This window comes from Physella acuta, unplaced genomic scaffold (assembly GCF_028476545.2).
Source record: "Physella acuta isolate Inbredline_101_S28 unplaced genomic scaffold, ASM2847654v3 ptg002479l, whole genome shotgun sequence".
NCBI lineage: Eukaryota > Metazoa > Mollusca > Gastropoda > Physidae > Physella > Physella acuta.
In genome coordinates, this window is record NW_026733954.1 from 1 (window position 1) to 62764 (window position 62764).

Consider the following 62764-nt stretch of genomic DNA (forward strand, 5'->3'; position numbering starts at 1 on the left):
ATGTATGTATGTATGTATGTATGTATGTATGTATGTATGTATGTATGTATGTATGTATGTATGTATGTATGTATGTATGTATGTATGTATGTATATGTATGTATGTATGTAGGTATGTATGTATGTATGTATGTATTGTATGTATTGTATGTAATGTATGTATGTATGTATGCTAAGTATGTATGTATGTATGTATGTATGTATGTATGTATGTATGTATGTATGTATGTATGTATGTATGTATGTATGTATGTATGTATGTATGTATGTATGTATGTATGTATGTATGTATGTATGTATGTATGTATGTATGTATGTATGTATGTATGTATGTATGTATGTATGTATGTATGTATGTATGTATGTATGTATGTATGTATGTATGTATGTATGTATGTATGTATGTATGTATGTATGTATGTATGTATGTATGTATGTATGTATGTATGTATGTATGTATGTATGTATGTATGTATGTATGTATGTATGTATGTATGTATGTATGTATGTATGTATGTATGTATGTATGTATGTATGTATGTATGTATGTATGTATGTATGTATGTATGTATGTATGTATGTATGTATGTATGTATGTATGTATGTATGTATGGTATGTATGTATGTATGTATGTATGTATGTATGTATGTATGTATGGTATGTATGTATGTATGTATGTATGTATGTATGTATGTATGTATGTATGTATGTATGTATGTATGTATGTAGGTATGTATGTATGTATGTATGTATGTATGTATGTATGTATGTATGTATGTATGTATGTATGTATGTATGTATGTATGTATGTATGTATGTATGTATGTATGTATGTATGTATGTATGTATGTATGTATGTATGTATGTATGTATGTATGTATGTATGTATGTATGTATGTATGTATGTATGTATGTATGTATGTATGTATGTATGTATGTATGTATGTATGTATGTATGTATGTATGTATGTATGTATGTATGTATGTATGTATGTATGTATGTATGTATGTATGTATGTATGTATGTATGTATGTATGTATGTATGTATGTATGTATGTATGTATGTATGTATGTATGTATGTATGTATGTATGTATGTATGTATGTATGTATGAATGTATGTATGTATGTATGTATGTATGCATGTATGTATGCATGCATGTATGTATGTATGTATGTATGTCTGTATGTATGTATGTATGTATGTATGTATGTAGGTATGTATGTATGTATGTATGTATGTATGTGTGTATGTAGTGTATGTATGTATGTATGTATGTATGTATGTATGTATGTATGTATGTATGTATGTATGTATGTATGTATGTATGTATGTATGTATGTATGTATGTATGTATGTATGTATGTATGTATGTATGTATGTATGTATGTATGTATGTATGTATGTATGTATGTATGTATGTATGTATGTATGTATGTATGTATGTATGTATGTATGTATGTATGTATGTATGTATGTATGTATGTATGTATGTTATGTATGTATGTATGTATGTATGGTTCCATGACAAATGATCTCAGGACAAATGATCTCAGACAAAATATCTCAGACAAAATATCTCACTGACAAATGATCTCAGGACAAATGATCTCAGGACAAATGATCTCAAGGACAAATGATCTCACGGACAAAAGATACCAGGACAAAATATATCAAGACAAATGATATCATGGACAAATGATCTCAGACAAAATATCTCAGACAAAATATCTCACAGCGAAATTTTAATAGTATTTACGATGATTTTAGTTGAACTTTTTTTATTGACCGTTAATATGGTTTTGTTTACTTTGTTTACGTATAATAATTGTGAATAAAATGAATTAGTGAAACCTAACAAACCATCAAAAGGTGTATTAAGCAATTGTAGTAGCATTTGATTTGAAAAAGTAAAAATTCAAACAAACTTACTGTTTTATCCTGAAAGGTATAATAAATGATAATGTATAAAACAAATAAAGTAACGGTAAAAGTGACGGTAGCTATACAACATTAATGTTCATATCACGCGAAATATTTTTCAAAAAAATGTGAATGGGTCTGAAGGTTCGTAACGTTAAACTATTGTTTTTATTACATCATCAACACAAACATAACGTGTAAGTTTCGTTTCTGGTAGGTACATCGTTATGATCTTACCTCTCCAATACTATGTGATCATCTATTGAGTGAACTCTTGCTCGACATGTCCTAATTTCACATTGCCAAATCTCTTTGCCTGCTTATGGCAAACATAAATTCACCAGAAACTAATGTCCTAATACCTTTCTGCGAGGTAACGAAAGAGACCATAGCAAAGCAATCACCATTAATACTGCTTTGTTTGATGCACACTACGACATACTTAGCTCCGCGATGACCGCTGATTGTTTAAATTAAATAAGCATTAGTCACCTGATCACTAAGGTGTGACCGACGCATAACAATGGAATTTATATGCTAGTCGCATTGTCCATGGAGGGCGGATGTCATTCCTTTAAGGCATGTCTCTGCCATCAAAGCGGGCGGCCACCTTAATACGAAGGTGTGTCTTTATTGTTATTTCCTTCTCTTTGATCTAGTTTCGTCCACCTGACGTGGTAGGATTGTCTCATGTTTGACAAGCCCACCTACGCTATCTTTCGAAATTAGAAATTATATCTTTAATCTTGGAATACTATATTACAAATACAAACCTTAAAATGTTTAGTGCAATATGACTATTTTATACGGCAAACATTTCTTACAATTATTATATAGGCCTATAAACAATATTAAACATAGTAAACAAAACCATAAGACAGTCAACAAAAAAAAATCAGATAAATTAAAATCACCCAATACACTATTAAAATTTAGGTGTGAGAAATTTTGTCTGAGATATTTTGTCTGAGATCAATTGTCAGTGGTATCATTTGTCTTGATATATTTTGTCCTGGTATCTTTTGTCCGTGAGATCATTTGTCCTTGAGATCATTTGTCCTGAGATCATTTGTCTTGAGATCATTTGTCCGTGAGATATTTTGTCTGAGATATTTTGTCTGAGATCATTTGTCCTGAGATCATTTGTCCTGTCACCGTATGTATGTATGTATGTATGTATGTATGTATGTATGTATGTATGTATGTATGTATGTATGTATGTATGTATGTATGTATGTATGTATGTATGTATGTATGTATGTATGTATGTATGTATGTATGTATGTATGTATGTATGTATGTATGTATGTATGTATGTATGTATGTATGTATGTATGTATGTATGTATGTATGTATGTATGTATGTATGTATGTATGTATGTATGTATGTATGTATGTATGTATGTATGTATGTATGTATGTATGTATGTATGTATGTATGTATGTATGTATGTATGTATGTATGTATGTATGTATGTATGTATGTATGTATGTATGTATGTATGTATGTATGTATGTATGTATGTATGTATGTATGTATGTATGTATGTATGTCTACGTCTACGTCTACGTCTACGTCTACGTCTACGTCTACGTCTACGTCTACGTCTACGTCTACGTCTACGTCTACGTCTACGTCTACGTCTACGTCTACATCTACATCTACATCTACATCTACATCTATATCAATATCTATAAGTATATCTTTATCTATCGATATCTCTTTCACCATTTAGACTGGCATACTACGATAGCTAATTTTATATTAAATCTGAGATTTTCAATAATACTCGCTAAGTCGTCCCCCCCTTCCCGCACCCCCATTCTTGTGGAGTAGCTGTTATATTGTTATATTATCGTAGTCCACGTGAAAAACATAAATTGACATTTAATTGACCTACTTATGTGTAATTTAAAATTAGTACTCTCATTTTAAATGTGCAAAAATGAAAAAAAAAAGTTTAGACACCCAACCCCACTGCTGACACAAATAACTTTTTAAATTCACACATCGGTTCTCTTTTATTTTAGAGGTTCATTTTAAAACAGCCTGACAGCACCTGCTGTTCAAATTTAAGTGGCCAACTTAAGTAGTCTTAAAAAGAATAAGGCTCTTTACACAATCACACTGCTCCCACGTCCAACATAATATCTTCCAACAAGAAACAGTTACGCACCATTTCAGCAACTGACACAAGATAGTTGAATGGGACATTCATGCCTGTTTACTGCGTGCAACCAAGCTTGTCTCGAGCTATTTTTATTATTGAAAAAAACTTCTTTTGAAAAACCACGTTCTGCATTCATAAAGGTATTCGTTTTTTTTTAAATAAAAAAAAAAAAAATCCTTTTAGTGGGTTTAGGCGGCACTACATGTGTTAGATCGAAATTAAAAAGTTTGATTCGTTAGATTGTTGCATGTCCAAATTTGGTAACATATTTGATTAAAACATCATTTTTTATAGCCAGTAAAAGCTCATGGTTGCTAAACCTCAGACCTCGGCATTTTAAGGTGTGTTAAGCAGTTTAATAGCCACATATACTTTCCATTACGTGAGTTGGCTACCCATCGGAGCTGGACAGGCTCGCGGAAGATCTACTGCTTTAAATTCGGATCTAACTCGAAACTTTAGTGTTAAAAGTCAAGCGTTCTATCGTCAGGGTCACTCTTTTCCCAAGTCTAAATTCTTCTGTATAATACATATATAATTGATTTTAAAAAATACTTATTATTTATTTGTATGCAATAGTAGTATTCTAGTTAAAGTACATTACGGTAATTTGCGTACAACCAATGGTGATAATAAAAAACACCATATTGACTACAATGCGCTTTGGCTAGTGTTGCGAAGGTTTAAAAAAAAATGTGTAAAATCCAGGGACGGAACGACCATGCCTCCAGACCCCGCGATGCGGGGAGGATGGTGGTGGGGTGGGGCGAGGACGTTTAGGGGGCCCCAGTTTCTACCAAAATAACAATGAATTTTTTTCATAAATTAAGTTTTTCATGCATCTTGATAGTGGTTTTGTAAAATGCAAACAGGTCTACTATTGCAGTGATTGGTCTACAGTTACTACAACACACTGTTGCGTAGAAAAATATTTTGAAATAAAAAAACTACAAGAGCTATAATTTGAAATGTAGATTGACGTTAACAATACATCCATGACTTATTGCCCTTCCTAAAAATAGGGGTGTTTATAAAGCTCATTAAGTATTTGTGTACTATGTAAAGTAAAAAGCAATTGATTTTCTTAATTATTATTCAAATAAGATGTATAGTAAAAAAAGGTTTTCATAATTTGTAATATAAATACAAAAAAATCATAAAAATAAATATAACGCGAGAAACTTTTGCACATATCAGGATTACGCGTTTATATACTTTTCAAAAGTTTTGGAAAACATGAATACATATTTATAAAAACATGATTATTTCTGGCCCGAAATGAATCTGTTTTGTTGTCTCAGAATGGTTATATATTGCAATGAAATAAATAAAATGACTCATGTTCATCTTCATCTTCATCTTCATCTTCATCTTCATCTTCATTTTCATCTTCATCTTCATCTTCATCTTCATCTTCATCTTCATCTTCATCTTCATCTTCATCTTCATCTTCATCTTCATCTTCATCTTCATCTTCATCTTCATCTTCATCTTCATCTTCATCTTCATCTTCATCTTCATCTTCATCTTCATCTTCATCTTCATCTTCATCTTCATCTTCATCTTCATCTTCATCTTCATCTTCATCTTCATCTTCATCTTCATCTTCATCTTCATCTTCATCTTCATCTTCATCTTCATCTTCATCTTCATCTTCATCTTCATCTTCATCTTCATCTTCATCTTCATCTTCATCTTCATCTTCATCTTCATCTTCATCTTCATCTTCATCTTCATCTTCATCTTCATCTTCATCTTCATCTTCATCTTCATCTTCATCTTCATCTTCATCTTCATCTTCATCTTCATCTTCATCTTCATCTTCATCTTCATCTTCATCTTCATCTTCATCTTCATCTTCATCTTCATCTTCATCTTCATCTTCAGCTTCATCTTCAGCTTCAGCTTCATCTTCATCTTCATCTTCATCTTCATCTTCATCTTCATCTTCATCTTCATCTTCATCTTCATCTTCATCTTCATCTTCATCTTCATCTTCATCTTCATCTTCATCTTCCCTTTCCCTTTCCCTTTCCCTTTCCCTTTCCCTTTCCCTTTCCCTTTCCCTTTCCCTTTCCCTTTCCCTTTCCCTTTCCCTTTCCCATTCCCTTCACGTTCACGTTCACGTTCACGTTCACTTTCACGTTCACGTTCACGTTCACGTTCACGTTCATGTTCACGTTTACGTTTACGTTTACGTTCTCCTTCACGTTTACGTTCACGATCACGTTCACGTTCATGTTCACTTTCACGTCCATGACTATGACTATTTCCATGAAAATGTTCGGGTGTACGTTTACGTACATGCACACGTACACGCACACGTACACGCACACGAACACGCACACGTACACGCACACGTACACGCACACGTACACGCACACGTAAACGCACACGTGCACGCACACGTACACGCAGACGTACACGCACACGTACACGCACACGTACACGCACACGTACACGCACACGTACACGCACACGTACACGCACACGTACACGCACACGTACACGCACACGTACACGCACACGTACACGCACACGTACACACACACGTAAACTTAAACGTATTATATAGAGTTTTTTTGTAATTTCAAGATTCCACAATCAAGTGAATGTATAATTAATTTTTTAAAAATATACTTTATTGTCGCTTTTCTTTTAAATGTATTTAATACTACAATTGATTGCAGAGGCAAAATAAGATAAGTATGATACAAAATTAAGGAAATGTGCTCTGCCACTTTTTTAATATTAAAGGGTTTCTGGTACAGGTAAATAAAATATAATCTTCAGAGCAAACTAGCACAGTGAGATATATTTAACAAGTATATTTTACGCAATTGAAGCAACGTGGGAAAATCAGAAATGTGGCTTAGTAGATACCGCGCAAAAAGAAAAAAAAAAGAAATATAAAGCAACAGAGGTGGTGTGGTATGTAGACGATAAGCATTTTTGAACTATGACACTGGGTTTATATTCAAAAGGAACATTTAGATACAATTCAAAAACGTTTTGAAAATCAGCCATGCTCGCAGGCAAAAGACGCAAATGAAAATACGGACTTGCATACATTGGTGCAGTTTAAAAATATATAGCATTAATAGCGTGCTTAAAGATTTAAGATTTCAGTAAACTTTGTTTAGAAACTGCGTTTCAGCCTTTGAGACTAAATAGTTTTGAAAATCATTTATTAACGTTGGAATTTAAAAGGTTGTTATTGAGTGAAGTGTCTAGAAATGTAATTTTTGAACCCGACTAGACGACCAGTTTCAAGTTCGGAAAAGGACTTTTAAAAAAAGAGTGTCTCACACGCTGTAGACTCAGTTTGAGTTCATATGGTTCATACGTTATTTACTTCGGGACAGTGGCGTAGCGAGATGGGGGTGGGGGCGGACGGCGGACCGCACCGGGTGACACCATTTAGGGGGGTGACACCAAGGCAAAACATAGCATAATATATAGAGAAAAATGACAATTCCACTTAATTAAGTGATTAATTCGAGTGTTAAAAAGTCTTTTAAGAGTAAATTTGACAAATCCCAACAAGGTTGGAGGAGGAGGGGTGCAAATCGAAAATTGCAAGTTTGTCCCCGGGCGCCTCTGGGGGGGTGCCACCATTAAGTGCCGCGCCGGGTAACACCCGACCTCGCTACGCCACTGCTTCGGGATATGAAGGGAAGATGTGGTCAGCTCTTAGAGGGGGGAGGGGGTTATAACTGTATAAATCATTGTACTCGTTGAATAGAATTTGTTGATTAATATTTGAAATGTTAATATTTGCAAAACGTTTTTGATATTTGCATTTATCATATTAATAAGTCGTAAATCTTCCTTGGGATCTTGGCCTCTATTTCTGTTTCCTTCATCTCTCACTTGAGTATTTTTGCTAGGGTTTAACCGTAAATGATGTCACACTCTGGCAGAGGACAGTTTTAGGAAGTGTGACGGAAGATTTTGCCATAATGTTAGAACCAAAATTTAAGCAGTTTTTTGCATTGGTAATGTATATATATCTATATATCTATATATATATATATATATATATATATATATATATATATATATATATATATATATATATATATATATATATATATATATATTAATGAAAATATATTTAGGACTACTCAACGTTGACCATTCTTAGTAAATAATTTAGTAAACAAAAATGTGTTTACTTAGTGGTCACAAGGTCGGCCATCAACCTGTACGTTTTCTGAAGGTGTCAGTCACTCAACCGCTTACCCCCTCCCCCTCACCCTCCAACATATACACATACGCACACGCATACGCGTGGGACGGAGTGGTCTAGCGGTAGAGAGCTGGACTGCTAACCCGTAAGTCTCGAGTTCGAATCCGGGTTCAAGTCAGTAGACCGTCCCTGAGTCCACCCAACTCTGATGGGTACCTAACTCACGTTAGGGAGAGTAAAGGCGGCTGGGCATAGTGCTGACCACACTATCTCTTCATATGCCGAGGTCACAGAAACAAGTGAACTCTACTTCACTTGCCCCATAGACCGTCAGGTTTGAAAGGGAAACTTTACTTTTTACTTTACTTACACGCATACGCATTCGCATACGAATACGCATAGAATAAAGCGAATACATTTTCAATATTCAATACGGTTTTCTTGTTATTATAACAAGGTAGTATTACAAAATTTAACTAGTAAAAAAACGTAAGACCATAAAGAGAAATTCGCCAGAGTGAATTCAAAATTGCTGTTCAATATCCATAGCGCTCATGGAAAGGCTCGGGGCGCCAAATAGCACCATGTGGGAGTGTCGGACGACGCTCTGGATTCGATGTATTTAGGTACTATAGTAACCTTTCTTATCCATAGTCTATCGCACTGTTTAAAATGAACGTATGCACCATATTACTCACGGAAGGTCCAGGGCGCCAAATAGGGGCGCCTGCAGACGTGCCTGATTCAATTTAGTGAACGACTATAGTACCCCCAGCTTGTCCGCAAACTGAAAGATATAAGTAAACATATAGGGCATTTAGGAGCGGCTTCTAAACTGTTAAACAGGTCATCTGATTATAGCAGTGTTTCCCAAACATGTTGGACCCACTTCACCCTTAGGAAAAAAATTTCACCCCCATCCGCTCTAATTACTGAAATCTGTAAACAGAGACATGTAATAAATATATGTGTCTGAACCATATATTAAAGTGAGCATTTAAAGAAATTGAAAAAAGCATTAGCAGTCTGTTCTGTGTCATAAGTTGTACGTCGTTTAGTAATGTCGTTAAGTATAGGCGCCATAGTGGGGGGTATAAAACATGCGATATGCCAAACGTTTAAGTGCTGCATGATTGTGTAGCGTTTGATAGATGTCAGAGGTGAGCTGCTACAGTAGAAACGGTTTTTGTAATATGATACTATTCCTCTTTGGTAGGCCTACTTGTTTCTCCTTTTATAACGACTCTAAACACTTCAGACGGAGTGATGTTTATTTCTCTGTTGAATGATTCAGTAAATATACACAGCAGTTAACTAAAAGATTTTGAACTGAAAGATATCGTTTGAAAGAAACATAACTTTTTAATTACCTCCTTGTTGCTAGTCGTGTTATTTCTAACATATTGTTCAAGGAAAATGACAGACCACATATTATGTTATAACCAGTTATATGTGTACAGGAATTGGTTTCTAAATGCAAAAAAGGAAATAAAAATAGTATACATTGTGGGTCAATAAAAATAATGTTATTTGTATTTTAAAAAAAAACAAATGAAAACGAATATGTTCGAGACAATGTGTTGTATGTTAAAGAAAATCTTTCAACATCAGCTTGGCTCGGAATTTAGTTGATGCATAGAGGTTCTTAAATAAAGTGAAAGTGAAGTACAACAAAACTATATAAGATAATTATAACAGAAAAACACTTCAAGATTTATTTGCCATACAATCTAGTTTATTGAAAATTTCAATACTTTTGTCATTTTTTTTTACTCTTAAAAAAGTACAAATTTTAATTGTCGAAATTAATTACAAAATCAGTATTAAAAATAAATTACACTAGATATTGTGCATATTAAATACCGATAAAAAGTGTTTATCATTTTAAAATAACTGGTCTGATTGTTTTTTTTACAGTTGAAATGGCGAACTTTTTGAAAATATAGCAAAAGCTCAAGGGGCAAATTATATGGTTTTCAAAGTTATAAATCATCTTTATAGTAATCTTTATTTTTGAAAATGTACGTGGTCCCAGTTGGTTGGCAATCTTCTAAAAAAAAAATAATAGTTATGATGCTGTTAATGTACGAAATATCAGCGATACATATTGTATACGTTAAAGTCAGCCTCATAAAGTTTGCAATTTGTTTTTTAAAATATTATTTTTAATATCGTGTCTATTTTTGAGTTCACTAAATGTAATTGATGTTACATGGGTGATTTTCTATTCACTATGACTGGTCATTTTGCTTAAATTTGTGAGATGATTTCTTGAATTTAGTTACCAGCAACGGGTATGTGAGTTGTTTAAATCTAAGTGCTGACGTATCTGTGATGTTGCAAGGTTTTATATTCCTGTGATGATGAACAATGGCCAAATGGTTGCTTACCACAGTGTGGGTAACTCTGTCCCTGTGTGTGTGTGTGTAGTGGATTCCGCTTACAATAATGCGTTCTGGCCTTACAATGGTTTTCGTTCTCAACTTAAACTTGTAAACATTATATTGTCTTTCAACCTGGTAAAATGGAAAAATTAAATGGCTTTTAAAGAATGTTTCCTCTTCTGCTGTGATAGAGAAATTTTTCTTGATCTCCTCCCACAAGGTGGAGTTTGACAAACTCTGAAAATAAGCAGATTCGAAAGTAAAAGACCCCAAAGTTGTTGCATTGGCCTTGTGTTGACTTTGATATTCAAGTTCAGCTGCCTCGATCAGGTCTGACCAGGTCATGTGATGGTTTGGTATGATGAATTCGTCAGTATCTTGTATGACCACGTACTGTGAAACGAATCTGTTGCGGTACACACAGTCGTTGACCGCGCTCATCTGACCGTAGTACCAAATCTCTGAGATAATAGGTAAAGGTAACGGCCACTGCAGGACAGTGAGGATACCTTCATCCTGATAGTGACGCAGCATTACGTCCACTTCATGAGAGATGCTGTAGTTGTAGATAAAGAAATGTTGGGCTCCAAGGATTCTGTTAATCTCAATAGCCTGGATGATCCTGGTGATGCTATTGTATCTGAAGAAAACGGCGAAACACACTGTAAAGTTTCTCTCTTTCTGTTTAGGGTACGTAATCTCTACAAGATTCCTCGAAGTGACGTTATCATCAAATGTGATAGATATGGCCGTTGGCTTAAAATTTTTGTGTACAACACACTCAATCATCATCGCTGTATACCTGTAACACAAATTAATTTTAAATTGATCCACCAATTGTTATAAAAGTACTGTAGAACAAGATCATATTATGTTGCTAGAAACACAATTGTTTAAATATTCTAAAATCTATGTAATACAGAGCATTTCTCCTAGATGGCTTGCTGTCTCCGCTATCAAACCTTATTACCCGGCGGTTAGAATTCGTGACTTTCGCGTTAGCAGCTATGAGCTTTACCGACCCGTACACGCCGTATCAGGCTCAGTTCTGATTATACAGTTGACCATTTATATTATAATTAAACTATATTAAATGATATGTTATTTACACAATTGTTTGTAGATAATTCAGACAGCATATTTTCGAAGTCTTCATATCCGATTTAGTTAGTTATGCAAAAATTAAAAAGCGATCAATTTTTGGCTTGTTAAAAATGTTAACTAAACATGCGTTGCGCTGGGTATTAAATTAGACTTAAAATAAAGTAGCAAAAATAATATATGTAACAATAACTGAATTCAAAGACAAGGTTATGTTTATGGTAGTGTTTTTGGGCACATATAGTAGCAACACAAAGAGAATTATCAGTAATTGAAAGTAACTTGCGAGCAGTTCTATTTTTTATCATTTACCATAATGAAGACAGAAGGTATAATATAATAATATTTTAAAATTGTAGTAAATATTTTTCTTTAGAGTCGATTAAAAGTTCTTACGTTTTGCTATGATTATCTGGTAAAATTGTAAAATTGCCTATATCAATTGTTTTGTGTCCATCTGAACTAAGATGACAGTGGACTATATTTTGTTTGAGTAAAGCCACTCCGATTACTCTAATCACTGTCAAATTTGGTCCTATTTCGTCATAGAAGGCTGAGTAAACCCAGCCATCTTTATCGTTGATTGGCTGGAAGTTGTTTGTATGAGCTGACTGTTTTAAACCTCTGCTGAATAAAAAAATAAAGTTATCAATATTTTTTGTTAAACTGTTTTTAAGAATAAAGCTTCGTTTCTGAGCGTTAAAGTTTAAATGTAAGTTCAACAAGTTCAAGCGACATATAAAAATAATATTAATATGTATGGCAACTCGGAATATAGACATGATTTTTATTTACTTAAACTTTTAAAAATAGAATAAAATCTAGTAGAAAAAAGAATTGCGTACCAAGCGAACGCCAAAAAAATTTGCATAATAGTGCGCAATATTATTAGTACTTTATAAATTTATGTGCGTTTTTCGAGAAATCGGAAATAGCGTAAACTAATACTTCCGGTCAACGGAAATTACTCAAAATTTGAAAGGAGGTAGTGAATTTGATTTTTTACTTACATGTGAAATTTCATTTATCTATCTGAAATTGTACTTACGTTATAGGCTTTTGAAAAATTCAAAGTAGAAAAAGTACCACTTCCGGTTATCGGAAATCGCTCAAAAGTTGATCAGGATCTACGATTTTGATAAAATACCTATATATGAAATTTCATCAACCTAGCTCTAACGGTACTCAATATATCGTGTTTACACACGGACACACAGACAGACAGACACACACACAGACATACGGACAAGATTGCAAAATTATGTTTTCCCGTATCAGTGAGGTGTATAACGTCGAGATTTGTAAAAATCTCGATTTTTTTTTTGCACGATTACAATACTTTCTCTACACTTCGTATATCCGAGAAAGTAAAAAGGTGTGCTTTTTTGGAGAAAACATATGTCCAGTGTTTTTATTACTAAAATAAACCGGGAGTGATCTCCCCTAAATTTTCTCAAATATTCTAATCTAAAATTCCAGGAGATGGCAATTTGTGATATAGACAATAATTTTAATCCATTTTTACTTTTAATTGTTTTACAGAAATCTTTGTTTGTTTGTATGGAACTGGCTAATTTGGGTTACAAAAATTATTTGAAAGAATAGGTATATTCACGTAAGTTAAGTTTTTTTAGATACGCCTTTAATTCTGCGTATTTCCTAAGGTGCATAAATAGCTGAGATGAAAGTGTACTTAATACCACGCAGGTGGTGCGCGATCGAGATTCACCAAGTCAAACTTAATTTTTTATTGTTTTTTTTTTTGTGTGTGAATCTTCCGATTTTAGACGATAAAGAAAGGAACTACTTCATTCAAATTTGATTTAGATCTAGATCTATAGATCTACTCATCAAGACGTACACTATGAAACATATAATTTCATCGGTCAAACTAATACAAATTACTTAAAAACAGCGTAATGACTAATGACAATTGAATAACCAGATTTTTAAGTCGCTTAATCGGTGTGTGCCTGTGTTATGTTAAATGTGTCGGATTTTTAGCTAATTAGTTATTATTTTTGCTTTGTCACTAATATCGTTCAGCGTGTAGTAAAGCACATTGCGTTTTGACCAATAACTTTTTCATAAATTATTTTTCTCAAACAAGTACATTTTAAAATATATAGGCCTATAATTCACGTGAAACGGGTACCGATGGCTAGTATTAGAATATTCGAGAAAGTTTAGGGGAGATCACTCCCGGTTTATTAATTACTTAAACTTTTTAAAAATAGAATAGAATCTCGTATAAAAAATAATTGCGCACTAAGTGAACGCCAAAAAAATTGTATAATAGTGCGGAATATTATTAGTAATTTATATTTTGATCTAGAGTCTAGTTCTTTTTCAGGCTTTAAAAATGTTTTGTTGCTGTGTTACATTTCTACATAAGGTAAATGTTAGAAATAGATAGCTAAAAGATACTTCTTCTGAAATAAGAAATATGAATTTTTAGATTTAAATTTTATTACTCTGGGTCTTCTTACCCTTAAATGTAAGATAAAATTAAGAGTTCATTCAACTCACATATTAATTGCTTGGTCGGTTGTATTCACATAGCTTAAATCCTTTGGTAGCCTTTTTAGACGGGTGCTCTGTATATTGCCTGTTATCATATTTAGGGCTTTTAAATGACTGGGGGCCACATAAATAAACAGGAATGAAATTAATGTGAGACCACCTCCGACAGCTAGACAATATTTATTGATATTTTTAATTCTCTTTGTCGTCGTTCCTACCTGGATCTGCAAAAGACGTTTGATTATTATACATATTGAATTGGATTATATACAAGATATATATATATATATATATATATATATATATATATATATATATATATATATATATATATATATATATATATACTATATATATACTAGCGTACCCGACCCCCGCGCGTTGCCGCGGGAATAGAAGAAAGTTTGACGAAATATATTAGAAGGATTTCACCAATGCGTTACCAATCATATGTTCTTAGACGCGTGACCGTCTTTTCTAAAAATCAGTTATTTAAATGTAAACAATGCCTGCGTTTGGATCATAAATATCAGGACACGGGTTTACCTACTTACCGCATGAAAACCTTGAGTGTATATTAATCACTCACCGAAATAATATGGTAGAACACACTACGGTGACCGCCCATGTGTTAGAGACGTAGAGGCCCGCTCTCAGGAGGCCCCCCCCCCCCCCGATTACACTACGACACCTGGCTCCTTAAAATAGCATCCTGTTAACAATGATTCATATTGCGTCATTCACTAAAGTGACACAAATGAACAGGATTTGTTATTTAACACGTAAAAAAAAATATTTGACGCGTTTTAAACATCAGTGTGACTGATGCAATTTGTTAGCGTTAGTAATGGTCTATTCTTAGACGCTCGATCTCAATTTCTGTTTGGATTATCTAAAAATAGATGCTAATTGCATCATTCGCAAAGTGACGAAACCGTTTGGATTTTTTACGGACAAAAAGAAACATCCCAGTTAATAATCTAACCTTGGTTAATTGTTTTGATTATTAAAATAAAACGTATTACATGGCCCTAAGCGGCCCATGTGAGCCTTTGGGGCCAAAACAGACATTTTTATTTGCAGCCTAATCGCAATTTACCAGGGCGCCAGGGGACACGCCTGATTCAATTTAGTAAGCGTTTGTAACGCCCTATCCTATCCATTGTCTGTCACACTGTTTAGACAGAATGTACTAACCATAGCGCTCACGGGAAAGACCAGGGCGCCAAATCGCATCCTGCCGGGGGGGGGCATGCAAAATTAAATACCCCGCATCCACCACCCACATACCCCTATTCCCCCCTCCCACCCCAGAAACCTTCTCGGGAGTATTCATCAACTCCCTAAAGTTTTATGGCACCGGGATAAATTGCGTCGAACGCAAAAGTCTTTTATTTGTATATACCGTATATTGAGAAAAATCCCACCATACCGTGGCGCCACCTTTGCGAATTTTTAAAATGATTTTTTACAGAACCCTTCCCAGGAGTGTTCTAATGAAGTCCCTAAAGTTTGATGAACGTTGTGAGACAGCAATTGACATTTGTTTTTATATATCGTATACAGAGAAAAAACAGAGGGCGCCACCCTGCGAATTTGAAAATGATTTTGCGCGGAAACCTCCCCAGGAATAAATTCAACTTCTTCCCAAAGTTTCATGCCTATCGGATGAACGGCGTCACTGCAATTCACTTTTATTATTTTTATATACCAGATATAGAGGAAAATCACATCCTTCCGTGGCGCCGCCCTTGTGAAATTAAAAATGTTCTAATGAACTCACCAAAGTAAGATGGCGATCGGATGAATGGATGACCTCGACTGACCGGCGCCTTATATGAGCTATATTACGAAAAACCTTTTGCCGAACGACCCCCCTTGATATTTTGTGAGGTGGTAGAGGAACACCTAGGGGTGTCAGAAAAAACTCGGCATATCTGGGAATACTTCGTAAAGTGGTCAAACCTTACCAGAAGTACTTCCCTATATAATCTTTGTATTTTATGGGAAAAAGAGGATAAATTCAATACAAATTTTAAGGTATTTAACCACTCTGCATCTGGCTAATTTTTTGTATGTCCCTCTATAGTTGACTTGGCCGTAAGGAATAACTGTCAGTTGGACTAAAAACCTTCGACGAGGGCCAAACAATGACCGCGATTAAAATTCTCATTATATGAGATATATATAAATAAATTGAAGAACAATCCCCCTAATGTTTTGTGAGGTCGTAGACCGACCCTGAAGGGAACAAAAGCACATTATTTGCGTCGGAAGAAAATCCTAAGGGTCGTTAGATTTGTCCAGATAAAACATTGTTTATGAAATAGTAAACAAAGAATAAGTCATTCGGTATATATACAGGGGAGGTAACTTATTAAAGTAGTTGTTTTGAAATAATATTTATACTATTTCATAGAAAAAACAAAAACCACAATGTATAGCAAGATTTGAGTAATTTCCGTTTAACGGAAATAGTAAATTAAGTTTTTCCGATTTCTAAACAAACGCGTGTGAATGTATAAAGTACTTATAATGTTCCGTACTATTATACACCAAGGGCGGAACTACAGTGCCGCCAGACCCCACAATGCGGGGGGGGGGGGGGTGGCCCACGCCGTTTAGGGGGCCCACAGCCGCCCATAATAATTTTTTTTTTAATTTAAAATTAATTTTCTTGCATTTTTGACCTGATGGTTGTTTTGAAAAAAAGAATACTGTAGCTGCGGTTGGAGTATCTTTATTCTATAGACACCATCCCATGCTCTTGTATATTCTTTTTCCTACAATCAAACACACGCTGTTGTCGGCAAAATTCTTTTGAAAAAAACATCAATTGTGCGAAAGGCCGCTAGATATTAAGACGGCTTTTTGAGACCATCCCAAATTTGGTACTGATGGATAAAAGCACATCGGTGCTTTGTTGTCCCTTTTAAGTTCCTTTCTCAGACCTCCCCTCGCGCTCTTAGCCTTACAAGAAGCGAATAGATAGCGCCTCAACAACTAAGCTGGTTTGTATCGGTGGTAGTGTTGACAAACTAGCGCTCCAACAACTAATATCCAAGAAATAAAGTGCCGACATTGTTTACATTTAATAACCACTGTTCTAGAAAACAAGGCAAACGTTTCAATTAAATACACGTATGATAGCGTGTTATATATATATATATATATATATATATATATATATATATATATATATATATATATATATATATATACATATATATATATATATATATATACATATACATATATGGGGGGGGGCAAACAAATTCTTTGCGGGGTGGCCCCTTTTTTCTAGTTCCGCCACTGTTATACACATATTATTTAGCGTTCATTTGGTTCTTTTTCTACGAGAGTCCATTATTTTTTGAAAAGTATAAGTAGTTAAAAATCATGTCTATATCCCAAGTTGCCACCCCCCGTAGTGTTACATAATATTCGAGAAAGTTTAGGGGAGATTACTCCCGGTTTATTTAACGCTAAAATCATCTCATATTATTGTCATAACCTAACGCTGGTGCGGGCTATTATATTTTATGAAAGCTCGAGATTAAACATGAAAGCTTTTTTTATTATAGAAAAACGAACAATTAGGCTACTGTTTCAATGGTATGAAATTGTGCGTTCTCATATTTTTTTAATTCTTAAATTTTTCAAATCGAAAAGTATCGCGCCAAAAAAGAATTGCACACCTAAAGAACGCAAACAGTTGAAAATTAGTACTTTCTAAAGAAACATTGATTACCTCTTATGATTAATATGAAATTTATCAAGAACTACTATCGGTCATCAGAAATCACTCACAGTTTTAAAGAAAGTAGCAATTAGATCATATAACTACGTATGATATTTCGTCTATCTAATTAAAACAGTAAGCCTACTCAAGTTGTTTGTATTTTGATGAAGCTACGAATAGAGTTAATTAATAATACTTACAGATAACGGACATTATTTAAAATCATATGTGATTTAGGTGTATATATGAAATTGTATCTATGTAACTGCAACATTTTGAAAGTTATTGTGTTCCTATTTGAAAAGAGTAAAGTTCCAGTTCCGATACCGGAAATCGCTCTTATGTTGATAGAAAAATGCGAATACAATTTCATCACGACCACAATATATTTTATATTCCTTAAACGATAAAGTAGGTAGGTATAAAATGGCGAAAACTCTCAATATCCTACAGTTTTAAATAAAATAATATTCTTTGCATTGATAACATATCTTCTCAACATAATTGAATTTTACCTATATAACAATTTCAAATGTGTTCTTGTGAGTTAACAAAAATTGATGTGATTAGCTAAACACAGTTCAATAAGTTTAAGCAGCGAACACAAAACGTATAATTATCATTTAATCTTACATGATTTGAAAACTAATTTTAAAACCGTATATTTTTTGCTAACGTGTTTTTGATTGGTTCCCAGAATGATGCGCATCGGAAAAAAGAAAATTAAGCACACACATAATTCGCAAAGAGAAAAATGCGAAGCCATCCGGTGCTTGACCCTTGTCGTGGCATATGGTGTACCCTGACAACCTCCCTCCCCCCTCCCCAAAATTTTTTTTTATACCAGCGGGAGTGTAAACTCCTGGAAGGTTCAACTAAGCTGGGAGATCAGCATGAGTAGGAGTCAGGCAAAAGTTAGCACCAACGTTCTCCAGGTTTTGTTTAAATATAAGGCTAGTAAACGCATTCAATAAAGCAAAACGAAAACACAGTAGAGAAACCAAATCAAGAAGCTATATAACTATTAAACACTAGGTAAACCAGATTAATGAAACTAGTAGAAATTGAAATACAGAGCAAAAGACAAAAAATTAGAAAAATAATTTAGTATAAAAAATCGATGTAAATTAATTAAAGTAAAAATTCCGCTTTCATACCTTACGATCCATAGTGCAGTTGAATAAGGACTGTAGAAAATGGCGTAAGAGCTGCCGGGCTCACGTGTGAGCAAATAAAGAGTGTCGCTGGAAACTGATTCCGATGTTGAAGAGCGGCTGCAGCGCTTTGATCCTCATAGTCGACAAATAAACACGTCTAGTTAATGTCAAATCATATACCTGATTTACCCATACTATTTAAAACCAATATACAAATTCATAAACACACGCGGATAATTATAAACTTCTTCATCTAATGTTTTACCTTATTTGGAGCTTTTTAAAAATATGATGAGTCAACCTTATTAATTCTTACGTAATGTAGTCGCACCTAAATTGAGCCATATGTATTTGAAACTTTTCTTTAAAAAAATCCCGAACGGCTTAACAAAAGAGTGGTAGATGTTTTTTTTTTCTTGTTCAGTAGAGTGGAAAGTGGGGGGGGGGGGGGGGGGGGGGGTGGGGGGGGGGGGAAGGAGGAAGGGTTGGGGGGATGGTGTTGTATGTCAGCAATACTTGGGTCTAAAAACGAATGACACACTTATTCGATGATTTTTGCAAGCAGGCGTGACCCACTTGAGTTTTAAAAAGCTTCACTTAATTCGCTGGTGTAATTTTTTCTCGGTTACACAAAAAAATATTTTATAATAAGGGAAGTTATGCGTAATTATTCAACTAAGCTGGGAGATCAGCATGGGTAGGAGTCAGGCAAAATTTAGCACCAACGTTTTTTTAAACATAAGGCTAGTAAACGCATCTAGTAAAGCAAAACGAAAACATTTGAATTTGAATTTGAATTTGAATTTGAATTTGAATTTGAATTTGAATTTGAATTTGAATTTGAATTTGAATTTGAATTTGAATTTGAATTTGAATTTGAATTTGAATTTGAATTTGAATTTGAATTTGAATTTGAATTTGAATTTGAATTTGAATTTGAATTTGAATTTGAATTTGAATTTGAATTTGAATTTGAATTTGAATTTGAATTTGAATTTGAATTTGAATTTGAATTTGAATTTGAATTTGAATTTGAATTTGAATTTGAATTTGAATTTGAATTTGAATTTGAATTTGAATTTGAATTTGAATTTGAATTTGAATTTGAATTTGAATTTGAATTTGAATTTGAATTTGAATTTGAATTTGAATTTGAATTTGAATTTGAATTTGAATTTGAATTTGAATTTGAATTTGAATTTGAATTTGAATTTGAATTTGAATTTGAATTTGAATTTGAATTTGAATTTGAATTTGAATTTGAATTTGAATTTGAATTTGAATTTGAATTTGAATTTGAATTTGAATTTGAATTTGAATTTGAATTTGAATTTGAATTTGAATTTGAATTTGAATTTGAATTTGAATTTGAATTTGAATTTGAATTTGAATTTGAATTTGAATTTGAATTTGAATTTGAATTTGAATTTGAATTTGAATTTGAATTTGAATTTGAATTTGAATTTGAATTTGAATTTGAATTTGAATTTGAATTTGAATTTGAATTTGAATTTGAATTTGAATTTGAATTTGAATTTGAATTTGAATTTGAATTTGAATTTGAATTTGAATTTGAATTTGAATTTGAATTTGAATTTGAATTTGAATTTGAATTTGAATTTGAATTTGAATTTGAATTTGAATTTGAATTTGAATTTGAATTTGAATTTGAATTTGAATTTGAATTTGAATTTGAATTTGAATTTGAATTTGAATTTGAATTTGAATTTGAATTTGAATTTGAATTTGAATTTGAATTTGAATTTGAATTTGAATTTGAATTTGAAACCTATCAAGAAAGAGTGGGAAGCTCAATAAGACTTAGCGGAGAAAAATTAAACAAAGACGTGACAATTGTTGCTATTACCTTCATATGACGTATTGCTATTTCCTTCATATGACGTATGCAACAGTTGGAAGAGAGAAAACCATTATATTCTACTACCAATTCAAGTATAGAGGCAGGATTATTATGGAGTACAGCCAGAAAAATAGCCGGTGCGCGACAAAAGTAGAGGGCACTATCTGTCGCGGCTCCCAATTGTCTTGGGCACAAAAGAAAAAGACGATGATGAATTCAGGTATAAATGAACTAACACTACCCCCCCCCCACACACACACACACTTGACTCATCATTGCCCCTATAAACTGCAATACTTGAATATTTTAGCTTAAAATAAGTTAAATTAGCCTAGTTAAATGGGGACAACACACTTGTATAGAAAAAAGTGTTGGGCTCATATTTACAATGCAAATATATTCGCGTCAGTTTTAAGTTGAGACTACATAACATAGAATAATACATTTACTAGAAAAATGTAATGTAGTGAACCTAAACATGCATCTTAATAAATAATAGTAAGAGATTTAAAGTCATACGTATAGACATTATTTCTTTCTAACCGAAAAGTTTTGTAAACATAAGTCTAGTAATTCAAGTAATATCTTACAAACACATTATATAGTTGACCAGTCAATGACAAATCGGTTCAAAATAAAATGCTTTTTTAAACCTGACTTTCCAGGGGGGGGGGGGGGGGCAGACACGTACGCCGACCCTAGGTGGTCGCTAAAATGGTTGGAAATTTTTTTTTAAAGCTGATTTTATACTGCAGTTTTAAATTATAAACAAGCTAAAGTAAGAAATGTAATGGAGACACGACTTTACATACTGATTTAACTGTTTTCTACCTTGATTATTAACTGTAAAACATATACTCTTAAGAAACAGTGACCGGCCAGATTATAGTCAAGAAAAAAAAAGTTTAAACATGTTCTTTAATTAAAATCCGAATTGTTGCATGTCTGCAACATTATGTAGTAAGGTGATAATATTTAAGACTGTTGTTGATATTGTTTCAACAAAAATGTACGTTGCACTTGTGGCAAACTGTTTGAGCTGGATGCGAATTAGCACCGGTCATTGTACTATTCCACGAGACTTAGTACTGGTCCAGGAGATCCAGGGTCCAGGCTGGTCCAGGAGATCCAGGAAGATACTCTGGATCAACAAGAGCTTCTACATTATATAATTCTTCACCTTCACTCGGATCAACTATTTCACTAATGAGGTTCCTTTGATTTATTAATTATTTTGCTGAAACTAGAAGAAAAACAAGGTACTATATAATCACCAATGCTTATGTATAAAGAAACAAGTAATTAAAAAAAGTCTAGTGACAATTTTAGCGCAATTTCCTTGTGTTATCTAAACATAGCTCTGTCGTAGCGTAAATCAAGAGCAGGGTTAGTAAAACCATTGGTTAGTTATTAAAACGTTTTTTATTTTAAAAATGTTCAGTATTTTAAATGTTTTATTTACAATAGAGTAACATGACTAAAAACCATTGCGCGCCCAGCTACCGAACGTGACGTCGCAGCCATTGAACGTGATGGCGCAGCTATTGAACGTGGTGACGCGTGTGGTGTGGCTGCATAAAATGCCTACTAATTCGGTCCAAATTTTAATTAATTAAAAAATTTTTTTGTGACCGAACGAAAGGATAATTTTGAAACCTTTCTTCGGCAATATTGTTCTAAATTATGGCAGGAATCGATTGGTACATGTTTCAAGTCGCTAAGTGGTCTGGTTGCCGAGATATGGGCCAAAAACTGCATTTTTTCAAGGTTTTTTGGCTTTTCCGGGAAATCCATGAAAGAAACCCGTAAATTTTATGGCCTATGTTCATCCTCGTAACTTGTTTAACATAATTGCTTTAGGAACTAGTCATCGATATTGCTTCGTTGAGGAGGAGATACGACTTAAAGCTGCGGACACACATCCATCCATCCATCCATCCATCCATTCATTCATACATTCATACATCCAGAAATGACGGGTTAATAAACGCAATTCTCCAGAATGGAAATTGCGCTAAAAATAGTGCAAAAGTAGGTCAACATGTATGAAGTTGCAGTACTGTAACAATCTTTTTGTATTGAATTACAAAAAAAGTTATGAATTTATTTAAAAAAAACACACAAACAGTATATAATTCTAACCTTAAGTAGTAAGGGATAATTTAAAAAAAAAAACCCAATACATGTTTATCCGATTTTACTGAACTTCGAAACACCAATGATAAATGGTAAGTTAAAAACCGTTAAAAGTATGCACGAATTTGAGATTGGCTTTTTGAAATCTGGGTGCCAGACCGGGTACTAACAAAAATTGCACCCTCCCCATGCAATTATAATTTTATTTCCAGAAACCTTCTTGAGATTATTTTGATCAACTCCCTAAAGCTTATGGCACTCGTATGAACAGTGTAGAATCGCATTTGACTTTTTTTAATATACCGTATATAGAGAAAAATCTCATTCTCCGGGGGCCACCCTTGCAAATTTAAAAGGATTTTCTGCAGAACCCTACACCTACACCTACGCCTACACGTACACGTACACGTACACGTACACCTACGCCTACGCCTACACGTAAACGTAAACGTAAACGTAAACGTAAACGTAAACGTAAACGTAAACGTAAACGTAAACGTAAACGTAAACGTAAACGTAAACGTAAACGTAAACGTAAACGTAAACGTAAACGTAAACGTAAACGTAAACGTAAACGTAAACGTAAACGTAAACGTAAACGTAAACGTAAACGTAAACGTAAACGTAAACGTAAACGTAAACGTAAACGTAAACGTAAACGTAAACGTAAACGTAAACGTACACGTAAACGTACACGTACACGTACACGTACACGTACACGTACACGTACACGTACACGTACACGTACACGTACACGTACACGTACACGTACACGTACGCGTACGCGTACACGTACACGTACACGTACACGTACACGTACACGTACACGTACACGTACGCGTACACGTACACGTACACGTACACGTACACGTACACGTACAAATTGGTTATGAAACTATCTATTAATTTATTATATTCACGTGTTGAGGGTTTAGTTTTCTATGTCTGTATTTAACATAATGATTATGCAACGACGTTCTAAATTTAGTTGTCAGATTGCTATTCACCAGAAACCGGTTTGAACTAGGCTTGTCGTAACACTTCTTTTCATTACATTACATTACGACACTAATATGCACTGGACTTTCTACTCTTCAAAACTTGAACAAGCCACGTCAGAATAAATTATTAACGCCATAATTATAACAAGATGACAAAAATACCGAACTATACCAGATACACTACATAGCTTGAGGTTGTAAGGAATATCTACATTTCTGTCCTCTACACGATTTCCTTTGTAATCTGAGTAAAAGTAATTTATCAGTCCAGATAGTTTATGTTCAAAATTCTATGTGTGTTTGTATAGGTATTTTAGAATTAAAATTATTTTACTATTGCATTACGCGAGTAGGTTGCATTCGTTTGTTTAGACTAAATTAAAATAGACAGAGATAATTGATATTAATTTATTCATTGACGTCCATTTATTCATCTTTTCAAAATATTAAGTATGCTTTTAAAATAAAAGGTACGTACTTAAGTTTAATTATTTACTCTCTCTCTCTCTCTCTCTCTCTCTCTCTTTATATATATATATATATATATATATATATATATATATATATATATATATATATATATATATATATATATATATATACATAAATTACGAAATAAGTGGACGGCAAAATCCCTTATTGGACTGCAAACTTCTATGCCAGCCTTCAACTGGGTTGAATATTTTTGATGAAACGTGTTTGTTCAACGTATCATGTGCCAATATAGTGGCTTGCAAATAGTCTGCATTCAGAATTACTTATAGGGGGAAAATTGCAGATATTTTGTCAAAGATATTACTAATGAGTTCAGTGGGCACAAAAGCCAACGCAAACAGCATTTTAGCATGAGAGCAAATTTACTATCCAGTTGTAAGAGAAGTGTTTATGTTTCCTGTGTTTTGTTAAAAAGTGAAACAGAAACACTTATTATAGTCCGCCCATTAGCCAATGCAAAGAATGTGTACAGTTGGGAAAATAATGCAGTTGCTGTTTAGCATGTACCATTCATAAACAGTGACGATTAGACTCTTATAAATTTAGGTTCTCATTAGTTTCAAATTAAAAGTTCCTGTCTTTTGACTCAGCACCAGAATCGAAGAAAATAAATTTTTGTCTATTTTGTGTCACTTTATATTGATCATGAATAATATATTTTTTCCTTTTTTTCTGGTTCTCGTCATCATTTGTATTTCTTTATATTGATATGTTTAAATTACAGGACTGCAAAATAATCATGGGTATGCATTTTTTCTTTTGTATTTAAGTTCATTTTCACATTCTCGGAAGTGATGGCCAAATGTTTTTTCCTTGTACGGCAACATCGTTTATTATTACGAGTGTGCTTTTGGACTGTTTTTTGCTGCTTGATGTCATTGTTCACTTTTTCGTCGAAAACACAAAATTATTTACACAAGCAAATAAGCCCATTTGAAGCAAGTCATAGATTTAACGTTACTAAATATTTAGAAAAGAAAGAGCAACGCTTTAAAGAAACAACAGAAGTCCATAAAAGGGTCCAGCAAACGTATTTGAACGAGAATGTTCTACGTTATGTCAGAGCGAATGCTGAATCGAAAAGGTAAATTTTCTACATCTAAAAAGCTTTGTCTGCATAGCTTTTTATGTAATACTCATTTATGCACAGTATCCTACTCTAAATCATAGTATTTTATTCACAAAAATTGTTCTGAATTGAAATCAACTAAAATGTCATTCACAACCTTGTTTGATCCAGGTTTTTTTAAAGAAACGAATTTTAAAATGTTCATTTCTGTTTAATATAGCACCAGTAATTTAACGGCACTCAAAGAAACATTTCAACCAGTCAGCAGTCAAGAAAGTTGGGTTTATTCAGCATACTACGATTATATAAACGAGGAAATCTCTTTAGTGAGAGTATTTGGCATTTTAAAGTTTAATGTTACAGTACCTGTTCGCTGTTTGGTGATTGAAAGAGGTGAAACTACAACTGTCGATGGGAAATACTATCCTTTAAAAGATCATCGTTCTTTGAGGTATAACATTTTTTAAATACATTATTAATAATTAAATACAAACTGCTATACTTCGCACAGTTAAGGAACTACAGTTCTGCTTTACGTAATGTGTAGCGTTAACCCGTTGTGGCAACTAAAGGTGCCACCCACATCACTCCTTCGACTTGCATTTTTGTTTTAGTAAGACCCCTTTCCCTATTTATTTTATTATTGTTACAGGAGAAATTATTGTTCTGTAAAAAATTATTTGATTTGGTGTCACCCATAAACTTAAGTAAACTAGAACAGGATTGCACCCCCTGCACCCTCCTTGCGGTGCTACTAAATGGAATTTAGTTCTAAGCTGTCCTGTTGAATTTTCTGGGATATGATCGTTCATCGTATTCACAGTAACTTTTAGAAATTAAACAAAAGTAAACTTAATTTGGCAATATAATTTTAACAAAGTAGGCCTATAAGTTAAATAACGCTTATTTTTTTTTATTAATGCTAGTTTGTTATCTATGAAACGCATTTTAACTTTAAAGTTTAACTTTAAAGTGTAATATATTGACGATTAAAGATGTATTTTAAAATGAAAGTTTTTTTTTAAAATGTCTTTTTAAAGTTTTATGAATATTTAGGTTTTACGCTGGATGCATTGATTGCAGCTTGAAAGAAAAAACATTTCCTGAATTTATTTCGCTGTCGTTTGACGTAAGTCAGAAGCCAACCAACTTACTGAGAGTTCAGTATCCTCAAGTCAACACAAGAAACTTTACAGTCTGCCATGCAGCTTTATTTAACAACTTTGATAATCCGGGTCAGATAATTCAGTCTTTTGAGATTAATAGAGTTCTAGGTGCAGAGCATTTTTTTATTTATAATTTTTCAATATCAAAGAGAACAGACGCGGTGCTGAGACGGTATCAAAAGCTTGGACTTTTAACAGTTTTACAATGGCCTTTGCCAACAACAGACCTATGGTACTATGCTCAAATGGCAGCTATTAATGACTGTGTATATAGAAACAGAAATATATCAAGATATGTTGTCATTCAAGATACAGATGAATTCATAATTCCGAAGTATCACAACACTTGGCTAGAAGTAATAAATTTAGTAGAAACAGAACACATAAAAAGACAAAATAACGATATATTGTCAACTATGATAAGTACCTTTGTTTTTGAATGCAGCACATACTATAACAATATCCCAAAATCTTTGTGGGAAACTATAAAATCTAATTTTTCCATAACATCAGAGGTCGAGTATTTCATGGAAAAAAATGTGGTACTTCCTTTTCTATATATCCAAAAGCATAACGTAACATACACACTTGGTTCTAGAACAAAAAGTATTGTTAGACCGGAACTAGTTGTCCAGGCCGGAATACACCACACTTTCTATCACAAACGGAAAACAGTTTTATCAGTAGTCAACTCTACACTAGCAATCGTGCACGGTTTCGGAAAATTCGGTAAAACTAATAGATTTGATACTTCGGCTTTAAGATTTGTAAACAAAACTTATCCTTGTTTAAAGTCAGCATTTGAAGCAATGGCAAATGCGATTTCTTAATTTTTTTTTTGGCTGGAATAAGCATCAATTTAACACACACACACACACACACACACACACACACACACACGCACACACACACACACACATATATATATATATATATATATATATATATATATATATATATATATATATGCTTAGGGCTTAGGGGAGTCGATGAGAATACGACAGTGTCAAATAAAAGAAAATAGTTGGATAGAAGAAAGTCTGACGAAATATATAAGAAGTGTTTCATCAATGCTTTACCAATCCTATATTATTAGACGCGTGATTTTGTTTTTTTAATCGAGTTATTTAAATGTAAACAATGCCTGTGCTTGGGTCATAAATATCGGGACACGGGTTTACCTACACTACCGCATGAAAACCTTGAGAGTACGTTAATCACTCACCGAAATAATGAGGAAGAACGTACTTTGGTGACCGCTCATGTGTCATGGACGTAGAGGGGCGCTCTAAAGAGCCCCCGATTACACTACCGCAGAGGCGCCGCGTACGGCTCTGGCTCTTTAAAACAAACATATGCGCCATAGTGCTCACAGGATAATTCAGGGCGCCAAATAGCATCCTGAAGTAATGATGCAGATTGCATCATTCGCTAAAGTGACACAAATCAACAGGATTTTTTTTTCTTTAACACGTAGAGAAAAATATTATTTGACGTGTTATAAATATCAGTGTGACTGATGATATGTATTAGCGTTGCTAATCATGTATTATTAGAAGCACGATCTCACTTTCTGATTGGATCGTCTAAAAGTATATGCTAATTGCATCATTCGCAAAGTGACGAAACTCCAAAGAAGAGTTTCCTCGCGTTACAAAGTTATTATTAAAAGTGTGACTTTTATTTTAGGACTTGAGTTGCCATTCGAAATTTAATTATTTTTGAAAATATTTTCCTTATTCCGAAAACTGTAGGCTTTGAAATTGTTACAATTTTTTACAGACAAAAGGAAACAACCCAGTTAATAATCTAACCTTGGTTAAATTATCTGATTATTCAATTCTTATTTATTTCAGGGCCCTCGGCCACCTATGTAACCCTTTAGGGGGCCGAAAGTGAAATATTTGTTAACAGTCGAATCACTCCCTAGCAAGGTGCCGGCGGACACGCCTGATTGATTTTAATGAGCGACTGTAACGCCCCATCTTATCAATTGTCTATCGCACTGTTTAGAACAGGGCGCCAAATCGAACCTAGTAGGGCGCTTCTGGTTCGATATACTCAACAATTATTGTTGCCCATCGTGTCTTTAGTCTATAACTTTTTTTTAAACGAACGTAGGCGCTATAGTGCTCGCAGGGAGCCAAGGCGCTTCCGGTCATGCAATAGCCGGGGCGCTGGCGGTTGCGCCTGTTGAAGTTTTAATGCTGAATATAGTAGTACCCTTACACGCTATGCAGGACGGACGATTAATAGATTCCAAGTGCTAACGAAAAAAGCTCCCTCGCGGGCGACTCCATTATCGAATTTTAATGATTTTGTTCACTGAAACCTTCTCGGGAGTATTCTCATCAACTCCCCAAAGTTTCATGGCACTCGGATGATCGGTTTAGAACCGCATCCGACTTTTATGTTTTATATAATATTTTTTTAGAGAAAATTGCACACTCCCGTAGCGCCGACTTATGAAATTTAAACCAAAAATAGGACTATTTTGCAGGACCCTTCCTTGGAGTGTTCTAATGAACTCCCCAAAGATTTATGGCGATCGGTTGAACGGTGTGAAACCCCAACAGACTTTTATTTTTTATATACCGTATTTAAAGAAAAAACAAATCGCGCACTGCCGGGTAGCCACAATTGCGAATTTTAAAAAAACCTCCCCAGGAGTATTCTCAACAACTTCCCAAAGTTTCATGGCGATTGGATGAAAGGTGTAATAATGCATAAAAGACAAACACACAAACACGCATACATTGTTTTATATATCATTAGATAGAAGATAGATTAAACAGATGCCTGGCTATGAATATAAAAAAACAAATGTGAAATTGAATTCCTTTCATTTTCCATTATAAATATAGACTTCATTTTTATATATTTCTTTCACTTTGCGTGCATATACATAGTTTGTTTGAGTGTGCATGTTTTTGATTTCCAATTCATGTATACTTAATTCAAAAGTAATGTAATTTATATAATTATTAAAATATAAAATGTATTGCTGACTGTTTCGTCTATTCTTGTTTTAAGAAATTTAATCGTTACCACTTTCTTTTAGGATTATCCAGATTGTAAAAAAAATAGTTTACAGCGTGAACAGCTGAATAAAAGTGTGGCATAACAATTTCAGAAATGCATTCTACGGAAGTACGCCCAGATTTCCATTCTAAATTGATTTCTTTCAGTTTTCCAATAAAGGTGTTTGAAGCTTATCTGATCTTCTAAATTCTTATTTTATTTTAGACCATATATGGTCCAAACTTTCTAGATCTAATTCAAATACCTGTTTCTTACTTAAGATTCATAACCTAGATAGGATGTATTTTAATTTTAAAACAAGTTTAGGGAACGGAAGAAAATTACCAAATTGCTGGTTTCATACATTTTTAACCTGCCTTTAGACTATACAAAATTTCGTTATCAATTTTCGTTTTCAGTCCGATTCGAAATGGAAATAAAAATTAATAATAAAAAACAACTTTCTTTAATGTCATACAACAGGATTTAACACAATTTATCAATCGTCAGACAATAAACCAAACAATACTAGCCCTAAACTCTTTTCGGGCCTAGCGGAATCTAGTTTTAAAATACTTGTTTTCTCATTTTATGTCCGTAAAAATTGTGAAAAGTGTAATTTCATATAAGGCAAGTTAGTTCAATATATATGAAACACATACGCTTTATATGTGTAATGCTTTCCCGGTTATAATTAAAATTAAGTAAACGTGTATGAGTTTCTACTTTCTACAGTGCTTTTGTAAAAAAAATTTAAAGTAACGTAGATTTTTAACATATTGGTTTAATTTTATCTAATCTATAACTAACTGGAGTTAGTTACAAACTTTAAAAATGTATTAAAATAAACTTAAATAATCAATTTGAAAAGAAATCGATTAAGCATTGGCTACCTTTAAGCTATTGAACACCCAGTGTCGTTGATAGCATTACAAAAAAAGTATCTAAATTCATCACTGTGTAATATAATGGTCGACGTGGGTTTTGTTAATAGTTCACCTTTCTGAGTAGCATTGTATAATGCCTTTATATTATATTATCTAATAAATTAAATAAAACGGGAATATTCTTAAATAACACTACGGGGGAAATATATAGCCGTCAATACTAGTACCGGTTGCCATGGAAACCGCAAAAAGGTGTGAAAACTAATACCAATTCAAACGTCTATAACTTTGTTACCATAAGAAATTTAAAAAAGCGGATGAAAGATTTAGATTTCTTAAACCAAACTACACATTTTTACGTTTGTTCATTGCGATAGCTCGTACTTAATTTTTAATACAAATTTGTACGTACATTTATGTACAAATCTTAGTGGGTGGTGCCACATAAATATCAATATTTTCTAAAGTATTGTACAATAGTAGTTTTGTAGATGGTATAATGCTAAATGCACGTGGAATGTTTCAGTTTTGTATTACAAAGGGTTCCAAAGCCTTAGCGATTTGAATGTTGAATTTTGAGTAGAAATGCAAAGTTGAGAAAACGTGAAAAGAAAGGCGGAAAAAGGCACTGTGCGTTTCCTCTTACAGAACACAGAAAAGGACTTCTATTTTATGTATGGAAGAACCATTTGGCAAAAAAAAAAAAACATAAGCGTTTATTTATGTTGTAAGTTTTAGATAGATTTTTCTGTGTAAGCAGAAAACGTATATACAACAGGTAATGAATTAATGACTATTAAGTCTTACACACCCTATCATTCGATTGTTATTCACAGAACAACTATCATCAAACCAGATTAAGTTTTTCTTGTTAGCCGGTCTTCTCACTTCAATATAATGTTTGCCCCTACTTAAATTGTAGCTTACACACGTTTATTGCCTTATGATAATAGCCTACAACACAACACTGGGTACAACGCTTGAGGCTAGACACGCCCCTCCACCCCGCCCCACCGCTCGATAGTGCGTGAAGAACCGATGAGCCATAGATTATCAATATTCATTCAATCGTGAATAACACATCTGTGTAGAAAGGGTCAACTACAGGACCTAAAAGAATGCATATCAGCTATCCCATCTAGTATTTACCGTAGTTGCTAACAAACCCTACATGGACCGAAGGGCATACACATTAACACATGTGTCGTATTCTGTCCGATGTAAAGCCTGATGAACGCGTTCAAGCCTATCACAGCATGCCGTAACAAGATTATAACCCGACCGTTGGTTGAATGGCGAGAAAGGGATGATATGGATAAAGGAGATGGACAGTACATTCTTCAACCTGATAGACATGTCCATGACGCATTGTTTCAACTTAGTATAAAGCGAAACAGTGCTTAATAGTGTTCCAGTGACAATCAAAAGTACATTTCTACACAAAGTTTCAATTATTAAACTTAATGTTGTATAACTTTAAAACAAGAAATTGAAGAGTATACGCAAATAAAGTAAACAAACGAGACAGGCGATTGTTTTGTTTATCTAGAAACAAGATGGCTGCTTAGCACGCGTGATTAGTTGCAGCATATCGTAGATTATTTTGATTTACTGTACTATTGTATGATTGGTCAAACGTATCAATGAATCTCTTCCCATTCTTTAGTTTTACGCGCATACCCTTATATGGAGTTTGACATCAAATTTTACTTGGTAGAAAACAGTTGGCTTTTTTTTAACTAGCCAAATCTTGTTACAGCGAATAACTGAAATTAACTAAAACTAACCTAACGTAATGTGATACTTTGCCAGGGAAAGTTAAGTCTACAGGAATTTGGTCAGACATTTGTTATCGTCATTAGGAAGATAAGAAATTCAACTGTGGTCAAACGTTCTTTAACGTAGTGATGACATTCTACACCTTTTTGAGGGGAGCCGGACGTTTTCCCGAAAGACACTTGCCCGAATGCCGTTTGCCCGAAGGCCGAATTCCCGAATGGACACTTCGGGCATTTGTCGCATTCGGGCAAGTGTCCATTCGGGCATTTGTCGCATTCGGGCAAGTGTCCATTCGGGCATTTGTCGCATTCGGGCAAGTGTCCATTTGGGCATTTGTCGCATTTGGGCAAGTGTCCATTCGGGAATTCGGCCTTCGGGCAAACGGCATTCGGGCAAGTGTCTTTCGGGAATTTGTCGTAGACCCCTTTTTGAGACACACAACACACTTACACACACACTTACACACACACACACACACTCACACACACAACTGAAATTAACTAAAACAAGTTTAATGTAATGTGATACTTGGTCTGGCCATTGGTATTGTCCTTTCCAAGATAAGAAATCCAACTGTGGTCACATTGATCACCATAAACATTTTAGACAGGATTTGTCTGCTTTTTAAAATAAAAAAAACTGAAATTTTTTTAAAAGAAGATTTAATTATTATTCCCTCCCACTTTTAAAAATAAATACGCTATGAAAATTAATTAATAAACAAAAAACAAAATAATTTATGTTCCAGAAAAAAAATAATTTGATACACATATGTGTTAATTATGTTTGAAATATCACATGGCTTAAATATGACAGCACAAAAACAACACAATACAGGGGAGTTTAACTCTAAACAAAAAATATAACAAAAATATAATATCTAGTCAAGACTGCCTATGAACATTAAAAGCCTTTGATTTTAAAATATTATTTAAAAATTAAATTTATAAAACCTTGGCATTGTATTTTAATGAAGATAAATTTGTGAAGAAAATGTTTAAAGTGCTGTTTTTTTTTTCGAATTTAGTAATAATTTTAATCATTAATAAAAACCTGTTAACACAAAACGAATATTTCGCTTAAACATTGGCTTCTTTATTCTGAGTATAATTAAAGTATGAAAAACAAATATAGCAATGAAGTCTACTTTAAACGAAAAATTATATTATCTTAATGAGTGTTTTATTTACCTTGTTTTACGAACATGACCTTTGTAGGCCTACAACGTAATCGCTTACTAAATATAGATATTATAAATTAATTATTTCCAAGTTTTATTTCAATTTTTTTAAAAATCACAATAATAAACTTTAAAAGATACTTCTAAAATAATTAATCTTGTAAAAAAAGAAATTGTTAAGTTATGGGAGTTCAGCGAATTGAAATTTTATCAATGTCATATTTTAATAACACTTGCATTTTATAGATATTTAAATATATGTTAATATAAATAAAGTAAACAAGGACAAGAAAAGCTGTCTCCGTACAAGATGATTTTTTTTTTATGTCTCTTCTTTAAACAACTTTCATTTACTCAAAGAAACAAAGATAAAAATACTGTCATCTTCGCAGCTGGTTTTATTTTTACCTAGGACGCTCATGTTTACATTTAAAAATGCGTGTTGCGTGTCTGGCTCACGCGTTTTCCCTAATAGAGAAACGAGGGCAGGGACGGATGTTCTAAAATTAGAACAGTCTTGTTTACAGCAACGAGTCCATTGTGCACAAATTCTACGTAGATATTTAACACATTAGTTAAATAATTAGAGCAAAACGTAGCCAACGCGGCTAATATTAATATATAATTTATATTATCTTGGGGTTTCGGCTAAAATCTAAAAAACTGTCATTGCTGAGCTATGGACGTTTTGTAAAATAACGAATTAAGAAAATGTATCAAAATAAAGTAAAATAATCTATGTAAAAATCAACAGTGTGTAATGTAATGGTCAATGTGCGTTTGTTATTGTGGTTGACTTTCTGAGTAAAGTTGTATCATGCCAATCTAAGCAAAGCTAATAAAAGAAAAGAAAAAGAAAGAAAATTGAGATTTGCAACGACGTTAAATATTCACAAACTCGAATGAAATCAAATGATAACAACATATTAGTATATAAATACATTTTTATTCTCTTTTATGAATCTGTAATACTATTGTAAAGGCTTACATTGCCATAATTGCAAACAAAATATTTAATTAGATATTTCTAATTCAAAAATTAATTTTAAGTATTTAATTTAAAGATGGAAAAATTATTATAATGACTTTACTGTGAAATAAATACATAATACAAAAAGGTATATCCCTTAATACAGTGAGTTAATTTTTATTATCAAATAAACTTATTTATGTATCTATTATACATTTTTAATTGTTTATATTTTCATTATTTATTTGCTATTTCAAAAGTAATTTTTTTTATTTCAGAATCTCAAAAGGTTTAGGTCCATGACATTGTTCCTCAAGCCATGCTTTAACATCGTATATTTTGGGTTTCACAATTTCATCCCTAATCTTGTTACAAACAGAACAGTAAACATTTGGAGTTTTTACAAACTGGTATTGATCTTTATTCCTAAGAAAGGTGCTATACCCATCTAAATCTGCACTCAAATTTCTAAGATAAATAGCCAAATCTTTAGGCGACTCAAAGTTGTTTGCATCAATAAATGTACCACCAGGTATACTTTGTGCATAGTTAGCGCCACCTCTAACAACTGGTACTGTATTAACATTAGGTACAAATATTCGAAACAGTTTTTCAGTAATGTAATCCTTACATATTGAATTTTCAAAAGATAAGAAAAACTTGTATTGATTGATTACGTTTGGCAAGCACATACTGTTTACGTTTGTCCCTCGGCAAATACTTATGTTGCTGCAACGACCAAATATATCCACATCGATGTATTTCTATGGAAAATGGAAGGAATATATAAGTATTAAATCAATATAGTACCAAACTTCGATATACTTTGCAGTGAAAGGGGATGAATGAGGTGAATTGTGTTGTTACTTGGTACTCTATCCCGTTCCTCTTTGTTCAGTTCGCGTGCTGTGAGTTGTAATAGTCCGGTTTGTACCAGTTTATGAAAGGGTATATAAGGTGTACGAAAACGTGTCAGATAGCCTAATTTTTGTCCAGATCTCCAAGGTTAGTACAGGTTAGGTTTAGACTAGTTTTTAGCCACTGTATCTTAGTTTACTAGATTGTGTATTTTGTGTTTAGACTAGACTGTGTTATGTGTAGCTAGTGTATATACTATTAAAATCTTTTAGTTTTCAACGAGCCTTTGTTTCATTCAGTCTTGTTTTGTAACCCGTTTGTGGTTGTTTGTCTTGTATATTGCGCTAAGCATCGGATCACCCGAAAGGCGTATCAGTGTGTTCACAACAACTTCCATACACGATACCTAAAACATGCAGTGTGTGATAATTCTATCGAGAAAAATCCGAAATAAAAAATATAGAATGTTTTTTAACAAGATGCAAAGTAGGGACATGTTTAATAAAGAATGAACACACCCCTTACAGCAAAAACAATATTAGATTTAAATAAGAATACAACACATTAAAAAAAAGTTAATAAAAAGTCTAGTGACAATTTAAGCGCAATTTCCTTAATTAAATTTTTAGAATTCACAGACCTACGTAAAAATAGAAAAAATCCTTTCGAACCTCCGCTCATTCGCTATGGTAAAATCCTTTCAAACCTCAGCGCTTTGCGCTAAAAATAAAAAAAAATAGAAAAAATCCTTTCGAACCTCCGCTCATTCGCTATGGTAAAATCATTTCGAACCTCAGCGCTTTGCGCTAAATTATCCTAGGCCTACACGATGCTCAGTTTAAAAATTCTTAATTAATTTTTTGTGGCCGAACGAAAGGATATTTTTGAAAACTTTCTTCCATCCATCCATCCATCCATCCATCCATCCATCCATCCATCCATCCATCCATCCATCCATCCATCCATCCATCCATCCATCCATCCATCCATCCATCCATCCATCCATCCATCCATCCATCCATCCATCCATCCATCCATCCATCCATCCATCCATCCATCCATCCATCCATCCATCCATCCATCCATCCATCCATCCATCCATCCATCCATCCATCCATCCATCCATCCATCCATCCATCCATCCATCCATCCATCCATCCATCCATCCATCCATCCATCCATCCATCCATCCATCCATCCATCCATCCATCCATCCATCCATCCATCCATCCATCCATCCATCCATCCATCCATCCATCCATCCATCCATCCATCCATCCATCCATCCATCCATCCATCCATCCATCCATCCATCCATCCATCCATCCATCCATCCATCCATCCATCCATCCATCCATCCATCCATCCATCCATCCATCCATCCATCCATCCATCGTAACGTAACGTAACGTAACTTAACTTAACTTAACTTAACTTAACTTAACTTAACTTAACTTAACTTTAACTTTAACTTTAACTTAACTTAACTTAACTTAACTTAACTTAACTTAACTTAACTTAACTTAACTTAACTTAACTTAACTTAACTTAACTTAACTTAACTTAACTTAACTTAACTTAACTTAACTTAATCTTAACGTAACTTAACTTAACTTTAACTTTAACTTAACTTAACTTAATCTTAACGTAACTTAACTTAACAATGCAACTTAACATAGCTTAAACGGGAAATGGCATTTCCATTGCAATCTGGACATATAATAATGTTTTTTATCATTTAGTGTTAATAACTTAATTTTTATCACTTTTCTAATTACATATATATATTCAAATATGGATGTTTGAGAAAATATACCTAAATCTAACTCTTACTCTAAATTTAACACTAACTCTAACCAACCCAAGACCAAAATACAAACACAAAACCAAAACCAAAAAAAAAAAACCACAAAAACAAACGCAGACGTAATGCAAACACCAACAAAAACGAAAACGCAAACACGAACCCAAGCGCAAAAACAAATCGAAACACAAACTTAAACGCAAACACAAAAGCGAAAACAATCAGAATCACAAACATAAACACAAAAACAAACATAAACATAAACATACACGAAAATGTATCGCAAACGCAAAGGCAAAAGCAAAACAACGACAACTACAAATCTAAACACAAACACAATGCAAACACAAACGCAAACACAAAAGTGCTATGTCATCGAGTTTTGACTTACGTAAACAGTTTGAAACAAGTTGTCGTTTTGAAGAAATACTTTTATACTTTTATAACAGTATAACATGGCTAAGTTGTTCCAGCGCCGAAACGTTACACAATATCAAAATGTGTCAAAATATCGATTTAGATTTTCGCAGGATTATTATGCATCATTTATATTCCGCCTATAATATAATGGTTAAGGTACAGAACGGCGAAAAGCATTACTATTTCATTTATTTTTTCTCTACGATTATAAAACTTTCTCTATACTCTGTATACAATAATGTGAAGACAAGGTATCCAAAGAAATAGAGCTACATAATTTAGTTTTATTCCGTTTTGATTAAATAGGCAACAAAATTTGAAATATTAAAAAAATGTAATCATACTTAAAATAATAACGTACCTAAAGCTACTATTAAAAGCAGTTAGGGGATAAAATCTTTGCACTTACTTGCATTTCTGAAACATAACGTTCACGCCTAGATTGAGTTTTACAATGGCTTACAATCCATAAAACTGTCTTGTTCTTTCCTTTCGCTAGTTCCACTGAAAAAAGAATTATATATATATATGCATATATATATATATATATATATATATATATATATATATATATATATATATATATATATATATATATACATATATATATATATATATGTATGTATATAAATGTACATATATAGAGAGATAGATAGTCATTCACTCTCATATTATTGGGAAAACTAGAACCATATCATTAATCACTCTTTAAATAACCAGTATATTATCCATTGGATACCATTACAAATATTTTTCGTTATAGTTATTTAAATGGTAGTGTATTATTATATATTTAAAGAAAAAATTATTATTTTCAACTAATTAATGAATCATTACATAAAAGTTTATTGTTAAAACGTTTTCATACATTTTCTCCAGTAATTTGCAATTTTTAACACAAAAGAGTTTCATAACTAAAACCATGACCATGTGTTGATAATAGTGCGGATTAGTGTTAATGGGACACCCTACTAATTTCATAAAATGTATTAATTCATAAAAAAATTAATTAGGCATCCAAATAATTCAAATTTAATGTCATAGTTTGTCCACACTACCACCGAGATGCCCCATCTTAATTGTTGGCAGGGGCGGAACTACAATTAGGGGTGCTAATCAGCTCTTTTTAATAGATTGGTACCAAACAAATTAAAAACAATTACTTCTCTTAGTGATAATTTTTTTATAAAGTACTTACTAAAGAATGAAATTGTATAAAAAGGAAATGATTTTAAAATTAATAATATAAATACCAAGAAAACCTAAAAATAAACATAACACGAGACACCATTACTTATACAAAGCTTTCATGTTTTATATTCTTTTGACCGACTAGAGGTTAGGATGTCTTATAGCAGAGATAAAAATAAAATAAAACTGATTTTCCAAACACACTATGGGACACGGCTTCCGGCTGATGGCCCTAATACAGCGAGACTGAAGATTCAAATAGTACTGTCTGTGCAGGACACCCAATAAATGGGGCACAATGTTCCATTATAACCACTGTGGATTATGTGCGCTCAACTACACATTTCAGTGGGAAACCGTCACTCCAATATTTCAACAAATGCTAAGCCTATGACAGAAACATATGCGGTGGTGTAGGCCTACTCAAACTCTTCCCAATATTCACATGTTCTGTTGTTTGTGCCCAGCTTACGCGAAGGAATCTTTCTGATTTACGGGACATCCATAAATGACGGCATGCTTTTTTTTAAGGCTAACAAAATGCCAGGCCCTCACCCCAAAATGACATCATTTATTAACAATATTAATTGATTATTAATGTTCAATTACTTCATGTACTAATAATCTAAAGATAGTCTTACCTTCCTTGTTTTAGGAATGAGATTCATCAAACTAATTAATAATATGATATAAAAGGAATATTCGCTGCCTAGTGTCTGATAAAATGTGAGAAATGGAGAATGTAAGGAAGTAGGAAGTTGGAAATTCGCAAACGATTCATTTATCTATTTGCAACTCGTGAGGCTATGAATAGGGGGGGGGGAGGGTTGGGAAGAGGGGAGCTGCGAAAGGAACTTTAAAGGGACTAACAAAGAGCCAAATTGCTTTTATCCATGTGTACCGAAGTTGGGATGGTCTCATTTTTTTCATGAGCCTATTGTAAGACACTCAAGGGAGAGAATTCAAATTTTATACGTTAACTATCACATTTTTTAAACCCTTTATCTACTTACGGTACTTATAAGTACCACTTTAATTAAGCGCCTGTATTTTTAAAATTATTGATGTTATTAATATTATTATCTCCACTGAGTCGCCGTTAGTTGGAGGGATCCATGTTTTTTGAAAATTTCTGGTGTGGCGCCAATTTCAATGTCTTGCTATATCGGTAGTTCCCAATTGTTCTGTACAGTTCTCACTCACGTTCCTGATTTCCCTTTGTTTTACCTTATTCTTGAACTTTTCATCCCCAAATATTTTTTTATTGGCACCTACAATGGTAGCAGTTGCAGGCTCGTTTTATATACTAGGTTTAGTATACTTTATTTGGATACCAAAGCCTAGTTATAGTAGTAAGATTTTATTTGTTATTTATCTTTACTGCAATAGACTGTCTTGCCTTAAATAACTAGCATTTACGTAATGTATATCTGTAGACTAGTAATAGTCCATAGTTCTGAGTATACTATAGATCTATATGTTAAATTTTAATCAGTAAACTCTGAATAAACAGAAAACAGTAGGCCACTACGGCTATCACAAAATGAGCTCACTTCTATTTATGAACTTTACACTGTAGTGTAGACTTGACATAACATTCTAGTAGGCTAGAATTATACTAGTATTTCTAGTAGTTGTGTTTTGAATGACTAGGCTCTTGTTTGTTTATGCGGCTCATTGTAATACCTATTGGAAGCTTCCAGCAAAAGCATGTTCAATCCGGCAACCGCTGCAACACCAGAAAGAACACAAACAAGAATGAGGGAGCATGACATGTCGGCAACTTTTGCTGTGTTTGAAATCTAAGATGTGTTCCGATAGAAAATCCAGTAAAAGTCATAATCATCAAAATATACTTTTGTGCTGTATTTATGTGGCGAAAATTACAAATAATGATTGTTATAATGATTGTCATGTTATTAGTTAATAAATTGTATCGTTTGGTCCTGTTTTGTAAAAAAAAACAATTTTGAAAAAAATGTCCTACATTCCTGACGGTACTTATAAGTACCAATATCTGTTTGGGGCATTAAAAAATTATGAAACGAAATTTCCTTCGACATATGCTTTGAATGTGCCAAAAGCAATTTGATAACACACTGTTTAAGAAAAAAATTTCATTCAGAACCTAATTCCGTAAATTAAGGGTTATTAAAAAAAGTAAAAAAAAACCGGAAGTGATCTCCCCTAAAATTTCTCGAATATTCTTATATAATATGTATTCTTATATGGCAACTCGGGATATAGACAATACTTTTTAATCCATTTTTTAATACATAAACTTTTTTAAATAGAAAAGAATATCGTAGAAAAAAACTGCACACCAAGTGAACGCCAAACGAAATGTGTATAATAGTGGGGAATATTATTAGTACATTATAAATTCACATGCGTTTTTTGAGAAATCGGAAAAGTTAGAGAAAGATGACTCGGCTTTCACAATAGTTTAAAAACAAAGGGAAAAGAATATAGGCTACAAAAGCGTGGGATAGTGTCTATAGAAGAAAGATAATCCAACCGCAGTAGCTGCAGTATTCAATTTACAAACGAACAATCAGATCAAAATTGCACGAACATTACTTATAACTAAAAGCAATTAATTATGGTCGGCTGTAGGCCCTAAAAGGCCTGTCCCCCTCCCCACCCTCCCCGCCCCACTCCGCACTGCTATAGAGTGACCACCATAAAAATAATGCATTAAAATAATACATACAGTAATTTTGCTGCTTGACAAGAGAAACACTTTTGATAAACTGGTATGGCAGAAAAATGTCTGCATCGACTCGGTAATGGGCTGTCAGGTTGAAAGCGTATCTCCAATTTGAAGTAGCTACAAAAAATATGACATTTTTTATAGCATGCTACATACATTTAATAATTATAATAGTATAAATATAATCGTCCGGGTATTTCGCAAAAGCCACACACTTTGCTCCCCGGATAAGGGAGAAAGAAATGTCCGCTTATGTTATCGACATACAAAAAATTACATTCTATTGGTTTGTTTTAAAAGCAAATTAAATAGTGTTTTACTTTTTTCTAAAACAAAAAATAGGACCCAATTGTATTTCATGTCCATATAAATAACGTTGATACGAGTATTTTTTAAGTAAATTTATTCAAGAATCAATATTGCGTTTTGATACATAAAAATTGTAATGGTATAGAGACTAATTACAGAAAAATAATATTTAGATATAAGAAGATAGCATAACCGTAAAGTGCAAACTCACCATTCCACAAAGCGCTTGGTAAATTTGCTGGTGGCTCTGTATCCATCAACACGTACAGCTGACCCGGCCATCTTTGTGTTGGCCTCTGCCATTCCTTCAGGTGGAAGCCCATGACAAGCACGACGTCGGTGTCTTCTGTAACGTTGTCTTGATCAAAGACACAAGCGTTGTGGCAGCATTTAGGCACATCTTTCAAGTACGGCAGCAACCAATACACCGGGTTGACCAAATGAATGGAAATAGGCAAGCCGGATTTTCGTTTGGATTTCAGCTTATAATGTGGGTTATTAGGGTTTATATCCGTATTATTTGTTTCTCTACTACCAGTACAATGTACCATTAGCGAATAGTTTTCACCGGAAAGTAAATGTGTATACGCTACTTTAAAAGAGCTAGTGTTCGTAGTAATATTTGCTAAATCAATTTTCAAAAGAAATGAATTATTGTAATTTAGCATACGCTTATTTAACCTAAATTTGTATTGATTCGAACTAGTATGATACATATATAAAACAAAAGCTACTATAGCTGAAATGGTCCCAAGAATTACCAAAGCTATTTTAAATAAATTAAGCATTTTTTAAAATTCTTGATACTTTTTTTAGTGTAAGATTAAAATTCCTGTAAAAAATGTATACATAAATATAAGTATATATATATATATACATATATATATATATATATATATATATATATATATATATATATATATATATATATATATATATATATATGAGCTTTATAAATGTAGTCTTCTAGCAAATTTATAATTAACACATTAATAAAAAATGATGTGCCTCAACTGTAAGTGTGACAACTTTAAAGTGGAATTCCAATTCGGAAAAAAATATTTTATAACTGACAGTTAAAATTACGGCATTGAGATGTCGATCAACTTACGGTGATTAAAAAGTTGCTTTTCTAAATTTCAAAAATTATTATTAGAAAATAATTTGATAGCTTAAATAAATACTGAGGATTTTTTAAATGATAAATCTAATCACAGAAACCTATCCTGACAAATAACGTTTTTCTTTCCACGAACTGAAACGTGAATTAAGTTATCGACATTATAAATAAAGTAAATAAGTAGCACTTCTTGATATGAAACTTTTTAGCAATTTCCGTTAAACGGAAGCGGTACTTATGTCATGCCCAATTTCTCAAAAATGTTGTAAGTAATTTTTTATTAAGTAAGCTTAATATAAGAACATTTTGCCTCTATGTGCAGTCTCTAAGCGGTTTTAACACACTTACTAAACCGCTATTTCTATAATCCAATTTCACCGAATAGCCATCCCAAACCTTACTGTTATTCATGAATATACGAAAACATTTAAGGGGAGCACTCTTTCGTTTTTTTAGGTGGATGAATCTTATTTTCCCTTAAAATTTACATATTTAAAAAAAATACAAGGAATATATAGGTTATTCGTGGAATGAAAGGGAAGAGAAAACAATGAATTAAATACCAAAATTAACTTTTTCAAAAAGAAATCTAATAATATCCATGTAAATGTATAAAAAAATCATGGCACATTAACAAAGAGTTATATGTTGTAAAACCTTAGGATTAACGCAGCTTTAAATGAGGTATTTAATTTGATATCAATACGAAATAAAATTGAGGATAACCGCCAGCAGCAATGTCACTGGTCACTTCTACATAAGATTAGTGCAATATATATCTATTTGTTTACCTTAAACATTTTAAAACTGTTTTCTGACTACTATCAAAACTTATATAATAGTAAATCGAGAGAGGTCGGGTGAGGCAGAGGCGTAGCGATAGGGGGAGGGGGTCAAGGGGGGGGGGGGGACATATGTCCCCGGGCGCCGACCTTAGGGGGCGCCAAAATGGGTTGTAAAAACAAATTAAAATGTTATTTTAGCTGCATTTTTTCAGTTTGACGGGGAGGGGGGTTGCAAATCGAAAGTTTGAGGGGAGGTGCAAATCGAAAAGTTGAGGGGGTGCAAATAATTGAAAATTTGCTCCCAAGGGGGGGCGCCAAATGGAAAGTTTGTCCCCGGGCGCCGGGAAGGGTCGCTACGCCTCTGGGGTGAGAAAAGGGAGTAGACTACAATTTTCACTTTATCGTTAAGTTAATTTATGTTTTACAGTTTAAAATCACTAAGTATGTATTATAAATCATACGATAATTTTGCCGCAAATCGGTATGTATCAACAGATACTTACCATAATCTAATTGAGAAATGTTTTACATTTACAAAATAAAAAAAAAAACATGTATTTACAAGGATCAATGATTGCAACAAATATAGATACATTGTTTTTTTAGTACCTGTATTTTTCGATAATATTACAAGTTTTAAATTAAGCTTTGATTGAACATTACTGTCCTACGCTGTGCTAAATTCGTAAATAGAGCCGTAACAATTGATCACTATTTTGAATTTTCTCCTTTCTCTCTCTCTCTCTCTCTCTCTCTCTCTCTCTATATATATATATATATATATATATATATATATAATTATATATATATATATATATATAATCCCCTTTATATATATATACACACACATACACACATATAAATATATATATATATATATATATATATATATATATATATATATATATATATATATATATATATATAAAATCCCCTTAATATATATGAATATATATATATATATATATATATATATATATATATATATATATATATATATATATATATATATATACACACATACACACACACACACATATATATATATATATATATATATATATATATATATATATATATATATATATCCTAATATATGCCCATGTGCGCATTTCTCTCTCCATCTCTGTTATCCATATATTATCCGAATTTATGAGATCTGTATCTTCAGCAATATATGGAGACCTTAAAGATACGGACTATTGTTGAAAATAATCTGTTGAATTTATTAGTTGTATCGAATAAATTTTATTTAAAGACAGAAAATAAAAATAAAGGCATTCGAATGAAGAATCATATTTAATTTTACAACCGTAGAAGTGTTTTTGGTTGTGATAAGAACGCTCTAGAGAAAAACAAACTATCCCAAAATCTATCACTAGCAAAAATAATGACGTCAGATGAAACAAGTGTATTTTGAAAAAATGTTAATAAAAAGTTTAAGACTGTCGTCATTGATTGTAGGATAAAAATATAATTAAAAATCGAATGTCGAAAATGATACACAATACTATGACGTCGTCTTCAATAAGATCCCACATCTTCTAATTTTAGTATATGAAGAAATTAGGTATTTTATTCAAAATGGAATTAGATCTATGGATTTACTTAACAAGACGGCCAAAACTAATATCAATTTCTTTAAAAAACAACATAACACCGTTGTACAGCCGGGTTTTTAGTGGAATTATTTTTTTTTAACTAGTGTGTGCAATTAATATGGTGTTGTGTTGTCAAATAATGTATATTACTTGGTTTAATTTTTCTAATAGGTATCGGTTATTTTAAATGTGCCGAATATTCTTGCTATTTAGTTGGGTTTTTTTGTGTTTTTTTTGCTTTATCATTAATGTCTTCAGCGTTTAGTAAAGCACACTGCGTTTTGACCAATTATAATTTTAAAAAATATATTTTTTAACAATTATAATCCTGGAATTCAAGTATAACTAGTACCGATGGCTAGTATATAAATATTTAGCATAACGCATACTTACAGAAGTGATTCGAAATTGAGTTGTCAATGTTTCTTTAAAATGTATCCCACGTCAAGAAAAAAAAAAACGCTAAGCGTGTATTTCACCATGGGAGTTTAAGGATTACACGTTATGTGAAATGCGAGATTGTGATAACTGGAGCGTAGGTCCACAGCGCTATAGAACTAAGCAGCTTTGTGTAGGTGTGTCTATATAGGTCATGGATGTATATAAATAGGTGTGTTGGTGAAATGCGAATGTATTTCTGTCTCTCCATGCCATGTATCAGTATTATATATTTTTATATATTTATATATATATATATATATATATATATATATATATATATATATATATATATATATATATATATATATATATATATATATATATACCTAGTCCTAGATGTAGACCTAGACCTAGCCCTAGAGTTGGACCTGGACTTGCACAATTGAGGAAACTGGCATGGAACATACTGGGTAACAAATCATTACATCCTGAAAAAACCAACACCAGCTATGTGAGACCTACGGCTTGGGGCTCAGTAGCTACATAAATATCAGCAAAATTGACAAAGTTCAAAACATTCGATTGATAAATGCAATGGAGGAAATAGTGGCTCCTAGCTAAATAGAAGAAAGAAGAAAATAAAAAATCCTCACCCAATACGCAAAGCTGGAGTCACTGGATAACCATAATCTAAACCAAAAACTCCAGATGCCCAGCCCATCAAACATACATCAAAGAACAAGTTTTATCAAAGAAGCCAAAAATCTAAAAAAGAAATATGAAATAGAAAACATCATTCCTGAAGCAATCAAAACTCAAAACCCATCCTCACCGTGGATCTCTCACCGTATATTAACCATGTTTGCCTCAATAGATACCATAAAAAATCTGACCACGATCAAGAAGAATTAAAGGAAATAACATATCAGTACATTAAAGAACAGTACCCCAGCAACACTTGGATTAGAGTACACAAATGGCTCAGCTGAAGATGCTACAAAAATGGCAGGGCTGGAGTCCTTATTGAATTGCCAAACGGAGAAAGCTTAGAAAAGTCAATAGCCACAGACAGCCTATCTGACATTTTTAGAGCAGATAAAGAAGCTTTAGAACATGCAGCAAACCTCCTGTCAGAACATCCCGAATTTCCAGATAGTCAGATAGTCTTTCTTACAGATGCAAAATCTTTCCAACACATAATCTTCGGACTCAGAACAGACAACAACAGACTAAAACAGCACATGCATAAAAAACTAAAATTGGGTATGGCGAAACTTGCCCATGTGGCATCGTCCCGGAGAATACAAAGAACGTCCTTTAGGACTGTTCCTTATATAGCCAGGCGCGATAAAAACACTGGCCCCTATACACCCCACTCAAGAAAAAACTATATGGGGCACCCGCGGATCATGAGACCACAGTCCAGTTTATACACGAAGTTGGTCTTGTTATTTAAATCCTCCACCATAAACTATAATAAGAACGCAGAAAAAGAAGAAGAAGAAATAAAGTCCGCCTTGATAAATAGATATATTTCTATCAACTTTGAATGAAATAGTTCATTTCTTAATATTCTAAAATTTGAAGATGACGCCATTAGTTTTGTGTACTTTCCGTCACTTTTGGGATGTGACGTCATAATTTTTTGCGTTCTTGTCACAACAATAAACACTTTTCCGGTTAAATAATCAGAAGAGTATTTCTACATTTAAATATGCCTTTATTTTAATTTTAATAATTTTTAGTTTATACATTTAAAACATCAAATTTGAACAAAAGTCCATAATTTTAAATTTCTCAAAAAAGTTGCGGAGAGAGAGAGAGGAGAGAGAGAGAGAGGGAGAGAGAGAGAGAGATAGAGATAGAGAGAGAGAGAGAGAGAAATGCGTACATGGGCTATCATATATTAGGATATTTGTATTAGCTTTTCTAATGGAAACAGTCAGCCATTTCTAGATCTAATTAAATAAATATTTACTAAAGCCTAGGCCTATTAAAAAAATTTAGCTTCTAAATATTTTAGTAGATAAAAAAGTAGTAAAATGTCTTTTTTAAAATTTGTATCTGATTCTTTGTCTATTTATAAATGTATGCTCTACTACAAGATCTGGTAATTAGGCCATTAAGAGTGCCTTTAGCATTTTAGATATTATTATTACCACTAGATCTAGTCACTCAATATTACAAGTAAGCATATTATTGTGAAATCTAGTATGTTTTAGTTGTCATATTTCTACTATTTGGTTAAATTTAGTTTTAGTTAAACCGTCTATTCATGTCTAATCAGAGGCGTCGCGAGGTGGGGGCTGGGGGTGCGGACAATATATAGAAGGAAAAAGTTTTTACCAAATCGATTAATGATTAATAAAAGTGTATCCACATGTTATAATAACTGACTATAGAAAACCATCTTCACTATTTCCTGTAAATTACTGTGAATACTTAAAGCTATTACCGGAAGGTTGGAGGGGTGACGCAAGCTGCAAGATTAAGAGGGGGAAAAAAGCTTGTTGAGCATTTTGACTATCAGATAAGTCAATCCACAACAGTAGACGGAGTGACACAAAAATCTAGAGCTTTACGATTAAAATGATACTTTTTCTACATGAATTAATAGGTGGAAAATGGGAAGGGGATTTTACCAATTTCAACTAAATTTACAGGCCTATATATATATATATATATATATATATATATATATATATATATATATATATATATATATATATATATATATATATAACACATAGGTTTTTTCGGGGGGGAGAGGGGGGGGGGGAGTGACACCATGCGGTCCCGCACCGGGTGACACCCGACCTGTGTCTAATCTTTATTTGTTATTCCATTTCTCCCAGTAGACTTTATAACTTCCAGAGATGAAAACGGACTCTTTTCCTTGGACATGATCATATTGCTTTGCGAAAAGTAACCAGTTGAAAGACAACCTTATATACTATAAAAAGGAGTAAAGATGTGGAATTGCACGGCCCTCCGTGTCAAGGCAGTGCTGCTCTATGGCTCGGAGACTTGAAGGAATACGAAGACAAATACTGATAGGCTACAGGCATTCGTAAACAATAAGATGGCCATACAAAAATATCAAACAAAGACCTGTGGCAAATTTTAAAGCAACAGCCAATAGAGAAAGATATCAATGCCCGTGAATGAGGATGGATCGGACACACGTTAAGAAGAGAAAAAGAAATCATCGCAAAACATGCTATGGACTGGAATCCCCAGGGAAAAAGGAAAGTGGGCCGGCCAAGGAAAACATGGTAAAGAACGGTTGAAGAAGAGGCGAAAACAGCTGGGCTCACATGGACACAGATTAAGGGAGCAGCCCAAAACCGAGTCCGCTGGAAATGTGTACTTGCAGCCCTTTGCTCCCCAGGGGCCACAAAGGAATGATGATGATGATGATGAACAAAAAGGTGGTGGTTAGGGCACAGTATCAGAAAGACAGTAAATAACATAAAAAAATAGGTGCTTGTATGATGTCCACAAGGAAAGGGGGAGATAATGAGACAAAAAGTCATTAAGTAATTGTTTGAAATAGATAAAGTGGAAGCTGTATTATAAGGGATCGATCTTCATAAAATCAAGTGAGTTGACGGGTGTCGCCTACCTTTTCTCCGCAGGAAATGGAAACGAATAAAAAGAAGAAAACCAGAAGAGTTCAGAATGATGATTCTTAACCTGGGTTCGATCGAACCCCAGATGTTCAGAGAGTCAATCTCAGAGCTTCGGCGGAGGTCAAGACACACACCCAACTCACAAGAATCATTATCGGATTTTGTCAGTTTTGAAAATTTAACTATTATAAAGGGTTCGGTGAATGCTAAGAACCACTGCATTAGTAGAGTGTAGTTTGCAGAAGGCGCAAGCTTTTGATCCACTTTCGGTCGTGTCTTTAGAACAATTTCGATACTAGTATTTCACAGTTTTAAATTATTAATTAGGTTGAACAAAGTAACAAAGCAGCAGCAATCGTCATATTGTACCAGTTTAACTTTGTTAACCATTTGATAATTTCAGTATTAGACTTGTCATGAAATTAAAAAAAACTATTATCTATTCGGTACAATATACTCATTTTCTAGTAAACAGGTTTATTAGGTAATTTTAAATATAGAACGCCGTGTTATAGGCCTATTTTTCTTAGCATTTAAAATTTCGTCTAAAGTTTATTGCCTCCAACCACCCGCTCTAAATGAATGATATTTTAATGATCATATAGCGACACAAAAGTCCGTGATAAAAAGAACTAGTCGCCCCATTTCTCAACAAAACTGGCAAGTGAAATCGTACATTACTTGTAAATACAATTGGCTTCTATTCTAAGCGTTAAACGATCGATCGTTCCTCTCTAAATCCTACCTATTTATCTTTAAAAAAATATCTCCCCCCTGTCTTATTCTATTGTTACACAATACGATTTAATACAATTGATTTCTTTTCTAAGTGTTTAAAGAGTGAGCTACTCACTAAATCCTTACGATTTTTGTTGACAAAAAAAGCCGCACCCCTACACCATTTTGGACAAAGTTGGTCGTGCAGGATTTAACGTCATCAACACTTTTGACGGTTACACAGTCGTACAATAAGCTTCAATAAAATTGGTTTCTTTTATAATTGATAAAGTGTAAATGCTTCCGATTTTGTTTGAAAAAAAAAAGAAAAAGCGCCTCCCCCACCCCTCCATCGAGAAATAAAATGGAAAGCGGTATTTGGTAGTCGATGTTTCTAAAACGTATTTGTTTTACAGCTACACAATCAAGGTAGAAAACAGTTAAATCAGTATGTAAAAGCTTGTATTCGTTATTTTTTTAACTTTGATTGTTTATAATCAAAGACAGAAAAGTTCCATAAACATTAAGGATTATACCATCTACAACTATACTTTTATCGTTGCAGTTTACTGCAATACTTTAGGATATATTAATGATAATGTAGCACCCCCTCCCCCTTATTTTTGCAAACTGTGTTACATAAAAATTTGCATTAAATAAAGCATCCTAACGATCAAACTAAAAAATATATAGAAGTGCAAAGATTTAAAGTGAAAAAAAATTCATAATTAGATTTTATTAGTCTTTATAAAAAAGGTGTAAATTTTCACACCTTTTATGCTTTCAATCGTAACCATAGCTGCTAGGGGTGGAGTTTTACTCATTTTGTCAATGGATTAGGTTTGCCTGTTGCCCAGCCTGGGACATAGTCCGCTGACAAGAGCTTTCCAGGCGTCTCTGTCGAGGGCTAGTCTCTCCAACTGTCCTCAGGTGTCTCCGATTTCTTGGTGTCTTTTTCCTGGTCACGTCTCCAAGTCTTTCTTGGTCTGCCTATCCTCCTCCTGCCCTGTGGATTCCAGGCAAGGGTCTGTCTTATTACGCTAGGTACAGGCTTCCTGATTGTGTGGCCAGTCCATTTCCATTTTCTCTAGAGGATCTCTACTTAACCCTTTATCTACTGACGGTACTTATAAGTACCACTTTAATTAAGTGCCTGTATTATTTTTAATTTAATACGAATTTTAAAAATTATTGATGTAATTTATAGTATTATCTACCCTGAGTTGCAGGTAGTTGGAGGGATCGATATTTATTGAAAATTTCTGGTGTGACGCCATTTTTAATGTCTTGTTGTATCGGTAGTTCACAATTGTTCTGTACAGTTCTCACTCACGTTCCTGATTTCCCTTTGTTTTACCTTATTCTTGAAGTTTCCATCCCCAAATATTTTTTTATTGGCACCTTCAATAGTCAGGCAGATGCGTTTAACTTCTGGTTATACAATTTCAATAAAATTGTCTTTGTATTAGATCGATGTTTACAAGTAGACTTATAAGTACCGTCATTTTTTTTTAGGATTACTAGGAAATGGCAGATTTTCAATGTGGAGTGCCATAAATATTATTTTGACAATTAATTATCAAAATGTGCTCAAAAAATGATATTTACACATTCATAAAAAGGTTAGCATATGGTTTATCTAAGAATTATTTAAACTAGGCTACATGTTGATTTCTAGTAGTAAAAGACTAACAAAAATAAAGGTAGTAGTTGCAGGCTCGTTCACTAGGTTTAGTATACTTCATATGTATACCAAAGCCGAGTTCTAGTAGTACGATTTCATTTGTTAGTTGTATTTACAGCAATAAACTGTCTTGCCTACAATAATTAGCATTTACGTAATGTATACCTGTAGACTAGTAACAGTCCATAATTGTGTATATAGTATAGATCCTTATGGTAAATTTTTATCAGTAAACAGAAAACAGAAGGCCACTACGGCTATCCTAAACACATTGAGCTCACTTCTATTTATGAACTTTACACTGCAGTGTATACTTGTCATAACATTCTAGTGTGCTACAAGTATACTAGTATTACTAGTAGTTGTGTACTGAATGACTAGGCTTTTGTTTGTTTATGAAGCTCATTGTAATAGCTATTGTTCAGTCCGGCAGCCGTTGCTACACCAGAAACTCCACAGACAACAATGAGGGAGCATGACATGACGGCAACTTTTGTTGTGTTTGAGGTCTAAGATGTGTTTCGATAGAAAATCCAGTAAAAATTATGCTCAAAATATACTTTTGCGCTGCATTTATGTGTGAAAATTACAAAAAAAAATTATTGTTATATGGATTACCATGTTATTAGTTAATAAATTGTATCGTTTGGTCCTGTTTTGTAAAAAAAACATTTTTGGAAAAAATGTCCTACATTCCTGACGGTACTTATAAGTACCAATATAAGTTTGGGCCATTAAAACATTTTGAAACAAAATTTCCTTCGACATATGCTTTAAATATGCCAAAACACATTGTTTATGAAAAAAATTCATTCAGAACCTAATTCCGTAAATAAAGGGTTTAAGCTGGCAGTTGATTTGTTCGTTGCCATAGAACATCATTTCTCTTGGTTTTAAGCCTGCGAAGTCGTGAGGCATGCGTTTATAAATTATTGTATTTTCTTCTTATTTATAGCAGTTATTCTCCATGACTCAGCTCCATAATTTTGTCTATTGTTTAGACAATATTAGCATGTAGATTTATTAAACACCCTGAAACATGTTAAATAAAAAGTAAATATCCTTAAGCAATATTTGATCTATGATAGTGTAGTCTGTAGCCAAGCTTGTAGAAGAATGTCTATCGTGGTGCAGGTTATAGTTGAGTAGTTTTTTTTATAGAAGAAATTTATAGCAGACAGTGGGAGGATAGAAGAGTTTGGAGTTGGGTAAACTTAATAATTATTAAATTGGGCCAGTGTTAATTTCGTTCTCCATAACGCTTCAAGAAGGGTCGATTATCTTAATCACACACTCATAGTACACTGTTGAAATACTATAAAGCATATTCAGTTGCTGAGACCAAATTTATAACTTATAACTTTGATTGATATAGGCGATGGATCCGGCGACATTTGACTTCTTTCTTTTACGGATGTCTCACCTCATTGCCAAAAAAGAGAGCTTAGCCAGACAGTAGGGACATATATTTTGCAGTATTAAGTGGTTTATCTTTTGGCTTTAAAACACTACATATTATCCTCATTCGATTCCGATTCGGACGTTCCGCTTTGTTGCATGCCGGCGACGATGCCGGCGGCCTTCGATGTCTGTTAGATAGGGGAGTGGGGGAGAAAGCTATAGGTAACCCATGTTTTGCGAAAATTTTATTTTTATCGGCCTTATAGTTTGTGGGCCATATATTTTTTCGCTTTATGCTTCGTCGGCTTTTCTTAATACTACTCAACCGGATAATAAACGTCCTCCGCAATGGCGGTTGTATGGCCCGCTGCCCATAGGCTTCTCTATGAGCAGCGATGCCACCTACTTTTTGTTTTTTAGAGAGCCCTTCAGTAATGATAAGGTGTGCTATTAAAAGTCTCGTTTGTGTTGGCTTTTTCTCCCTGTCGGCGATTTGTCCTGTCGGCCTTTTGTAAGTTAGCCTTTTGTCATAAATATAAGACACTTATTTGTGAATAATTTAAAAATGTCTTTGATCAGGAATTAGCTTTTAAAATTTCCTTAGTATTTTTCAATTAGCAGCATAAGGTAACTGAAACGTATGTAGTTAGTTTACAAAAAAAAAAACAACAACAAAAAACAAAACAACACTAAAATGATTAAAACTGTTTTCCTATTTTTATTTAATAGTTCTCCACACACGAAACAATGTTTGAATTTTTATATGGGTAATAGATATGATTTATTACATTTTTTTTTTACATTTTACACTTATATTAAAAGTTCCACAACCATAAAGTTCATATTCAGAAACATTAAAACAGTGGCGTCGCTAAGTTAGGTGTCATACAGTGCGGCACCTAATGGTGTTACCCCACCCTACTCCAAACAAAATGTATATTATACAGGCCTTTATATATATATATATATATATATATATATATATATATATATATATATATATATATACTAGCTCATCGCGTGCTCCGCCACGGTAAATCTTTTTTAAATGTACCAACTTGGAAACAGAACAAAACTAAACACAACACAAACGAACGCAAAAAAAAAAACACAAACGAAAAAACAAACACAACACTCATAACATAAACACAATTTAAATGCAATCATATAGGCATATTGCTCACAGTCTAGCCCGTAGCACCAAATCGCGCCCTTTCCGGTGATTTGCACCCCCTCAAACTTTCGATTTGCGCCCCTGTCCCCCCCCCCCCGCCCTAAAACATTTGATTTCCACCACCACCACCCCCCTCGCATATTTTTTCCAACCAACTTTCGAGCCCCCTAAGGTCGGCAACCGGGGACATATCCCCCCCCCCCCCTTTATTTAGTGAATAAAATAAATAAAAGATTGACTTTTATCAATACATGCTAATTATTATTTTCAAACAATAATTTCCTCTTACACGTCCGAATAATTTGCATTCACATTTTGCTAATTATATTATTGCAACACTGATTCCTTCTATGACGAACATATGTTTGCATTCACAATTTTTATTAGCGTGAGTTTAATGTATTTTTAAATTACCTCCTTTGTCAAAATTAGAAAAAAGAGTTAAGTTAATTTGATTTTTCTACCTTACTGTTATTGTGTTATTGAAATGTATCCACTTTTTCTGGGAATATAAACGAAAATAATATTTGACATTAATACTTTTAATATGTTTTAGCAGTGTGCGTGTATTAAATATTCTCTTTACGTTATGCAAAAAAGTAAAAACAGTGGCAATTATAAAATAGCTCTATGTCGCTATATAAACAAACCCTATTCTATCACTTATAATAAGACTCTGCGGTGCACTGAAAAGCACAGCATGGTGCATAGTTTACTTTTATAGTCCCAAAATCTATAGCGATGACGGACGGAAGGAAGGACAGACACAGCCCGCTTATATTATATATATATATATATATATATATATATATATATATATATATATATATATATATATATATATATATATATATATATATATATTCCGCCATTGTCTGGTCCCAAGTCCAGAATGGGAAAGGAGGAGGGTTTTGGGTTTGGGCTAGCAACCCACCATGTAAAAACAAAAACGCTACAGAAACGGCAACAGATCTAAATCAAACCATCATGGGAGAGCAACCGAGGACCGAGGCAGCTTTGCCTGATATGACTGGCAAAACCTGGCATGAACTAAAGTGGCTCGCCCAGGACAGGGTGGAATGGCGGAGATTTGTTGTTGCCCTATACTCCACAGGGAGTGATTAGGATTAAGTAAGTAAGTATATATATATATATATATATATATATATATATATATATATATATATATATATATATATATATATATATATATATATATATGTATATATATATATAGTTACGAACCCCTTACTCTATCCTCTCGAACTTGGCGGGGGAATCGTAAACAAGAACAAAAAGACTAATAATGAATTACCACATTTAGTAACTATTTCTACTATTTAATGCCACAATAAGAATACAACAATAAACGTCAAACCGCCACCACATGGAACACAATCAGAAAAATACAGATATCTACAACTAGAAAATAAAAAGTCCTTAGTCTGACTACCCTACTTGTCCATAACAGTCTAGCCTAGATCTACTACAGTACAGACATCCCCTTGCCTTGCACCAGCTCACAGAGAGACATCCCATTAGTCTCCCAACCCTAGCTATCCGAGTGTGTGAGTGTCTCTACTCCTCAATCTACCCCACTGATACATCCGAGTTCACCGTGGCAAAAATCACCCAACCAGGTCTTAGACCTGCATTGCGGTCAACTTCGGCCAGGGATTTCTACGCCATAAATTACAGCCCACGCCGACAGTAACGACAACCTACGCAAATATCTCATTACAGCATGACCCGACTACTAAAGAGGGCGTAACCGTCAACAGTTGGTGTCACCACCCCCCCACCCCCATCCACGGTGGTTGCTTTAAGCTGTTTACATATAATACTAACGATGCTTATTTATAGAAGGTTATAATATATACCATTGTTTTCTATATGGTTAGCATGTTTACGTCATGGTGTCACCCCCCCCCCTCCCTCCCACCCTTACTCAATTCAACTCTTGTGGGGATTTATCAACTTCGATCTTAAAAGACTATTAACTCTAATAATCATTCATTTAACTGGAACAACAATTTTGTTCTATGCATATTTTGCCAATTTTTGCCTTATCACCCTCACCACAATGGTGTCACCTGGTGCTGTACGCTACCCAACCCCTCTCGCTACGCCTATGGTCATATACTATAGAAAATTGCAGTTTGTTTCTGTATGCGTATTGAAAGCTAGAAAATATACCTGTTTTTGGTTTGTGTCTTCATTGCATTTCTAAATCTTTAATTTGATCGTGGTGAAACTTTTGAAAAGTTTTTAGAATATTCATCGGAACGTTGTTTTTTTTTTTTTTTGTATATAAAAAATAAATAAATAATATTTTAGAGGCAGCAGCCCAGCCGATATTTCAGCAGCTAAGATAGTTTATTTAGGCGTCCTCATTTGCGTAAAAGGCGCTATGGCGCATCAATTTATTTTAAAAAGTGCCATGCACTAGGAACAGTGTTTATAAACTGTTTACTGGATAACTAAATCGGATAAAAAGTGTCCTCCTTCGCCCAGGCGTTCGTATGACCCTGTGCCCATCAGGCTTTCCTATGATCACTATGCTTAAAAAAATATTTTTAGAGCACCCATCAATAACAATAAGATGCGCTTCTAAATTATCTTTGTCAAACCAATGTTGCTGTATACTTAACGATGCTTCGCGGGCCGAGGCGTCGCGAGGTGGGGGCGGGGGATGCGGACCGCATCGGGTGACACCATATAGTGGGAGTGACATCATGGCGTAAAGTTGCAAAATATATAGATAAAAAAATGCTTTTTGCGATTCAGTTAATTAATTAGAGTTAATCCACCTATATTAATAACTGATTATAGACAAATCTCCTTACTATTCACTTTCACAATTTAAAACTATCATTCGAGGGGGGCGGTGAGAATGTAACACCAACTATGGTGTTACAATCAGAATTAGTGTTAAATCCAAACTAGTAGAAGCACATTTTAAAGTGTCGAAAACATGTGTGTTGTCTGGCCTTAACATTAAAAAATAACATTAAAAATATTAAGCCATTTTAATAATGGATTTGAGGTATTTTATTGTCTCTCAAACTTAGCTCGTTAATTAAATTTTATAAGAATATGTGGATAGAGCGAGTGAAATAAATGAGAAAAGAAAATTTGACAAACAATTTTTTGGAAATATTATCTGCAACAAATGTTTGGTTCCTAATCAAGCTAACCCCCATCCACCCCCCCCCCCCTCCACACTTTCCAACTGCGAGTCATAGAGAAAAGAAAATTTAGGTTACGGAATAAAAGTGGGTATGGTAAAATGGATCAAACCGTCTGTGTTAATAGCTAAGTGGTGATTCTAAGACACACCAAAGTGCACCTACATTCACACACCTACAAACACACACGCCTTTATAATTATTATTTCATAGTTTTAGGGTAATCTTGTAGTAACATCCTGACTGTTTCAGAAAGTGCAACTTGGTAACTACCTGCAATCGCGACAGCCAGACGCCCTGCAAAATAAAGTTCAAAGTTCGAATACGGGTTCAATATGTCGTGAGAATCAATTTGTCTGGAGCATAAATGTCGCTAGCCCAATAGTCGTTAGCGTATATGTCGCGAGTCAATATGAGGGGTCCATTTGACGGGATTCAATATGTCAGGGTCCTTTTGTCGTGAATATATTGAATAGTATTATCGGGGGCCGAATTGTCGGGTTCTTTTTGACGTGGCCCTTTTATCGGGGCTGGTTTACCTGGTGTTGTTTTGATGCATATGTCTCTTCCCCGAGTAAGAGCGCCCAAATATAGAGACATATTTAAAAATAAATATAGATGTCGGTGTCAAAATAGATGATGTGGATAATGCGGATGATGTGAATGATGTGGATGTAAGAGAGAAAGATCGAGATCGAGAAAGAGATAGAGACAGACAGAAAAAGGGACAGATATAGATATAGATATAGATATAGATATAGATATAGATATAGATATAGATATAGATATAGATATAGATATAGATATAGATATAGATATAGATATAGATATAGATATAGATATAGATATAGATATAGATATAGATATAGAAATAGATATAGATATAGATATAGATATAGATATAGATATAGATATAGATATAGATATAGATATAGATATAGATATAGATATAGATATAGATATAGATATAGATATAGATATAGATATAGATATAGATATAGATATAGATATAGATATAGATATAGATATAGATATAGATATAGATATAGATATAGATATAGATATAGATATAGATATAGATATAGATATAGATATAGATATAGATATAGATATAGATATAGATATAGATATAGATATAGATATAGATATAGATATAGATATAGATATAGATATAGATATAGATATAGATATAGATATAGATATAGATATAGATATAGATATAGATATAGATATAGATATAGATATAGATATAGATATAGATATAGATATAGATATAGATATAGATATAGATATAGATATAGATATAGATATAGATATAGATATAGATATAGATATAGATATAGATATAGATATAGATATAGATATAGATATAGATATAGATATAGATATAGATATAGATATAGATATAGATATAGATATAGATATAGATATAGATATAGATATAGATATAGATATAGATATAGATATAGATATAGATATAGATATAGATATAGATATAGATATAGATATAGATATAGATATAGATATAGATATAGATATAGATATAGATATAGATATAGATATAGATATAGATATAGATATAGATATAGATATAGATATAGATATAGATATAGATATAGATATAGATATAGATATAGATATAGATATAGATATAGATATAGATATAGATATAGATATAGATATAGATATAGATATAGATATAGATATAGATATAGATATAGATATAGATATAGATATAGATATAGATATAGATATAGATATAGATATAGATATAGATATAGATATAGATATAGATATAGATATAGATATAGATATAGATATAGATATAGATATAGATATAGATATAGATATAGATATAGATATAGATATAGATATAGATATAGATATAGATATAGATATAGATATAGATATAGATATAGATATAGATATAGATATAGATATAGATATAGATATAGATATAGATATAGATATAGATATAGATATAGATATAGATATAGATATAGATATAGATATAGATATAGATATAGATATAGATATAGATATAGATATAGATATAGATATAGATATAGATATAGATATAGATATAGATATAGATATAGATATAGATATAGATATAGATATAGATATAGATATAGATATAGATATAGATATAGATTAGATAGATATAGATATAGATATAGATATAGATATAGATATAGATATAGATATAGATATAGATATAGATATAGATATAGATATAGATATAGATATAGATATAGATATAGATATAGATATAGATATAGATATAGATATAGATATAGATATAGATATAGATATAGATATAGATATAGATATAGATATAGATATAGATATAGATATAGATATAGATATAGATATAGATATAGATATAGATATAGATATAGATATAGATATAGATATAGATATAGATATAGATATAGATATAGATATAGATATAGATATAGATATAGATATAGATATAGATATAGATATAGATATAGATATAGATATAGATATAGATATAGATATAGATATAGATATAGATATAGATATAGATATAGATATAGATATAGATATAGATATAGATATAGATATAGATATAGATATAGATATAGATATAGATATAGATATAGATATAGATATAGATATAGATATAGATATAGATATAGATATAGATATAGATATAGATATAGATATAGATATAGATATAGATATAGATATAGATATAGATATAGATATAGATATAGATATAGATATAGATATAGATATAGATATAGATATAGATATAGATATAGATATAGATATAGATATAGATATAGATATAGATATAGATATAGATATAGATATAGATATAGATATAGATATAGATATAGATATAGATATAGATATAGATATAGATATAGATATAGATATAGATATAGATATAGATATAGATATAGATATAGATATAGATATAGATATAGATATAGATATAGATATAGATATAGATATAGATATAGATATAGATATAGATATAGATATAGATATAGATATAGATATAGATATAGATATAGATATAGATATAGATATAGATATAGATATAGATATAGATATAGATATAGATATAGATATAGATATAGATATAGATATAGATATAGATATAGATATAGATATAGATATAGATATAGATATAGATATAGATATAGATATAGATATAGATATAGATATAGATATAGATATAGATATAGATATAGATATAGATATAGATATAGATATAGATATAGATATAGATATAGATATAGATATAGATATAGATATAGATATAGATATAGATATAGATATAGATATAGATATAGATATAGATATAGATATAGATATAGATATAGATATAGATATAGATATAGATATAGATATAGATATAGATATAGATATAGATATAGATATAGATATAGATATAGATATAGATATAGATATAGATATAGATATAGATATAGATATATAGATATAGATATAGATATAGATATAGATATAGATATAGATATAGATATAGATATAGATATAGATATAGATATAGATATAGATATAGATATAGATATAGATATAGATATAGATATAGATATAGATATAGATATAGATATAGATATAGATATAGATATAGATATAGATATAGATATAGATATAGATATAGATATAGATATAGATATAGATATAGATATAGATATAGATATAGATATAGATATAGATATAGATATAGATATAGATATAGATATAGATATAGATATAGATATAGATATAGATATAGATATAGATATAGATATAGATATAGATATAGATATAGATATAGATATAGATATAGATATAGATATAGATTTAGATATAGATATAGATATAGATTTAGATATAGATATAGATATAGATATAGATATAGATATAGATATAGATATAGATTTAGATATAGATATAGATATAGATTTAGATATAGATATAGATATAGATATAGATATAGATGTAGATGTAGATGTAGGTGTAGGTGTAGGTGTAGGTGTAGATGTAGATGTAGATGTAGATGTAGATGTAGATGAGATGTAGATGTAGATGTAGATATAGATGTAGATGTAGATGTAGATGTAGATGTAGATGTAGATGTAGATGTAGATGTAGATGTAGATGTAGATGTAGATGTAGATGTAGATGTAGATGTAGATGTAGATGTAGATGTAGGATGTAGATGTAGATGTAGATGTAGATGTAGATGTAGATGTAGATGTAGATGTAGATGTAGATGTAGATGTAGATGTAGATGTAGATGTAGATGTAGATGTAGATGTAGATGTAGATGTAGATGTAGATGTAGATGTAGATGTAGATGTAGATGTAGATGTAGATGTAGATGTAGATGTAGATGTAGATGTAGATGTAGATGTAGATGTAGATGTAGATGTAGATGTAGATGTAGATGTAGATGTAGATGTAGATGTAGATGTAGATGTAGATGTAGATGTAGATGTAGATGTAGATGTAGATGTAGATGTAGATGTAGATGTAGATGTAGATGTAGATGTAGATGTAGATGTAGATGTAGATGTAGATGTAGATGTAGATGTAGATGTAGATGTAGATGTAGATGTAGATGTAGATGTAGATGTAGATGTAGATGTAGATGTAGATGTAGATCTAGAGGTAGAGGTAGAGGTAGAGGTAGAGGTAGTGCTGGGGATGGGGATTTGGATGTGGATGTGGATGTGGATGTGGATGTGGATGTGGATGTGGATGTGGATGTGGATGTGGATACGGATAGGGATAGGGATATGGAAAGGGAAAGGGATAGGGACAAGGATAGGGATAGGGATAGGGATAGGGATAGGGATACGGATACGGATACGGATACGGATACGGATAGGGATAGGGATAGGGATAGGGACAGGGACAGGGATAGGGATAGGGATAGGGGTATGGATAGGGATAGGGATATGGATATGGATATGGAGATGGAAAGGTATAGGGAAAGGGATAGGGATAGGGATTGGGATTGGGATTGGGATAGGGATAG

The 62764-nt window shown here is 32.7% G+C and overlaps 2 protein-coding genes across 2 annotated transcripts; both read right to left on the reverse strand.

Annotated features, from left to right (window-relative positions):
• Nucleotides 1-10519: 10519 nt before the first annotated feature.
• Nucleotides 10520-14391, reverse strand: LOC131933372 (beta-1,4-galactosyltransferase galt-1-like). Its single transcript, XM_059290152.1, has 3 exons — nucleotides 14303-14391; nucleotides 12170-12400; nucleotides 10520-11474 (listed from the first exon to the last, which is right to left on the reverse strand). The coding sequence occupies exons 1-3, from the start codon at nucleotides 14389-14391 to the stop codon at nucleotides 10520-10522; spliced, it is 1275 nt and encodes a 424-aa protein (XP_059146135.1).
• Nucleotides 14392-35029: 20638 nt separating this feature from the next.
• Nucleotides 35030-42623, reverse strand: LOC131933374 (alpha-(1,3)-fucosyltransferase C-like). The gene is made up of 5 exons (XM_059290153.1): nucleotides 42267-42623; nucleotides 41747-41863; nucleotides 38252-38346; nucleotides 35455-35524; nucleotides 35030-35334 (listed from the first exon to the last, which is right to left on the reverse strand). The coding sequence occupies exons 1-5, from the start codon at nucleotides 42604-42606 to the stop codon at nucleotides 35030-35032; spliced, it is 927 nt and encodes a 308-aa protein (XP_059146136.1). The 5' UTR covers nucleotides 42607-42623.
• Between the last annotated feature and the right edge of the window lie 20141 nt (nucleotides 42624-62764).

What these genes read in the sequence shown, in the direction of transcription:
- LOC131933372 (XM_059290152.1), bottom strand. Translation starts at nt 14,391, where the DNA reads ATGATAACAGGCAATATACAGAGCACCCGTCTAAAAAGGCTACCAAAG. An exon ending in ACCGACCAAGCAATTAATAT is followed by an intron (nt 12,401 to 14,302) that starts GTGAGTTGAATG and finishes TTTTTTATTCAG; the next exon opens with CAGAGGTTTAAAACAGTCAG. An exon ending in CCAGATAATCATAGCAAAAC is followed by an intron (nt 11,475 to 12,169) that starts GTAAGAACTTTT and finishes TTTGTGTTACAG; the next exon opens with GTATACAGCGATGATGATTG.
- LOC131933374 (XM_059290153.1), bottom strand. Translation starts at nt 42,606, where the DNA reads ATGGTACATTGTACTGGTAGTAGAGAAACAAATAATACGGATATAAAC. An exon ending in ACCAAGCGCTTTGTGGAATG is followed by an intron (nt 41,864 to 42,266) that starts GTGAGTTTGCAC and finishes TATTTTTTGTAG; the next exon opens with CTACTTCAAATTGGAGATAC. An exon ending in CCGAGGGACAAACGTAAACA is followed by an intron (nt 35,335 to 35,454) that starts GTATGTGCTTGC and finishes ATGTTAATACAG; the next exon opens with TACCAGTTGTTAGAGGTGGC.